Genomic DNA, 70882 nt, shown 5'->3' with positions numbered 1-70882 from the left:
GACACGTGCCTGCACCAGCAGCCCTGGTGGGGCAGGAGGGTGGTCTCAGGGGTACAGCTAGGGCTCTAGTCCCTGCTCAGCCCCTTGCTGGCTGAGGCGTCTCAGCCGAGCTATAAGCCTCTGTGCCTCAGCTCCTTGGCTGCAACTCGAAGGTAACAGCAAAACCCCTAGAGAAGGTGTCAGGAGACGTTAAATCTGCCGTCAGCACCGAGCCTGGCACATTACAAGTGCTCGAGAAAGTTTTGTGATTAGTGTTGAGATGATTGAGGGAGGATTATTGCAGCTGTAGTCTTGCCTGGACCTGCCTCAGAAATGCCTTTTCTAAAGGCAGGAGCCCAAGAAAGAAGCTTTAGGATTAACTCTTCCAAAATAGCAAATGTTCTCTCTTTGGCATTAGGTCCAACACCAGCTGCATTATTACACCCTAGGAGAAATGTGTCCTCATCAAGTCACAAAAGCCTGGTTTCAACCCACAGAGGGAACAACAACAAAAAAAAAGGTCTGAGATCCTGAAAAAGCCAATAGCTTCAGGTACCTATTCTCCAGTCCACCTTTGATTTGGGGGGTTCACTGAAGCATGGCTGACACCTGGTTATCTTGGGTCCTATATGTTGCTTCTGTAAATAGACTTTTGCTTAAAAAAAAAAAAAAACTGACTGACTTGGAAACACTGAAAGAAATACGAGGAATGGCGAGAATACGTTTTCTCTCTCCAGCCCGTCCTATGAAATTGACAGGTCTGAGAACGCCGAGGAGCCTGGCTGTTCACACATTAATTAACCTTCTTGCAGCCTCGGTTTCTGCCCTTGTATGTGGCACGTGGGATGCACACCGCAGAAGTTAGGAATGCAGATGCTCCACGGGGTGTCTTCACACTGTCACTTGCCAGGTGGGTGGCCTGGGGCCAGTCTCGGGGCCTCCCTTCTGCTTCCTCATCTATAATTGGAGGAAATAAGGTGGTGCCTGCCTCCTAGGGTCCTTGTAAGGATGATGATATAAGGTGAACAGAACGGTGCCTGGCATAGTAAGTACTCAATACGTGGTAACTGCCTATCACGAGCATAGAGCCCTCAGACACAGTCATGCAGAATCACGGGGGAATAGTAGTCACAACCATTGTTATTGCTATTTAGATGGCCCCAGGCCTTGTGGTCTTGTGGTTGCAGGGCCCTTCTGAGGAAGCCTTCAGAAGATAGCACCCGTGATGGTTCAAGGTCTGGGGATAACCTCCACCTACCTGAGATCTTCTCAGTCTTCTGAGGGCAGCGACCAGGCAGCTCTCTTGTGGCGTGGAGTTATAGCGTAATGGGTTAAGGATTTGTGGTGGCTTGGGTCGCTGCTGTGATGTGGGTTCAGTCTCTGGCTCGGGAAATTCCACAGCCAAAAAAAAAAAGGCATTTTAATGTCAGAGTGGAAAAAGCTGGCTTCAGAGGGCAGTGAATCTACACTCCTTGTTTATATGTGAGGATCCAAGGCTCAGAGAGGGCAAGCAACCTGCCTGAGGTCACACAGCATAATAGGGGCTGAGCTTGGGAAAGGCAGCTCAGGACTCTCCACAGCTCTGCCCTGCTTGTTCTCTCCCAGGCTCATTCTGTCAGAGCTTCTGGCACCTCACACAGCCCTCCCCACCTCCCCATCTCCCGGGTGGGCTTTCTATCAGGTTATGGGCTCATCTAATTCTTGGCCACATCCGGCTGAAGACCCATCTTTCTTACTGAATCAGGCCGCCATTAGGTCCTGAAAGCCCCATAAGTCTTCTATGGATGAGCAGATCCCTTAATCTATTATTCCACAGTCCTATTTATATATATTTATCCATATGGCTATATAAATAGGGCTTGGAGACATATACGTGGCAGGTTATTGCTGTAGCATAGCTGTTCTCCCCAAGAGGAAAACAAAAATGATGTATGGCTGAGGCTCTTTTCCGTGCCGAAAGCTCCCGCCTGATTTATTAAGAGTTAGGTTTCAGCCACATGCTCTGAAGGTAGAGAATCTATTGCAAAGTTATCTAAGAACAGGACACGCTCAGCCCCAGATGCCAAAAGGCAGAGATCTAGGGTACGGCGAGAGCTCAAAGAGCCTGAAAGCACCCGCTCCCAGGCACCTGCCCTGTCCTGGCCATTAACTAGGAGTCCTTGGGTGCAAATTGAAGCAAAAAGGGGGAATTTGGTATAAGGACACCAGGTGCCTCCGTGGCTGGGTCTCAAGAATGGGTAAATGTGGAGGCTGAATACAAGTGTGTCCGTCTGTCTGCCTGTCTCTCCCTCACATATCTGCTGCTCTCTGTGCCTTGTTTCCATTCTTCTCACTCTTTCCAAAGTGATGCCCCCATACAAGATTTTGCACAGCAAAGGAAAACCATAAAAAAAAAAAAAGACAATCTACGGGATAGGAGAAAATAGTTTTAAACGATGCAACTGGCAAGGGCTTAATCTCCAAAATATACAAACATCTCACACAACGCAACAGCAAAAAAACAAACAACTCAATTGAAAAATAGGCAGAAGACCCGATAGACATGTCTCCAAAGAAGACATACAGATGGCCAACTGGCACATGAAAAAATGCTCAGCCTTATTAATTATTAGAAACATGCAAATCAAAACTCCCGTGAGGTACCACCTCACACGGGTCAGAATGGCTATCATTAATAAGTCTACAAATCACAAACGCTGGACAGGGTGTGGAGAAAAGAGAAGCTTCCTACATTGTTAGTGGGAATATAAATTGGTACAACCACTATGGAAAACAGTATGGAGGTACCTCAGAAAACTAAATATAGAACTACCATATGACCCAGGAATCCCACTCCTGGGCATATATCCAGACCAAACTTTCATTGAAAAAATACAAGCACCCCTATGTTCTTTGCAGCACTAATCACAACAGCCACGACATGGAAACAATGTAAATGTGTAAATGTCCACCGAGGGGTTCCCGTCATGGCTTAGTGGTTTAACAAATCTGACTAGGAGCCATGAGGTTGTGGGTTCGATCCCTGCCCTTGCTCAGTGGGTTAAGGATCCAGTGTTGCCGTGAGCTGTGGTGTAGGCCGAAGACGTGGCTCAGATCTGGAATTGTTGTGGCTTTGGCATAGGTCGGCAGCTGTAGCTCCGATTGGATCCCTAGCCTGGGAACCTCCATATGCTGTGGGAGCAGCCCTAGAAAAGGCAAAAAGACCAATAAATAAATAAATAATAAAAATAAATGTCCATCTACAGATGAATGGATTAAGAAGATGCAGTACCGGAGTTCCCGTTGTGGCACAGCAGAAACGAATCCAACTAGGAACCATGAGGATGTGGGTTCGATCCCTGGTCTCGCTCAGTGGGTTGAGGATCCAGCGTTGCTGTGAGCTGTGGTGTAGGTCACAGATTAGGCTCGGATCCTGTGTTGCTGTGGCTGCGGTGTAGGCCAGCAGCTGCAGCTCCGATTCAACCCTTGGCCTGGGAACCTCCATATGCTGCACTTGAGGCCCTTAAAAAGCAAAAAAAAAAAAGAAAGAGAGAGAAGAAGAAGATGTGGTACATATATACAATGGAATACTACTCAGCCATAAAAAAGGACAAAATAATGCCATTTGCAGCAATATGGATGAAACTAGAGAGTCTCATACTAAGTGAAGGAAGTCAGAAAGAGAAAGGATTTCCCATTGTAGCTCAGCAGGAAGGAACCAGACTACTATCCATGAGCATGTGGGTTCAAACCCTGGCCTCATTCAGTGGGTTAAGGATCCAGCATTGCTGTGAGCTATGGTGTAGGTCACAGATACGGCTTGGATCTGGGGTTGCTGTGGCTGTGGTGTAGGCTAGCAGCTATAGTTCCAATGCAACCCCTAGCCTGGGAACTTCCTCTGGGTGCAGCCCCCACCCCCAAAGTAAAAATAAATACATAAGAAAGAGAAAGACAAATATCACATGATATCACATATCTGGAACCTAATATATGGTGCAAATAAACCCATCTACAGAAAAGAAACAAACTTATGCACATGGAGTACAGACTTGTGGTTGCCAAGGGGGAGGGGGAGGGGGTGGGATGGACTAGGAGTTTGGGGTTAATAGATGCAAACTATTGCATTTGGAGTGGATAAGCACTGAGACCATGCTGGGTCCACAAGGAACTATACCCAAGCACTTGTGATGGAACATGAAGGAGGATAATGTGAGAAAAATAATGTGTATATATATGTATATATATATTATATATATATATAATAACTGGGTCATTTTGGTGTACTGCAGAAATTGACAGACTATTGTAAATCAACTATAATAAAAAATTGTTTTAAAGTGACACCCCCTATAGGGAAGAAAACACGGCAGCCAATAGCTCCCAAGTTCCTCTTACGGCTTCCTCCGACTGACTTCATACATGCTTTCTCTGAACCCAAGCACAAAACCCCGTGGACTTGAACTCCTGTCCCCTGTTTGGTCCAAGGGCCAGAAGCAGGGTCATGAGAGCAGAACGGCTACGACAGGCATCAGGTGGACGGACTGGGTGCGAGAAGAAGCAGTTCGCAGATGAAAGCAGAGGCATGTTAAGAGGACATGTTGAGCAGACGAAGCAACCAGATCGTGTGCCTGTTCTATTCATTCCTTCTAGCCACTGTGCAGACTCAGAGAATACATTTAACCTCTCTGTGCCCCAGCATCCTTTAAGGGTAAAATGGGGATAATGATGTGCTCCATAAAGGCAGAGGGTTGTCACCGTTTTGTTTCCTGATGCATCTCCAGTGCCTGGTCAAGGCCTGGAACACAATTGTGTTCAATAAATATCTAAATAAATAAATAATATCTAAAGCACTAAGTGAATGATAATTCCTTTGTACAGTTGTTGGGAGGATTATTTGAGATGATAATAATAACTAATATTTAGAGAGCATTTAGGTGCCAGGAACTGTTTTAAGCTTGTAATTTAGTACATGAAGTGTGCACAGGATCGAGCCTGGTGCACGCATGACGCTGAGAAAACACCAAGGTCAGGAGTTCCCGTCGTGGCGCAGTGGTTAATGAATCCGACTAGGAACCATGAGGTTTCGGGTTCGATCCCTGGCCTTGCTCAGTGGGTTAAGGATCCGGCGTTGCCATGAGCTGTGGTGTAGGTTGCAGACGCAGCTCGGATCCCGAGTTGCTGTGGCTCTGGCATAGGCCGGTGGCTACAGCTCCAATTAGACCCCTAGCCTGGGAACCTCCATATGCCGCAAGAACGGCCCTAGAAAAGGCAAAAAGACAAAAAAAAAAAAAAAGAAAGAAAGAAAACACCAAGGTCAGCAGCACCGTGAATGGTCCAAGCAGAATTCAGATCGAAGGCTTTTGAAAGAGGCTATGCTGCCTTCCCCAGCACTGATCGTTTGGTCCTGTAGTTTGCAACCATGGATACAGAGATGGGGGAATCTGTGTATATCAGGATGCAGAGCATGTGTGTATAAAAATATTGTGGGCAAACTGAAGACATATGTTTTTTTTTTCTTTTTACAGCCTGTGGCATATGGAAGTTGCCAGCGTAGGGGTCCAATTGGAGCTATAGCTGCCAGCTTACACCACAGCCACAGCCACACCGGATCTGAGCTGCCTCTGCCACCAGGGATCAAACCTGCATCCTCATGGGACACTATGTCGGGTTCTTAACCTGCTGAGCCACAAGGGGAACTCCTGAAGAAATATGTTGATCACAGATATATCTATGGCCATTTCTAAATGTATTACATGTAACAATGTTTAATGAAATACAACTTCACTGCAAATGATTCATGATCTCACAGTAGCTTAAGATGGTGTTGCATTTTCTCAGTCATCAAATACTGTGAGTACATCTGTTTTTTGGAATTGGGTTTTTTTTTTTCTTTTTTAGGGCCACACCTGTGGCATATGGAAGTTCCCAGACTAGGGGGTCAAATGGGAGCTATAGCTCCTGTGCCTATGCCACAGCCACAAATGCAGAATCTGAGCTGTGTCTGCGACTTACACTACAGCTCATGGCAACGCCAGATCCTTAACGTACTGAGCAAGGCCAGGGATTGAACTTGCAACCTCATGGTCCTAGTTGGATTCATTTCCGCTGAGCCACGACAAGAACTCAGAAGGTTGTGAAATTTTACTTTTGAGTGAAAACACTCAGATTAGGAACCTCTGAACTAGACCTACATCCTCATGTCACAGATGAGAGTCAGTTTGGGGTGAGGGCTGGGAAGTGACTTGCCCAAGGCCACACAGCGGGTTAGAATGGGCTCAGGGCTAGAACCCAGTCCCGGGACCATGAAGGTTTGTGGAAGGTTTGTGTACCAACCACTGGAGGGATGGGGGGCACAGCCCCCTTCCTTCCTGACAACACTGGTACAGGTACAGGTGAGGGTGGGGTGCAGGTACGAGAGAGACGTGATCTGCCTGAGCGGGGGTTGGGGGGGTGGGGGTGGAGGGTGAGGGGGCGGTTGGGATGTAATTCTCATAAGTACTTGGAGAGTGATTTGGTGTTTTCTGGTGAAGGGGAGAGAACGTACATCAGGTGACCCAGCAGCTGCTCCTTTAAGGACTACACCCTAGAGAAGCTCCAGCCATGACAATCTGCTCATGACGGTTCACTGGAGCTTTTAAAAAATGGAAAGAGCATGGATGACCATTAAGAGGAAAACAGGTTGGAGTTCCCATCGTGGCGCAGTGGTTAACGAATCCAACTAGGAACCATGAGGTTGTGGGTTTGATCCCTGGCCTTGCTCAGTGGGTTAAGGATCCAGCGTTGCCATGAGCTGTGGTGTAGGTTGCAGACCAGGCTCAGATCCTAAGCTGCTATAGCTCTGGCGTAGGCCGGTGGCTGCAGCTCAGATTGGACCCCTAGCCTGGGAACCTCCATGTGCCATGGGAGCGGCCCTAGAAAAGGCAAAAAGACACAGACAGACAGACAGACAGACAGACAGACACACACACACACACACACACACACACACATAGAGGAAAACAAAGATGACATGTCGAGCCAGGAGATAGAAAGAATGCACTTACTTCCATCTGCAGAAACAAAGCTCATGGCTGGAAATAAGACAGCCTGGGCTGACGCTGGACTTGTTGTAAGACCTTAGCCCCAGAGGTCTCTGATGGCGCCGCGGGTTAAGGATCTGGCATTGTCCCTGCTGTGACTCAGGTTGCTGCCATGCCGTGGGTTCCATCCCTGGCTCGGGGACTTCTGCTTGCCTTAGGCATGGCAAAAACAAAACAAAACAACCTGAGTCCCTTCTCTCCAGGTCTCAGTTTCCTCATCTGGAAAATGAGAATTTGTGATTAGACCAGTGGTTTTCTTTTTTTTTTCTTGTCTTTTTGCTATTTCTTGGGCCGCTCCCGTAGCATGTGGAGGTTCCCAGGCTAGGGGTCTAATTGGAGCCTCAGCCACCAGCCTGCGCCAAAGCCACAGCAACGCGGGATCCGAGCCGCGTCTGCAACCTACACCACAGCTCACCGCAATGCCAGATCCTTAACCCACTGAGCAAGGCCAGGGATCGAACCTGCAACCTCATGGTTCCTAGTCGGATTCATTAACCACTGCGCCACGACGGGAACTCCTAGACCAGTGGTTTTGAGACTGTGTCTGGCAAAGCCCTCGAGAGGCTTCATGGATTCGGCAAATTAGGCGCAAATACACATCCAGAGACCGCGAGGCCGCGCTGCGAGAACGTCAAGATTGCCTTCAATGTTGTGTGACCGAAGCACAGCCCAGCAGTCATTTCTGTGCTGGAGAAAATGATCGTGATCGTCCATAAACTTGTCCTAATGCAGTAAAACTTTGAAATAATCTTCTTTTGATTTGGTAATTTTACATTCCCAGAGAGTTGTATAGAGAGTCGGGAGAGTTCCAGAATACCCTCATCCAATTTCAGTTTCTCCTAATATTTTCCATCCTACGTTACAGTGGTGTATTTGTCAAAACAAAGGAACCAGGTGCATTACTAAGGAACTGGGTTTATTACTATTAAGTAAACTGCAGATGGTATCTCAGAGTTCACCGGCTTGTGTTTTTGCCCCCACTAACATCCTTTTTCTGTTCCAGGATCGAATCAATCCAGGATACCACATTGCGTTTAGTCACATGTGTATCTTCATCAATCTCAATGTCTTCTTTTAATATTTGAATGTCCTGGAGTTCCCTGGTGGCTCAGTAAGTTAGGGATCTGGCATTGTCACTGCTTCAGCTTGGTTCACTGCCGTGACTTGGGTTCAGTCCCTGGCCTGGGAACTTCTGGATGTCGTGGGTGCGGGAAAAAAAAAAAAAAAAGCAGTAAATGTTCTAAATGTAAACGTAGTTTTGTGCTAATAAAATATCAATTTTCTCTATTTTGCATAATGAAATTCCAGGAAGATTCTTGGGTGGTGGGGTAGGGGGAGAGGGATCCACTGGTTTTTTTGTAACAGTTTGCAGACACCTGGAGGAGCTGATCCTTGAGGTTGGTGTGATCCCGGCAGCCGCACAGGGGCACAGTTCAGCATTGATGGGTCGAGCAGAACTTGCTAAAGAGAGCTAAGTCCCCAGCCCTCAGGGCAGGAGTTTCACACCCTTTTTCGGTTGGAATTGCCCCTGGCTATTCATCCTGAAGGAACTGGGATGCTCCTCTCCAGCAGAGTGAACAGGAGCCGGGCGTTCATTTATTCACTCATTCTTTTTTTTTTTTTTTGTCTTTTTAGGGCCACACCCGCAGAATATGGAGGTTCCCAGGCTAGGGGTCTAATCAGAGCTACAGCTGCCAGCCTACGCCAGAGCCACAGCAATGCCAGATCTGACCTGCACCTGCTCATGGCAACACCGGATCCTTAACCCACGGAGCGAGGTCAGGGATCGAACCCTCAACCTCATGGTTCCTAGTCGGATTTGTTTCCACTGCACCAGGAGGGGAACTATGATTCACTTGTTCTTTGGACAAATATTGAACCACCTGCTGTGCACCAGGGGGTCTCTGAGCTGGGGCTGCAGGAGAACCAGCTAGACAAATTACTGCCTCACGGAGCTTACATTCTAGTGGAGGAGGCAATGATAATCAAGAGACATGAACTATACATGTGTTAGATAGAGATGCCTAGAGGAAAAGCCAGGTGGCAGAGAAAATGAAAGGGCGGGGCAGAATTTTAGATAAGAAAGGGGCAGACATCCAGGGAAGAGCATGCTAGCAGAGCGAACAGCAAGTGCAAAGGCCCTGAGGCAGAAGCACATGTGCGGGCTTAAGAACAGCGAGAGGGCCACTGAGGCTGTTGGGGGGTGACCAGTCTGGAGGCTGGATGGGACATGAGGGGCTACCCAGAGCCTTCCAGAAACAATGGTGGGAGACTCTCAGGCAGCACTGAGGCTTCAGGTCACTGCAGGGGCTGAACACTCCTAGCATGAGCTATCACATGAGTATGAACATGTGTGCAGCCCTGGGGACCCACAATACCCCCCCAACAGTCGAGAGGCTCCAACGTGCTCTTGCATGGAGCAAAGGGGCAGTGTGGGGCCTCCCATGCCCAGCCTGTGGTTAGAAGGGGCCCATAGGGGCGGAATAAAGTGAGGCACGGCCCCCGGAAGTTCTCCTTGCGCTGGCAGCAGGCCCTGGACCTACCGACCCACAGAGAAATGAACCCGGCTTCCCTTGGGGCTCTTTTTTTTTTTTTGTCTTTTTGCCATTTCTTGGGCCGCTCCCGTGGCATATGGAGTTTTCCCAGGTTAGGGGTCCAATTGGAGCCGTAGCCACTGGCCTACGCCAGAGCCACAGCAACGTGGGATCCGAGCCATGTCTGCAACCCACACCACAGCTCACGGCAACGCTGGATCCTTAACCCACTGAGCAAGGTCAGGGATCGAACCCGCAAACTCATGGTTCCTAGTTGGATTCCTTAACCACTGCGCCACGATGGGAACTCCTCCCTTGGGCCTCTTGAGAAATTAGGCGACACTTGGGAAGCAAGAGGTACTTCTTGCAGCTCATGGCACAGGAGATGTTTTTACTTGAAATATTCTTCCACACGTGGCTGAATAAACAGCGTGGTACATCCATTCGGTAGAACTCGACAATAAAAAGGAGAGATGCTGAGATGGGCACCAACAAGGATGCATCGTCAAAAAAGATGCCAAGGGAAAGAAGCCAGGCAGGAAAGAAAATTTTACCATTTACGTGGATTTTACCATTCACATAAAATTCCAGAAAACACAAACTAACCTACGTGACAGAAAGCAGTTTGTTGTTTGCCTGGGGATGGGAAGGCGGTGGGGAGAGACAGGGGGCATTACAAAGGGACTGCAATAAATGTGGGGGGAGGCACGGTGATGGATCTATTCAGGATCTTAATAGTGGCAATGGGTTCACAGGATGCACGTATGTCAAACTTTATCGAGTTGCATCCCTTCAATATGTACAGCTTGTGTTCCCATCATGGCTCTATGGAAATGAATGTGACTAGTATCCATGAGGATGCAGGTTTGATCTCTGGCCTCGCTCAGTGGATTAAGGATCCAGCATTGCTGTGACCTGTGGTGTAGGTTGCAGATGTGGCTTGGATCCCACGTGGCTGTGGCTGTGGCGTAGACCAGCAGCTGCAGCTCGGATTGGGACCCCTAGCCTGGGAACCTCCATATGCCTCAAGTGCGGCCCTAAAAAGACAAAAGAAAAAAAAAGATGTGCAATTTACTGTGTACCAGGTATACATCAGTAAAGTTAAAAACTGTAAATGGATTAAATACTCCAAATAGAAGTTGGAAATAGAATGGGAGAAATTAAAGGAGTGACTTTATTTTGCGTCCTAAGATTTTTTTTGGGGGGGCTGCACCTTTACCATGTTTCCAGGGACCAAACCCAGGTAACCAGAACCACAGCAGTGACAAAGCCAGATCTTTTTTTTTTTTTTTGTCTTTCTGCCTTTTCTAGGGCTGCTCCTGCGGCATATGGAGGTTCCCAGGCTAAGGGTCTAATCGGAGCTTAGCCGCCGGCCTACGCCAGAGCTACAGCAGCTCAGGATCTGAGCCTGGTCTGCAACCTACACCACAGCTCACAGCAACGCCGGATCCTTAACCCACTGAGCAAGGCCAGGGATCGAACCCGAAACCTCATGGTTCCTAGTTGGATTCATTAACCACTGCGCCACGACGGGAACTCCACAAAGCCGGGTCCTTAACCGGCTGAGCCACAAGGGAACTCCCCAAGAGTTGTTTTATGTTTTATGTACATTTATGCGCACATTTACATATATATTTAAAACATGATTGCACTTTCTACATTTCATGTCTGTTATAAGTATAAACATGATTATATACTACAATTCATACTTCTATGTATTGTATTTGTATTATATAAATATACTTGATTTTTGTATATTTTATCTTAGAGAAGTTTGTACATTTATAAAGATATTTAGCATACCATATATAATTCATACATAGTGTATGCTATGTATAATTTTGTGTTGATTCATTTTATATGTTATGAACACCTTCCTATGTGTATACGTGTGTTTGTACAGAGAATCTCAGGCTCCACAGGTGGGAACATTGATTGAACCTCCTCATTCCCACAGGTCAAATCTCTCCTGGAAATTTATCCACATTCCCAACTGTTGGAAGTTCCAGACTTCCAGCCTCTGTCTCTTGGCTGTAGATTTATCTGCACCCCCACACTAGTTCACAACTGAGACACACACAGCTTCTTCCCACGCTCCTGCCACCCTCTAAGCAAACTTGCATGCAGGGCTGATGCCTAAAAGCTGAATTTCTGGGAACGCTCAGGGGTTCCAGCAGCACCTCACAGCTAGCGGCTTAAAAGGGCACCTTACTCCTGGGCCACCCTGGTCAGGAGTTTTCTCTTGGGCCACACTGCCCAGCCCTCCCTACTCCCCGCCCCCCACTCTCCTCTGTCCTCTCCCTGGTGGACCACCTCCTCTCTGCCCCAAATTCTTGTCTTCCAAGGAGCTGGGCGATTCTGTCTGCCCTGTACCTCCTCCCAAACTCGAAAAATGCTCTGCCAAACAAAAGACCTACAGGGACGGAGTTCCGGTCGTGGTGCTGTGGAAATGAATCTGACTAGGAACCAGGAGGTTGCGGGTTCGATTCCTGGCCTCTCTCAGTGCCTTAAGGATCCGGTATTGCCGGAAGCTGTGGTGTAGGGCACAGACTCACTTGGATCCGGCGTTGCTGTGGCTGTGATGGAGGCCAGCAGCTGTAGCTCCGATTCGACCCCTAGCCTAGGAACCTCCATATGCCACGGGTGTAGCCATTAAAAAACCAAAACCAAAACCAAAAGACCTACAGGGAGGTGGCTGTGGCTGTGGCTGCTGATAGCAATTTTTTCCAGCCTCCTGTGTGTGTGTGTGTGTGTGTGTGTGTGTGTGTGTGTAACTGCACTTGCATGCATCCATGTGCACACCCACACACCCTTACACCCTGAACTACCAAGATGCTAATCAAAAAAGCAGCCTCTGAGAAATGGCCTGCCGCTCCCTTGCCCCTCCCCTGCCCACGTCCCAGGGGGCCTTCAGAGCCTCTGCCCGCCCCCCTCACTCTCTGAAGTGTCTCTCCTTCCTGTCCTCAAGTGCTACTCTGTGTCCCCACTCTCTCCCTCCGGGGGCTTCCTTTCCTGAGTAAGTAGCAAGCCCGCCAGTACAAAGGCTGAATAAACAGTCGGCAGAAATTAACTTGAACGTTCAGGGAAAAGAACAAAGACTTTTCGACGTGAGCTGGGGAGGGAATCTTAATTGCCAGAGAGAGAGAGGAGTGGCCGGCGGGCGCCGGGGCTGCCGGAGACGGAGACGCAGGAGCAGGGATGTTGACAGTGGCGGAGACAGGCAGGTGCGATGCTGATTTGATAAGGAGAAGGGCGAGAATTCTAATGTAATGGAGATGCTGATGAAAAGGGGAATTGGGATCGAGAGAGGAGAGGGCTTCTGTGGGCAGCCAGCGGAAGACCTGGGGCTGGATTGGGGGGGTCCTGGCCTCATCCCCCAGCCCAGCTGGGAAGGAAAGGGCATGGGGGCAGGAGGCATTTTGAAGGTGGCATCCCCCTGGAGCCATAATTACGGCCAAGGAGGCATTCAGGGAGTTCAAGGGGAGAGGGGAGGGGAGCCAGCAGTTGGGTCCTCGATGTGGAGGAAGCAATGGATCCAGAGAAAGGGGGTAGATCCCACGCTGAAAGACCGCACAGAAGCAACAAAGATGGCCTGTTTGAGAGACTTCTACAGAGAAGCATTCAGCCGAACTTGTCCTCACACCTTCCCCGTTCAGCAGCTGAAGGGCATAAAGAATAAACAAAATATTTATCGTGTGCCCTAGAGGCCAGAAACTTTATATTAACTTGCTGTAATTTGAGACAGCACTCTTATTATTGGCCCGAGTTTACCGATGCGCAATTTAAGGCCCAGAGAGGTTTAGTAACTTTCCCGAGATCACACAGCTCTTAGCCAGTCTCAGCCAAAAAACAAGGAAATAATCCTGGAGTTCTCTTTGGGGCATTTCATCATTTGTTGACTGAGTTTCTTGCAGTATCTGCTGGAGGGTAAATGCACTCAAGTGTTTATTCATTCAATCAAACATTTTTGAGGGCCTATGACGTCTTGGGTCCAATTTCATATACTAAGGACTGAAATAGAAGACTTATGCCCAGCTTGCAAGGGACTGGCAAATACCAGGAGGCACTGTCACAGCAGAGGGATGCTCAGTGCACTCTGATGGCTGGGGTGGGGGTGGGCGGCTACCATTCCACACCTGGGTGGGAGGTTGGGGGTGACGATTCAGAAGTGCTTCCTGGGAGTTCCTGTCATGATGCAGCAGAAATGAATCCGACTAGGAACCATGAGGTTGTGGGTTCGATCCCTGGCCTTGCTCAGTGGGTTAAGGATCCAGTGTCGCCGTGAGCTGTGGTGTAGGTCGCAGACACAGCTCGGATCCCGAGTTGCTGTGGCTCTGGTGTAGGCCAGCAGCTACAGCTCCGATTCCACCCCTAGCCTGGGAACCTCCATATGCCACAGGTACGGCCTTAAAAAGACAAAAAGACAAAAAAAAAAGAAGTGCTTCCTGGAGGAGGGAACCGCAGTGTATTGGAGGGAAAGAGGGTCAACCAGCCATGAAGACAGCCTTAGCAGAGGCACAGAGACCAGAGATTCTGGAGCGCCCCCCCCCCCACTCCGCTTCCCCCCCACTTTTCTGGATGGCAACCAGGGGTCTCCCCCAAGGGTGGTAAGAACAGCTGGTGCCCCCATCCAGCCTGGAAATGAGGCTAAAGAAACCTTCCAGCGGCGTTCTCTGGTAGAGCAGCAGGTTAAGGATCTGGCATTGTCACTGCAGCGGCATGGGTTCAACCCCTGGCCTGGGAACTTTCATAGGCCATGGGTGAGGCCAATTTAAAAAAAAAAAAGGAAAAAAGAAAACAGAGTTCCTGTTGTGGCGCAGAGGGAAATGAATCCAACTAGGAACCGTGACATTTCTGGTTCGATCCCTGGCCTTGATCAGTGTGGGTTAAGGATCTGGTGTTGCCGTGAGCGGTGGTGTAGGTTGCAGATATGGCTCGGATCCTGCATTGCTGTGGCTGTGGTGTAGGCAGGCAGCTGTAGCTCTGATTTGACCCCTAGCCTAGGCACCTCCATATGCCGAAGGTGAGGCCCTAAAAAGCAAAAAAAAAAAAAAAAAAGGAGAAAGAAATCCTCTGGGAATGTTTCCTTTTCTAAGAGAAATAGAGGAAGCTCCTTAGGTCCTTCAGCCCATCTATTCAGGGTGGAGGGTGAGGATCCAACCACGGCGCAGTGACCTTCCAGAAGGAGACCAGGCCACCTCTGAACGCCCAGGAAGCCACAGGAGGGATGCACAATGGCGCTGTTGCAAAGTCGCTCCCTGTTCTATAGGCTCTCAGGCCCCGAGGACACATCATAAATATTCATGGCTGCAAAAACAAGCAAGGTCCCTCGAGTTCCCAGAAGAACCCACCCACAGCACCTGGCTTTTGTCCTCTTGCCTTTAAATGCTAGGTCAGAGCCTGGGGAAGGACTACACCTTCTAAAATTCGGCTTCCTTAATTTGTTTAACAAAAGACATCTCCTTGCGCTGTGGCCTCTTAATTTCCGCAGATGTTAAAGTGCAGAGAATTAAAGAATCAATGGGCAATTAAGGAGGCACCGGCAGGTTCTGGCCAAGAGCGTATTATTTATTTATTCAGCCAGCCAAGCTCATTTTTAAAGTGCTAACTTTCCATTTTGTTTCTGACATCAAAAATAAATCAAACTAAACTGTACACGTCATTGCTGAAAAAAAAATTATTTGCGTGATGCATTGCTCCTCGGAAGGCGCAGGAGCCACCTGCAAAAGGAATTTTTGTTTGTGTCAAAAAAAAAAAAAAAAGATATGAATTCATTCTGGCACTGGTCTCCCCTTAGGACACAGATAGGATTGAAAAGATAGAAATAAGATTTTAATACACTGCTGATTTTTCCACCTGGTCTCAAGGTTCTTTTCGATTTCTGAGCATCCATCTTCCTGAATTCTCTTGGGAGGGTTGCAAGGTTTTAGTCCATTAACACAGTGGTTGCTTTGGTGAAACCTTAGAATAGGCAGAAGTGAATAGCCAAAGTGGGAACATGGGCTGGCCAGCCTTTGTGTTTCGGCACCGGGTCCAGGGCCTTTCATCTAAAGTGGGGGTTCCCTAGTGACCCCTCCTTTTCCCTCCATCCAGCTGAGAACATTTGACATGCCTTACCTAAAAAGAAAAATATAAAATTGCCACCTAGTCTCTTGTTCCTTAACTGCTCCCCATTTGGACGAATCCTGTGCAAATACGGACAGTTTGGAAATTGTGCCTGCACCGGGGACCTTCGCTCTCCCGCTTCCCAACCTTCTTCCCGTCCCCCGCCAGCAAGCCCTCCATCCCTCCATCCCATCCCTTCTCACGGTAGATTCTAGGACTGGGATTCTCAAACTTAAGCGTGCATCGAACCACCTAGGTGGCATGTTGAAACACCTTCTTATTCAGTAGATCTGGGGTAGAGCCTGAGAATTTGCATTTCTAATAAATTCTGAGATAGAGACCGTACTTGGAGGACGCCTGTTCTAAGACAATCGGTCGGTAGAGGGAGGGAATACGTCCAGAAACTTGTGCTATGGCGCCATCTAGTGGTGGTTCCAGGCCACAGTGACAGCAATCTGTGCGCGGCGAATCGTGAACCCTGAAAATGAGCCAAGAAATTCATGGCTTGTGTGGCGTGCATTTCCCTTCGTTATGTCTCCTCCCCCCCCCCGCCCCCCTTTTTTAAGGTAACCTTTTTATTGAAGTTAACTGGTTTTTTTCCCCTCCTCTGAACAAAAACAAGGCAGAACTGAGATTGGAGGCTAAGTCTTTTGAAGCCAGGGGAGTTCCTGTGGTGGCTCAGCGGTAATGAATCTGACTAGTAGTATCTGTGAGGATGTGGGTTCGATCCCTGGCCCGGCTCAGTGGGTTAAGTTGCTGTGACTGTGGTGTAGGCCAGCGGCTGCAGCTCCGACTGGACCCCTATCCTGGGAACTTCCATATGCTGTGGGTTCAGCCCTAAAAAGCAGCAACAACAACAAAAAGTTGTTTGAAGTCAGAAACTCAATGGTACAAACAGGCTTTTGTGTTTTCCCCCCAGATTCTTCTAACCTAAAGCCTGCCAACCCTTTGTTTGTTTGCCTGGCAGACAGCAAAACAGCCACCCAGATTACACAACAATTAACCCCTAATTTAATTTATCCCCAAATAGTCCTCAACCCTTCCTGGCAGCCCAGTCAAAGCAGGAAAGAAGAGTTCCATCTTGTCAAAATCTGAAGCAAGGGAGCATAGCTGTTAAAGAGAAAAATCAATTTGCCCCAAGTTCTAGGAGCAGCAGATCTCAAATTCAAGAGGGCAAGAGTCTAGCTGTGGGGTTTATTGAAAAGCAAATTCCCAGTCCCATTCTTAAGAGTGTCTGGGCAGGAGCCAGCACTTTGCATTTTTAACAGTCATTCTGAGTAAACTTGGAAGCAAATTGTATGAGCCCCTGATTTGTAAAATTTGCTGTCTGAAAGAGTAAGCTGCTATAATAACGTTCCTCTCCCTACACCATCTAACAGAAACCTGTGAGAGCCTGAGCAATCTTCATATGTCCACTAGCCACCCTTAAAAAGTACAAAGAAGGAAAAAAAGAAGACAAAAGGAAAAAAATTTAATTAAAAATTTAAAAAGGAGAGCTCCTCTCTTAGAAGAAAACATAGGCCACTCTCCAACGTAAACCACAGCAATATCTTCTCAGATCCACCTCCTAGATTAATGACGGTAAAAACAAAAATAAACAAATGGGACTTAATTAAATGTAACAGTTTCTGCGCAGCAAAGGAAACCCTACACAAAATAGACAACCCACAGAATGGGAGAAAATATCTGCAAATGAAGCAACTGACAAGGGATTGACCTCCAAAATTTATAAATACCTTCTGTAGCTCAATACCAAAAAACAAACAACCCCATCCAAAAATGGGCAGAAGATCTAAGCAGACGATTCTCCAAAGAAGACATACGGATGGCCAAAAAACACGTGAAAAGATGTTCAGCATCACTCATCATTAGAGAAATGCAAATCAAAACCACCATGAGGTACCACCTTACACCAGCCAGAATGGCCATCATCCAAAAGTCTACAAACAATGAATGCTGGAGTGGGTGTGGAGAAAAGGGAACCCGATTGCACTGTTGGTGGGAATGTAAATTGGTGCAACCACTGTGGAAAAGAGTATGGAGATTCCTCAAAAATTAAAAATAGAATTACCATTTGATCCAGCAATCCCACTCCTGGGCATCTATCCAGAGAAAAGCATGACTCTAAAAGACACATATACACCAGTGTTCATTGCAGCACTCTATGCAATAACCAAGACATGGAAACAACCTAAATGCCCATCGACAGAGGAGTGGATCAAGAAGAGTTGGTACATATATACAATGGAATATTACTCAGCCATTAAAAGGAAAGAAATAACGGCATTTGGAGCAACATGGATGGACCTAGAAATTATCATGCTAAGTGAAGTCAGCCAGACAGTGAGACACCAACATCAAATGCTATCACTGACACGTGGAATCTAAAAAAAGGACACAGTGAACTTCTTTGCAGAACAGATACTGACTCACAGACTTTGAAAAACTTATGTTTTCCAAAGGAGACAGGTTGGGGGTGGGGGGATGGGCTGGGGCTTTGGGATGGAAATGCTATAAAATTGGATTGTGATGATCATTGTACAACTATAAATGTAATAAAATTCAGAGTAATAAAAAATAAACATAAAAAGGAGAGTTCCTGTTGCAGCTCCGTGGTAACGAACCCAACTAGTATCCATGAGGACCTGGGTTTGATGCCTGGCCTTGCTCAGTGAGTTAAGGATCCTTCGTTGCTGTGTTGTAGGCTGGCAGCTGCAACTCCGATTCAACCCCTAGCTTGGGACCTTCCATATGCCACAGGTATGGCCCTAAAAAGACAAAAAAATACATGTATTAAAGAAGAGAAAAAGTGCAACAGGTATGACTGTATTTTCTTTAACCCACTATATCCAAAATACTATTTCAACACAAAATCGTTTTTCTCATAAAGTGTATATTTTACTTTGGACAAGTCACCTTTCAAGTGCTCAACAGCCCAGAGTTCCCTTCGTGGCTCAGCGGTTAACAAACCCGACTAGGATCCATGAGGATGCAGGTTCGACCCCTGACCTTGCTCAGTGAGTTAAGGATCCAGCGTTGCCGTGAGCTGTGGGGTAGGTTGCAGATGCGGCTCAGATCCAGTATTGCTGTGGCTCTGGTGTAGGCTGGCAGCTGTAGCTCTGATTCAACCCCTAGCCTGGGAACCTCCATAGGCTGTGGGGGTGGCCCTAAAAAGCAAAAAAAAAAAAAAAAAAAAAAAAAAAGAGAGCTCAATAGACACATTCGCTACCATATTGGACTGTGTCGCTCTTGATGCCACTAAAACACAATCCCGTCAAACGCTGACGTTGGAAATGTTCTCTTATCCGCGTTTAGGCATCATAGGCTGAGCGCTTTCCACCAGTCCCCGTGCTAAGTGCTTTCCATGCTTTGTTCAGCCTCTTGTCAATGCACTGTTAGTGCTCTCGAGGCATGGAGGGTGCTGGGAATCCACGGCTGCCATGTCCACGTGTTCAGAGGGTGCAGGGGGCAGAACTGGGTCAACAGGCTGAGCCAGGCTGCTTGCTGCAGGTATTGAGAGCTCCAGCGGGGGCGACAGACACCCGGGGGGAGGCTAGAATCCAATCCACAGGGACGATGGGGAGCAATGTAAACACTGCAGTGGATTCAGGGGTGGGCGGGGAGTTGGGCGGGAAACACATCTGGTTGGACAGCGCTTACAGGGGGCAAGCAACAGAAATGGATTAGGGATTTGTTGGATGGTGCCTGGGGAAACTGAGTACAGCAGGTGGAAGAACTCAACAGCAGGACATCCGAGTCACTTGGTGAGCTTTTTGACATCCACAGATGCCAACAAGGGCTGAAGCTAAACCTATTCCTACCCAATGGCCCAGCTACCCTCCTCTCAGTTTCGGGCCCAAGAGAAATGAATACACACAGCTGCCAAAAACACAAGAATGAATCATTGCAGCTTGATTCATTACAGCCTAAAACTGGAAGCCTAGGAGTTCCCGCCGTGGCTCAGCAGAAATGAACCCGACTAGGATCCATGAGGATGCGGGTTTGATCCCTGGCCTTGCTCTGTGGGTTAAGGATCTGGTGTTGCCATGAGCTGTGGTGTAGGTCGCAGACACAGCTCGGATCCCACGTTGCTGTGGCTCTGGCGTAGGCCAGCAGCTGCAGCTCTGATTCAACCCCTAGCCTGGGAAATTCCATATGCTGCGGGTGTGGCCCTAAAAAGCAAAAAGCAAAAAACAAACAAACCCAGAAAACTAAATGAACCAAAGAATGGTTCAAAAACTTGTGACATTTCCTACGTGGAAGACACACAGCAAGAGAGCAAATGATGCCTCTCCCGTCTCAGACATCAACCGGAGGGGAGGCTGCAAGGTGCTCATAAGCTTACTGAGTGATTCCAATCCTAGAAAGTTCCAGAATAGGTGAAACTCATCTTACGGTGATAAAAGAACTATGATTCCCTGGGAAGGGGGCATTGCCTAGAAAACGGCATGAGGGAAACCCCTAGAAATATTCCTCTTTCTTCACTGGATGATGGTCACCCAAGGTGTAATTACAGATAAAAAAAAAAAAAGAGGGTCACATTCTACACTCAAGATTTGTGCACTTATGTACAAATATTGTGTACATGTTATACTCCAAAGGTAATCATTTTTTAAAATATATCTTGCATTGTAAATCAACGATAATAGAAAAAATAAAAAATCTTAAAAACATGTATCTATCTAAATGCCCAGGCTGCAGCCCAGCTCACTTAAACCTGCCTCTCTGGGGGAGCAGGAGTCCTTAGGTATTGGTAGTTTCATTTTCTGTGAGTTTTGTTTGTTTCTTTTCCTTGCTTTTTAGGGCTGCACCTGTGGCATATGGAGGTTCCCAGGCTAGGGGTTGAATCAGAGCTGCAGCTGCCAGCCTACACCACAGCCACAGCAACACCAGATCCCAGCTGCATCTGTGACATACACCACAGTTCACAGCAACGCCGGATCCTTAACCCACTGAGCGAGGCCAGGGATCGAACCAGCAACCTCATGGATACTAGTCGGGTTCCGGTTTGTTAACCGCTGAGCCACAAAGGGAAATCCCACAATGGTAGTTTTAGAAGTGATTCCAATATGCTGCTGTTGTTGTATGGGGCCTCCCGGGGTCAGTGCCTCTCAAACCCGGATGCTCGTGTGTGTCATGGTGAGTCTTCCTAAGATCACGTGGGGTCAGTGAGGGAGGGGCCAAGAGTCTCTCCAGGCGCTGCCAGCCCACTGGGCTTGTGGATCACATTTTGCTGCCCCAACAAGGACCTTCCTGGTTCACCCTGGGGCTCTGGATCCATCATCTGCCCAGGAACGAGACCTCCAGCAGGGGCAGCCTATAAGACCCAGAGCTAGCCCTGCGGAGCATCTCAAGGAAGCTGAAGATTCTGTAATATTCTAAGTCTAAAGAATTCGTGGCTGGAAGAGGCAGAATGTATTGATTTTTATTTATTTTTATTTATTTATTTATTTATTTTTGTCTTTTTGCCATTTCTAGGGCCGCTTCCCACGGCATATGGAGGTTCCCAGGCTAGGGGTCTAATTGGAGCTATAGCCACCGGCCTACACCAGAGCCACAGCAATGCAGGATCCGAGCCGCGTCTACAACCTACCCCACAGCTCACGGCAATGCCGGATCCTTAACCCACTGAGCAAGGCCAGGGATCGAACCTACAACCTCATGGTTCCTAGTCGGATTCGTTAACCACCGAGCCACGATGGGAGCTCCTGTGTTGATTTTTAAATTGCACACGTGTTTGCAGTGAGGGGTCAGCCAACTTCTGCTGGAAAGGACCAGGTATCTGGGTCTTTGCAGGACTGTCTCCTTTGCAGCTCTCGACCCCAGGGCGGCAGCAGACGCAGCCCTGCACTCATGTGTGACACTTGGCGGTTGCTGTGTGTGCGTAAAACTGTTTACAAACACAGGCCTGGTTGGTGAGTGTGGTTTACGTCACACCATCATTCATGTGCGCCCGGTAAGAACACGAGAACCTAATAATAGTCCCTCTAGAGAGGAAATGTGTGCTTCTGGGGAACAGGAAAGGAGGCGGCCTCTCTCTGCTCTTTGTGTGTCTTTGGAACCATGCATTGTGTATGTTTATCACCTATGAAAAGACAAAAAACAGGCGACACCCTGGACGTATCTGCAGACAGCCTACGGGGTTACTAGCTGCGTTTCCAAGTGCCAGGGAGCCAGACCCACAGGACAAGCCCGTCTCACCCTCTCAACAGGATGAGGCCCTGCTAAGCAGCGTCTCCCTTGCTCTTCCCCCACTTCCCTCTGCCTCCTTCAGTGGCGCCTCGGGGGAGCCCACCTCCTGCCAGGAACCCTCCCAGCAGCACAGGCATGGCCTCCGGCCGACTTGTCCACACTGCTCCTTTGGCTCCATAAAGAGAAGCAGAGGCACCACCTGAAGGGAAAAGCACAATCTGGAGTCTGGAAGGCCCGAGTCCAAGTCTGGCTCTGCGGATCGTGAGCTGCAAGGGCCCACCTCACTCCAGTTGCCAGGATCCCACAGGAAATGAGGGCAGGTGGCTCCATGGCATCTGCGCAGACGTCACTGAGCCCACCTCCTCAAACTGAGACCAGAGTGTATCCCATCCTTGCATCCCCTTAGCAGGATGCTGGGCATACAGCGGGTACTCACTGGAGAGGAAAAGATCAGTGGGAGCAAGCAGAGATCCTGTGGGTCCCCAAGACTGGGGGCGGGGTTTGGGGAGGAGACAAGAAATCCACCCCTGCTTAAGGCTTCCCCGCCTCCTCACACTGCATCTGTCCCCTCCGGATGTCCCACGGTCTGTGTCTAGCAACAAACAGGTAACATCTCCCCTAGAGAGGTTGCTTTGCTTTGTAAAAATACAAAATAAGCAGCCTCGTTCAGAAGAATCTTTAGGAAGGCCCTGACACATCAGTCTAAAGTCAAACCTGGCAAATAACCCCCATACTCATCTAATCCGCCCAGCGTTTTACAGATGAGGATTATGGGGGCAGAGAGGACAAGGAATTTGCCCCAAGGCCATGGGCAGAGCTCCGAGGAAAGTCTGGGACCCAGAATGCTGCTGTTGACCAAAACAGGCTAGGAGAAGCCGCAAGAAACCCCCAGACCCCGTGACTCACAACAGATCTGCTTTGCACACGGCACCCCAGGCTTGGGGCGGCGGCAGCCCTGGTCTACACCATCTTCACACCAGGACCCAGGCAGGCGGACTGGTCTCCTCCTGGAACTCTGTGGGTCTGGGCCAGAGGGGGCCAGGGAGTCACACACTGGCTCTTGAAGCACCTGCCTTGGGACAAAGGCCACCTCGACCCACTTTTCGCTGGCCATGCTGAAGCGCAGCCGTGCCAGGAGGTGCAATCGGACGGCGCGGAGCGGGAGGGAGGGTGCGGTCTGGGGCAGGGAGACGTGCGGTCCAGCAGAGATGCTCAGCCTGACCACTGCCGGCGTGTCGGACAAAAAGACAGGTGCCGATCTCTCGGAAACACACAGAACCGGAAGCCGCATGTGCTTCTCGTCCCTTCTGCGGCCATCGCTGAAGGGCCCAAGGGAAGTTTAATCCCTTTGTGACTGTCCACGGAGGCACGAACCGTGAAAGGCAACCCAGTGCACCCTCCTGCATGTGCGGGAAGATTATGTCTTCCCCTCTTTCCGAAGAGCTGAGACAGGACCATGTTCTCTCCATGCCCATCTGAAAGGATGATGAAGTTCAGGTTATACAAGGGCACGACCATGGGCAGCACATTGGCACAGTCGTCCAGGTTCACAGGAAGACATATGTCCTCTACATGGAATGAGGGCAGCGGGAGAAGGCTAAAGGCACGACTGTCCATGTGGGCATTCACCCCAGCGAGGTGGTTATCACTAGACAGAAACTGGATAATGACGGCATTCCCATTGTGGCGCAGCAGAAACGCATCGGACTAGTAACCGTCAAGTTGCAAGTTCGATCCCTGGCCTCGCTCAGCGGGTTAAGAATCCGGCATCCCTGTGAGTTATGGGGTAGGTTGCAGACACGGCTCGGATCTTCTGTTCCTGTGGCTGTGGGGTAGGCTGGCAGCTGCAGCTCTGATTCGACCCCGAGCCTGAGAACCTTCATAGGCTACACCCGCAGCCCTCAAAAGCAAGAAAACAAATAAAAAGAAATAAAACTGGACAAAGACTGCCGCAAGATGCTCGATTGTAAAGCCAAAGCTCACCAAGTAGGGAAGGAAAAGGGAAAATAAAAGGAAGAAACAATTGAGAAGACGCAGGAATAAAATAATCTTGAATAGAACTTTCATGAAAAACTTGAAAAAAAAAAAAGACAGGTTCAGATATACAAGGATTCATATGTGTTCTGAAAATAAACAAAACACTCAGAACAGACCAAAGTGAATCAAAATATGGATTGAAATAAACAGGTATATACGAAAGAGGGAGGAGCTCCTGCTGTGGTGCAACAGAATTGGCAGCATCTTGGCAGCATCCTTGGGCCAAAGGTTCAATCCCCGGCCTGGTGCAGAGGATTGAGAATCCAGCATTGCCACAGCCCTGGCTTAGGTCGCAGCTATAGCTCGGGATCTGATTCCTGATCCCTGGGAAATCCAAGTGCCGAGGAGCAGACAAAACAAACAAACAATCAGGGAGCCACAAAGCTCCCTACAGGGAATTATGCAAAAATATATATATATATATATATATTTTGTCTTATTGCCATTTTTTGGGCTGCTCCCTCAGCATATGGAGGTTCCCAGGCTAGAGGTTGAATCAGAGCTGTAGCCGCCGGCCTACACCAGAGCCACAGCAACGTGGGATCCGAGCCACATCTGTGACCTACACCACAGCTCACAGCAACGCCGGATCCTTAACCCACTGAGCAAGGGCAGGGATCGAACCCGCAACCTCATGGTTCCTAGTCGGATTCGTTAACCACTGAGCCACAACTCAGTGGAACTCCAGCAAAAATCTTTTTTTGGTAACGTGACTGACTGAAGTTCAATGTCACCATGAAAAGATCCTTAAGATAGAGGCATATGTGCAAAGTTTGCAATTCTGGAGTTCCTGTTGTGGCACAGAGGAAACAAATCCGACTGGTGTCCATGAGGATGCAGGTTTGATCCCTGACCTCGCTAAGTGGGTTGGGATCCAGCATTGCCGTGAGCTGTGGTGTAGGTTGCAGATGCAGCTTGGATCCCACTATTGCATAGTGTGGCTGTGGTGTACGCCAGCAGCTGTAGCTCTGATTTGACCCCCCAGCCTGGGAACTTCTATATGCTGCAGGTGTGGCCCTGAAAAAAGCAAAAAAGAAAGGAAATTTTGCAATTCTGAACTGTATTCCATGTGATTCCAACAAAACCCAGGGGACTGTGGTATGTGCATATGTGAGCACTTATAGGAAAGGCAGAAATCTGGCATTTGGCTGAGTTTCTTCTTGTTCAGGGAAAAAGTAGATAACAGAAATCCACTTATGATAACACCAAACCAAGAGGTCGAATGCTAAATTTACCACAGGGAAAAATTCTCACCAAGCAAATGATGAAGGCAAAAAGAGAGACAATTAGAAAAACAGAATAGGAAAATGAATTAAATGGCAAATAATATTGCAACAGTGATCACAGTCAAGTTAAATTCATCTATTGACTTTCCAGATGTCACACACACACACAAAAAAACAATTCTAGCAAGGGGATGTTTATAACCACCCACCTCCTGTAAAGTGATGGAGAAAAAATATATAAGCAGGATATCAAAGACGATGAGAAAATATTGTTCACAAGCTTACGCCTTTTTTTTGCCACACCTGCAGCTTATGGAAGTTCCTAGGCCAGGGACTGAATCCAAGCTGCAGCTGTGACACACGCCACAGCTGCAGCAACACTGGATGTTCAGCCCACTACACCCAGCTGGGGTTCAAACTCACGCCTCTGCAGTGACCCAAGCCACTGCAGTCAGGTTCCTAATGCACTGCACCACAGCAGGAACGCCCATCAGCCTTTTTTTGGTTTTTGTTTGTCTTTTTAGTGCCACACACGCGGCATATGGAGGTTCCCAGGCTAGGGGTTGAATCGGAGCTACAGCTGCAGCCTACACCACAGCCACAGCAACATATGAATCCGAACCCGATCTGTGACACCACAGCTCCTGGCAAAGTGGGATCCTTAACCCATTGAGTGAGGCCAGTGATCAAACCCCCGTCTTCATGGATACTAGTCAGAGTTCATTAACTGCTGAGCCATGACGGGAACTCCTCCCACAAGCTTTTTTTTTTTTTTTTTTGCCTTTTCTAGGGCTGCTCCCGCGGCATATGGAGGTTCCCAGGCTAGGGGTCAAATGGGAGCTGTAGCCACCGGCCTACGCCAGAGCCACAGCAACGCGGGATACGATCCGCGTCTGCAACCTACACCACAGCTCACGGCAACGCCGGATTGTCAACCCACTGAGCAAGGGCAGGGACCGAACCTGCAACCTCATGGTTCCCAGTCGGATTCGCCAACCACTGCGCCACGAACTCCCCCACAAGCTTTTTTAAAACTAAGTTTCAACCAAAACTTATAAAAAGAAGCTGATGAGGAAACACAGGAAAACGTGCTAAGATCAATACATATGCAACCCTCTAATGTGCTTTTCTTAGAAATGGACAGATAATACAGGCAAATTTTTTAAAAGGTGGAGGGAGGCAGCAAATAAGAAAGACAGATTTGAATGATTTACAAGTTGAATTTAATAAGGACATAGAACTTTATCCCAAACAATATGCATTATTTTCAAAAATGGGGGAACATTTTCTGTGATTCCCCCCCCCAAAAAAATCATTTTAAAGTTCATCTAGAGAAATACATGCACAAAAGAACCTATAACCTTTTGGAGTTCCTGTCGTGGCGCAGCGGAAACGAATCCGACTAGGAACCATGAGGTGGAGGGTTCGATCCGTGGCCTCCCTCAGTGGGCTAAGGATCCGGCATTGCCAGGACCTGCGGTGTAGGTCACAGACACGGCTCAGATCTGGCGTTGCTGTGGCTGTGGTGTAGGCCAGCAGCTACAGCTCTGATTTGACCCCTAGCCTGGGAGCCTCCACATGCCGCGTGTGGCCCTAGAAAAGGACAAAAAGACCAAAAAAAAAAAAAAAGACCCTAGAACTTTTTGAGTAAGACCATATCCATGAGGCTGTTCGTATGGGTACGATGGTGATCAATGGATAGTCCATTCCGGTGCTGTCCAGTATGCAGCCCCCAGCAGCTGAGCCCCTGCGCTGCAGTCTGAATGGACAGGCTGGAAGTGAAAATACACACACCAGATTCCAAAGACTTAGTATAAAAACACGGTAAAATATCTCAGTATTTCTTGGAGTCCCCTGGTGGCTCAGCAGGTTAAGGATCTGATGTCACTGCTGTGGCATGGGTTCAAGTCCCTGGCCCGGGAACTTCCAAGCACTGCAGAGTGTGGCCCAAAAAAGGGGAACCAAATAACCTCAACATTTCTAAAGTCCATTACACGTTGAAATCATGGGTTAAATGAACTTATTAAATGAACTTATTAATTTCATCTGTTTTTTCCCTTTGTATTGAGGCTTCCAGGAAATTTTCCACTCTACGTGTGGCTCCCACTCTTGCCTATTGGATCTCGGTGGTCGAGAAATGGGCCTGGGTTTCCAATTTTCTGTTTGTAACTTTTAGGACACTTGCTCATGGAGGCTTAGTTTTCCTTTTAGAGCATCACAGAGTTAAAAGAGTTTACGCTTTGGCCTAGAGGCTGCAAGTTTCTCCTGGACATTTTTACATCAATTTTATTTATTTATTTATGTATTTGCTTTTTGGGGCCACACCTAGAATGGCATATGGAAGTTCCCAGGCTAGGGGTACAATCGGAGCTACAGCTGCTGGTCTACGCCACAGTCACAGCAGTGCCAGATCCGAGCTGTGTCTGCGATCTACACCACAGCTCATGGAAACGCTGGATCCCCAATCTTCTGAGCAAGGCCAAGGATCAAACCTGCATCCTCGTGGATATGAGTCGGATTCGTTTCTGATGCACCACAATGGGAACGCCACATAAATTTTAATTTTTCAAATAAGCAAAAGAACGGATCTCTGCCGTCGGTGTTTATTTACGAGTCAGGTTTCGAAACTTTCCCGTGGGCTGGTCATTTAGCCACGGTGGTGTTGGGTGGACAGGGAACGTTGCCACAGAGCTGTGGTTGAGAACCCAGCTTTGGGTCTCAGCTCAGTTCTATCTGCAAACCACTGTCTAGTCCCCTCATCTGTGTCTGGGGTCAGGACCTGCCATAAAGGGTTATCAGTGAAGACTAAACATTACCTGTAAAACGGCACGGCACCTGCCAGGAAGTTCTGTGAAACAAGGTAGACCTTGTTTGACCTTAAGCCCGTGATGGTTAGATGCCACCTCTTAGCTGTACCAGGCGCAGGAATAACCCCAGAACCCAGCCTCCATGCTGCCACCCCACTAGGTCTGGCCACTCCTCCAGAACCCAGCAGGGCTCCAAGGACAGCAGTGGGTGGGGTGACAGTCCACACAGACACCTGCAGTGAGAACAGCCTGCACCCTCTAGCTCCTGGGCTCAGTCCCCCAACACTCCCACACTCATCTCTCTCCAGCCCCCGGATTTTTCAGAGTTTAAGTTCACACTTAAGCTGTCCCTGGATGGCCCACAGGTAATTCAAAGAATGCATTAAAAATGTACTTGCCCAGAGGGCTGCCATCTGGCACGGTGGAGCAAGGACCCCTGTAAATCCACTCCTCAGTAAAAGCAACCAGATTACCAGCAAAATTGTCAAAATCAACTTTTTTGGGGGGGTGGCATGCCCGTGGCATGCGAAATTTCCCAAGGCCAGGACTGAAGCCATGCCACAGCAGCAACCCAAGCTGCTGCAGTGACAACACTGGACCCTTACTGCAATGCGCCACGCGAGAACTCCATCTTTTTCAGAATTCTGGAAATTAATCAAAGGTCCACAGGCAGCTACGAAATATGTATTCAGTGAATACATGCCCTTCAACTTCCAACTCGCTTTTCTTCCGATATTCCAACCCTGAAAGCTGAGCCCCAAGACACCAACCACAGCCCATTCCTCACCCCTCCACGGCCTGGCCTCCCCTTCCCCCCAAACTGGGGCTTTCCCCAAGGATCCTGACCCCATCACTTGCCACCCCAAGAGCCATCCCAAAGGAAGCATGTCTCTTGCTGGACCACCCTGGCTTTGGTCTCTCTCCGCTCCTCCACCTCCCCCACCCTCTCCCTGCACCACAATCACGTGGTTCCCAAAGAGATGCCAAACCTGCGTGCCAGGCTTTGTAAGCGCACCCCAAATTAGCCTGAAGGCTCCCTGACGCCCTTATCCCGGGCCAACGATGTAAGTTGTAGAGAAAAAGCTTCAACCTGAATATAGGCCGGCTTGGCCAAAGTCACACTGTTATTGGGGGGTGGCGGAGACGGCGGGGAAGACTTAGGGCTGCTGGCAGTTAAGACTGCATGAGAGCTAGCTGTGGGCCAGCTCTGTACAAGCAGGGATATTTCCGTGTCATTGCCTTATGAGGTTGGTGCCATCATCTGACCCTACAGAGGAGGGAAGCTGAGGCTTTTATTTTAACCACTCAGTACCCACAGCCAAGGAGAGAGGCAGCAGCTCGGTAGGAGATGCTTTCAGTGGAAGGACCCTCGGGCTATCTCAGCTCTTAGGAGACCCCTGGAGGGGTGGGCAACCCAAGGAATTGAGAGGCCTATGCTCCCAAGGGCCTGAGCCTACTTTTAATAGAAGGGACTGTTAGATCAAAACTTAGTTCTGCTTTCGCCATGTAAATGTAGGTATTTTTAATATCTCTTAGCACTCCAGCACATTAAATAACCTCACAGATCTATTAAGAATACACAAAGGCGGGGGGGGGGGGGTCCCTTTGTGGCTGGGAGTTCCTGTTGGGGCTCAATGGAAACAAATCCCACTAGTAACCATGAGGTTGTGGGTTCAATTCCAGGCCTTGCTCAGTGGTTTAACGGTCTAAGATTGCCCCTTGAGCCGTGGTGTAGGTCGCAGACACGGCTCGGATCTGGCGTTGCTGTGGCTGTGGCGTAGGCCAATGGCTACAGCTCCAATTGAACCCCTAGCCTGGAAACCTCCATATGCCCTGCATGTGTCCCTAAAAATACAAAACAAACAAACAAAAAACCAAAGAATTGGGGAAACTTGTGCTTTAACTCAAGCCTGGTTTTTTGAGACCATCTTTGGAGGAAGTCAAGAGGCTTGGCTGCCACCTTGTGGGGCAAAGGAGGGGAAAACGCCAGATGGAAACTTCTAGCTAAATCATCTTCTAAGAGCCAAGGGTTTCCTAATTTTTCGTTGTTGTCTTTTTAGGGCCGAACCCACAGCATATGAAGGTTCCCAGGACTGGGGTCAAATCAGAGCTGTAGCCACTGGCCTACACCACAGCCATAGCAACGCCAGAGCCAAGCCGTGTCTGCGACCCACACCACAGCTCACAGCAACAGCTTAACCCACTGAGCGAGGTCAGGGATGGAACCTGCGTCCTCATGGCTACTAGTCAGATTCATTTCTGCTGTGCCACGACAGGAAGTCCACGGGTATCCTGATTTAGATGGGACCCTACAGCCCACCACACTCACAACCACCCCTCTTGACTCCCCAGTCTTTTTCACCATGGAAAAAAAATGGACTCAAAGCTATAGTGTATACAATTTGAAATTTATATTAAGTTACTTAAATTGTACAATGCTGAAGTCAATCTATAAAAGGTGAAGTCAGTCTATAAAAGAATCAAACACACACCACTGCAAGGTAATTCAATGAGTTGCTTTTTTCTTTTTTTTTTTTTTAACAAATTTGTACAGACCAAAAAAAAAAAAAAAAAATCCCCGGATCACAACCTATACCGTACAGGCACCCTGTCCAGTACACAGGAAGGGATGGGAGGTGGGACAGGCAGTGGTACCCAGAACAAGGAGCCTCTGCTCACAGATGACGTGGGGTGTGGGAAAAGTCGTGAGTTCCCTTTGTTCTCCAGTGTATCTTGTACAAAATATTACAATTTTAAACATATTTACAGAGTTTGCACAAATAGAAAATGGTTACAAAGTACAATCAGGCTTGGCGAGATAACAGCTCCCCCCCCCCACGGACTGAGGCGGGGGGTGTGATTGCTTCGTATGTACATACATGTGCATTAAAAAGTCTGCCTTCTTAAGACACCTAGATGGAGTTTATAAAAAAGGGTTCAACCACATAAATTCATTCATAAGTTATGCAAGCGATTGATGCCAATCGGTCAGTTCATGTCTTGCTCCCTGAAGAAAGATCCGGAAGGTAAACAAAACAAAACAAAAAAAAAACCCGTCCCCGAAGCAAGCGACACAGCTAGTGGCCTGTCTTCTCCAGGGGTCTGGGTCTGGGTCTGGGTCTGGGTTTAGGAAGGGAAGAGAAGAAGGGAGGAACGAATGGAGGGGAAGCAGGACAACCTAGTTGAGAGCGTTCTTCTTCCATTTTTTTTTTAAACAGCTTGCAACCGGGTTAAGCCGACTGGCCTGTTAGAGACCACCCCATGGCTTTGAAAAGAACCCCAGGTCCTTCCTTGTCTCAGGGACAAAACAGCTCGACAGGACCACAGTAGAGAAAGAAAGGACTCTCTGGGGAGGACAATGTTTGATGTACATTAATTCTGACGTAACGTCTTCGCCTTGAGTGCCAAGCCCAAATTCAACAGTGCAAAAAAACTCTCCAGAGGTGGCGTGGGGACGGGGTCAGAGGCTCGCATAGTAGCTGTCCACCCACTGAGCAAGTCCTCGTTCCACCAGCGACCGGTTTATCAACACCACCTAGGAGAGAAAGTTACGAGAGAGCTTGGCCACAGCCACCAGGGGCCACTTCTCAGGCCGGCGTGGGCTCCCAGGGCTGAGGGTCGGGGATGGGCATGACTCATCTTCTGGGCCAACAGGGAGGGGATTTACTTACAGGCACTGCTGGCACGGAAACAGGCTTTTCAATACACTGAGGTCATCTACGCTTTAGTACCATGAGATGAAGGAGAAAAGCCAAATGGACCACGTCCAGGAAGGCCCACAGACTTTCTATTGTGGGGACTGTCACGTGCCCTGTAGGATGTTTAGCAGCCTCTACCCACTAGGTGCCACTAGCGTTATCACCCCCGACTGCGGCCACCCAAAGCGTCTCCGGACATTAGAAGGGAAAGGAGGACAGAACTCACTTCATCTCCAATCACACTCCAGAGCTGAATCAGAGGAAGGCCGGTGGGGCTGTAACTCGTCACCTGAAAACACACACACCCACCCAAAGAAAACCCCCCACCATTATTTAAAAGCTTCCCCTTGCACCTACCTGCCCCCTTAAAGACTGCGGGCCGACCCGGGGTGTGAGCCCCAGGAAGGCAGGCCCTGAAGGTCAGGTCCCAAGAAGCCGGGAGAGGTGAGCAAGGCCGTGTGGGGGGATGCTGGGGGGGGGGGGGGCTGTTCAGGGGGACCCCTGCCTCCCAGCCCGGCCGCACACCTGAGCCAGCAGTGCTGTGTTTCCTGTCATCTCGCTCATAGCTGCATCCGCTTCGGGGGAGAAGTGGTCATCATCTTTAGGGGAAGGAAAAGCAGCGTTGAGCCTCTGACGGCGGCCAGGCGCTCCTGCCACGCACACCACTTGCAGGTGCCTTCCGAGTAGAAGACGTCGCACGCTGCCCTGGACTTCACTTCACGGGCACAGAGCCCCCACCTGTGCCAGGTTCAGAGCCGCAGGCCTCCCGGGGACCCCAAGCGGGTATGTTCAGGGTGCCTGCTGCCTGCCAGCCATGGTGGGGTGGAGGGTGGAAGGGACAGGAAGCCTGCCTGGGGCGGAGCTATCACCGCCAGCACCTGTCTGGTGGCCGAAGGGGCCGAGCCCATCGTGGGCGTTCGCGCACCGCATCAGGAACACAGCCTCACGGGTGAGACCACGGAGACGCGGACTGACGGCCGAAGGTCAACCAAGTCCCAGAGGGATGGAGGTGGAACTCAGCTCCAGGCAGCAGGCCACACAGCCCAATCTGGACAGTGACTAACTGGGCCGGGCACGTGGACCACATTCTTTGTCAGATCACACAAGTCACGTACCAAGAGGGACCCAAGCGGAGAGACAGTGGTGGGGGGTGGGACCTAAGGTCTGAGAACACCTTATGGAGGCCCCTCTGCTGGGCCTAGACAGTCTGCTGGGAAGGACACGACCAGAAAGGGAGGCCTGGCAAGGACAATAAGGGACAATAAAACGAAGCCCGGGCCCAGGCGCCGGCCAACAGGACTCTGGCTCCACCGCGGTGCTTTTAAAGCATCCCCGTGCTGTGGTCAAGTAAGAACAAGGTCAGGGAGGGCGAACCGGGCAAGGGAGGAGCATGGCCCCAGGCCCTACAAATACACCCTAGGAGCAGGTCGTACGCAGCTGCTACCTGACCATCATCCTCAGACCAGTTCCTGGGTGTATGGAATTCCCTTGGCCTGAAAGACAGGCGCTACCCCATTTTCCAGAGGCCAGGGTGGGGCAGTGAAGCCAAGCCACTAGCTCAGGGTCACGTGCCAGTCCCCTTCCCTCGGGAGGTATGATCACTACAGTCTAAGACCCCACGCAGGTGAGTGAGTGTGTGATCCCCACAGCCCCGGGGGCCTCAGTATCTGCGCTCGACCCTGGATCTCAACGTTGTTCTAGGAGGTGCCTCTATTGGAAGCCACTCAAAGTCGGAGGCCCGCGTAGAGTCTAGAGCATTGGCCTCACTAGAGAACTAGTTAGAAATGCAAATTCTAGGGCCTCAGCCCAGACCTATCCCATCAGAAGTGGAGTGGCAGCAATCTGTTCGCTTAAGCCCTGTAGGCAAGAATGAGGATCCCAAAGAGAAAGACCTACTTCGGGGACTTCCTTTCGTGGCTCAGCAGCTAACAATCCCAACTAGGATCCATGAGGATACGGGTTCGACCCCTGGCCTGGCTCAGTGGGTTAAGGATCCGGCATTGCCGTGAGCTGTGGTGTAGGTCGCAGATGCAGCTCGGATCTGGCACTGCTGTGGCTCTGGCGAAGGCCGGCAGCTACAGCTCCGATTGGACCCCTGGCCTGGGAACTTCCATATGCCACGTACACGGCCCTAAAAAGCAAAAAAAAAAAAAAAGAATCTGAGAACTTGAAAACAGATTGACAGAGATTATGAAAGCTAAAGAATAGAAAGAAAGAAACAAACAAAAAGAACTACTTTCAACACTTGCGTACATCCCCAAAGCCAGAGGGCCCCCCACCCCACCCTGCCGTTACCTGACAGGGGCATCACGCTGTCCAGAAGGACCTCTGCTCCCTGGAACGGCAAGGTCACAAAGTCAGACCTAGAAAGGAAAGCAAGGCACAAGCTGAACACAGACCCCAAGGCCAACGCACCCCAGACTGACGTTCACCTTCTCCTTAGCGCCCCGACCCCACAACCCAGGGTGAAGCCACTCACGGGCACACGGCAGGCTGGAACTCCCGGCTTGCCTGAACCCAGCACCCAGTCTTGCCACAAGGTGGCTTCAGAGGTGCTGCTTGCACCCAACTCCCAAAGGGGAAGCCTGCCTCACTTCTGCTAAATGACCCTTGGGGAAATTCCTCCACCAGACAGGTCTTTCCAGCTCCATTTGACTGAGGCAAGCATGGAGTTTGTTTGTTTGTTTCTTTTTTAGGGCTGCACCTGCAGCATAGGGAAGTTCCCAGGCTAGAGGCTGAATCGGAGCTGCAGCTGCTGGCCTACACCACAGATGCAGCAACACCGGATCAGAGCCGAGTCTGCGACCTACCACCACGGCTCATGGCAACGCCAGATCCTTAACCCACTGAGCAAGCCAGGGATCAAACCCGCGTCCTCACAGACACCATGTCAGGTTCTTTACCCGCTGAGTCTCTGAGGTTGCTGACATCATACTCTGCTCAAACAGAGTAGGCAGCAGCAAGGCATAATTAACCCTCGTTCCAGGCTGCAGCTCTGCAGCAGTCACACCCCAAGCCCCGACTCACCGAATCTGCCGGAGCACATCTACTTTCACTCTCTTGTATCCACCGTAGTCAACGTAGCGAATCTCCACTTCGTTGGTCTCCTCGTAGGAGGCCACCACTTGGGCTCGCCACCAGGCACCGTCCACGCCCGGGGCAGCACAAATGACCGTTACTGCAGGGCAGGAAGAGAGCATGTGCAAAGGCCTGGCCAGGGCAGGGCAACAGCTAGCAAGTCCCCGATGCCTCCCCAGAGCTCAAGACTGACCAAGGGAGGGACCTGGACAGCCTGGCGTGTGTGCTGCCCAAAAAAGCCATCCAGAGCAAAAATTATTCACCCAGCTCTGTTCATACTCTGAGAGTTCCTCAAGCCACAGGTGGACACAGAGAAACTAGAATAAACCAAGGAAATTCCAAAATTCATGGAATAGACCTGTGCTTTATAGTCTTAAGGGAAAGAGCCAGAAAGCATTGGGAACCCCCAAGTGCCGCAGATCCCAGTGACTGGTGCCTAAGGACCTGCTCTGGCTCATGACAACTCAGTTCGAGGCTGGTTAGAAGGCACCCCAAATCCCACTTCTCTGGCCTTTACTTCAGGAAGGTGCTGAGAGCACTAAAGCCCGGGGCAGCCAACCGGGCCAGAGAGCAAGTGTCCCTGGAGTCACCAAACCCTCCCTGGGGCAGCAGGGATGGGGGCCTGTGGCACAGGTGGCAACACCATGTCCTGACTCTTAAAAGGCAGCCCTGGTGCTGTCACCTCCTGGCTTCCAGTTTGGTCTCTACTGCGGGGTTGAAGCGATGTCAGAGAAGCTCACAAAAAAAGAAGTCCTCAGTCCTCCAAAAGAAAACCCATACCAAATCAAATTCAACAGGCATTTGAAAGGTTTTCCTCATGCCTTGAAGCCCACCGGGGGCTCCAGGTTAGGAGTCCCTGATGGAGGGGGGGATAGAGGGTACGGGAGACGTTCTGACATTTGATTCCCAACACAGGTAAACAACAGGGAACACGTGGACAAGTCACTGACTTGAGTCTCAGTTTTCTCATCTGTCAGCTGGAGATGATTCAACCCACCCCAGGACTTGGTGGCCTTTCGGGCTCTGCTATGGGATCTGCACCCGCACCAGGTACTGTATATGTAACACATAACCGTAGCCAAGCCTAATTCCTAGATCAAGGGGGCACCAACCCCATTCAACCCCCTAAGTAGTGAGTCAGGACCTGAATCCAGGTGTACAAACTCTACTGAGACCTCCTCCCTCTGTTGCCAATGGAAACGCCCGCTTGCGCTAGCCAGGATTCAGCCCAGTGCGTGCTGTGCCAACAGCAAGAACTCAGGGAGGCTGTTCCTCTGGGTCAAGACCAAGGGCAGAACAGCAGGGAATCCCCGCTCCAAAGTCCACCCCCAGCCTGGCCAGAGCTCAGGCTTCTTCCCTTTGACCTTCAGGGCATGACTTACTTTCTACTGGGGTGGGCAAGGTAGGGATCCCAGGCTGGGAGTAGCAGAGGTACATCTGCTGGTCCAGGCTGCGCAGAGCATGGAAGGTGGGATGCGTGTGCTGCTGCACAAACAGGTGCCCAGCATTGACCTGGTTGACCACGATCACCTCCACGGTGATGCCATCCGGGAGCATGAGCTGTATAAAGGGGAGGGGCAGCAGGCATTGGAGCAACCCTTCTTGGGCCTGGGATAAGAGACCCGGGGCAAGTCTCTGAACCGGCACATCTCTGAAAAGGCCACAACAACCTAAAGGCTCATGGCACCCAGATGGCAGAGGTTCAAGGAAAACTATTTCAGCAGTGGAAAGGGTTCGGCCCCACTGTGGTCCTTGCCCTGCAATACCACGGGTAACCACTAGAGGCAGCCTCAGCTAAGGGTGGGCAGGAAGGCTCCCAGGAGCTGTGATGTAGTGTCCAGCCTCCCACTGGCTTGGGCAGAGCCTCCCTCCCCTACCTCTTTTGAACAGTCAATCTGTAAGACCCAGGACAGGCAAACAGGAATAAGGTGGCCACTGAGAGCAAGAATAAGAGGTAGTCAGGCCCTTAGGACCCCCAGTCAGCTCCTTTGGCCCTGCAGCTGACCCCAAGAGCTACAGTTTGACAGCCACCTCTCTGCTCTGTCTTCTCACCAGCAAGCAGCAGCCTCAAGTCAGGTCCACTGTCAAAGGCCACAGAGTCTGAGTCACCTGCTCTTCTCTATGCTCCTCCCAATTCATTCCCACTCTGGGATTTGGAACAGGTAGGTTTGCTCAGGACCAGGTTCCACACTAAAGACTGGTCCTTGGAATGCCCGTCATGGCTCAGTGAGTTAAGAACCCGATTAGTATCCCTGAGGACGTGGGTTTGACCCCTGGCCTTGTTCAGGGGGTTAAGGATCCAGCATTGCTGTAAGAGGCAGTGTAGGTGGTAGATGTGGCTTGGATCCAGAGTTCGTCATGGCTGTGGCATAGGCCAGCAGTTGCAGCTCCAACTGGACCCATAGCCTGGGAACTTCCATATGCCACAGATGCAGCCGTAAAATGGAGGGAAAAAAAAAGAACTGTACTTAAACATGCCAGTTTCCTGGATGCTAAGGCAACATCCAGGTGCTCTGGACACAGTAGGGCTTCTACTCCACCTCCCAGCCAGGTGGCTGAGTCTTCCCCAGGCCTCTTGGGCTGCACAGGGTACATGGGGAGGAAGCCTACTCACCACTCAATTACTTAGAGACAAGTGGGTCCAGGACTAAGACTCATGGGCAAAACCCTACGATTCAGAAGTGAAGCAGCCCTCTCTCAAATCATCCACGGGAAAGGCAAGGGACGCCCACCTCTTCCCCCAGGACACAAGGGTCTTCTTTGTGGGGAGGAAGATACGGAACCAAAAGGCCAAGCACCCTAAACAAAGTCCAGGGAGGCCTTCTCCCTGGAGCAGCACACTCGCCCCACATGTGAAATGCTGTGTTCTTGGTTGAGCACCCTCTATTCCCAGTGAGGTGAGGCTCAAATAGAGCTGGAGGCACACAGCTCCTGGGACCCTGCAGCCCCAGCACACAGGGCCCCCGAAGTGTCAGCTCCTCCTCCTGCCAGACTCCCGGGGCTTCCAGGGATGGGTGCGTGATTCTTCTCCTTTCTAACCAAGCCCCCCACCCCCCCACCCCATATCCCATGAAGAGAAGGGGAAGGGCTCCATCGCCAGGGCTGCCACTAGATCTGGCCCAACAAGGAGGACACAGCAAGGTCACAGGAAGAGCCCATCCAAGCCCACAATGCCAGGACCTACTCAGGCCTCAGAGAAGCTGGGCTGTGACCCCGCACACAGCACCCGCTTTACGGAGTCCCAAGCCAGCCTGCACACACCTTGTCTGAACAGACTATAAGCCTTTCTAGGCAAATGCCTTCAAAACACAAAGGGTGTCCAGGTGGCAGAGCCAGGGCAAAAGTGGTCCTTCCAAGCAAGGACCCAGAGGCCTCTGGCTTCCTGCCAGCACTCCAGCCCCCAACCCAACCCAACCCAACCCCAGAGAACACAGGCTAGAAGCAGAACTCGTGCTCCTGGCTGTCCTGTTCCACGATCCTGGGAGTGTCCTGTAGGGGTAGGTTGGGGAAAAGAGGCACAAAGTGGCCCTGGCCCCTGGGGGGAGTGCTCACCCAGGAAGTCATTGGAAGAGAAGGCAGTGCCAGTGAGGGCAGTGGGGGGGCGTAGATGTTGGTGAGGTTCAGTTCCTTGAACTTCTTCCCAATCAAGTTCAGCGCCTTGTCTACATGATGCTGAGAACCTAAATGGGGATGGAAGCAGGACGGTCACGGGGAGTAAGACAAACAGCAAAACCAAACTCACGCACACAATGCATAAGACTTTAGTTCGACTGCATCAATAAGGTGCCAAAATGCCAAACACCGCCTTAGGACGAAAGGCTTCTAAAGAAGCTCGAAGCCTACTGTCCTTTCAGATGACACCTTGGAGTTCCCGTTGTGGCTCAGCAAAAACGAACCTGACTAGTATCCATGAGGACACAGGTTCGATCCCTGGCCTCGCTCAGTGGGTTAAGGATCCAGCGCTGCCGTGAGCTGTGGTATAAACTGTAGACACAACTCAGATCCTGCGTTGCTGTGGCTATGGCTGTGGCTGTGGCGTAGGCCAGCAGCTGCAGCTCCAATTCAAACCCTAGCCTGGGAACTTCCGGCGGATGTGGCCCGAAAAAGACAATCAATCAATAAATAAATAAAAATAGAGAGACCAATTTTTGTAACTAGCCTCCTGAAGGCCACAGGAGCCTGCCAACAGGGAGGCCCGGCCTTCGTCCACCAAGGGGAACCTCACTTCCTCTGTGAGGGAGCCCGGGGGCGGCGGCACCACCAACCCAGGACCCCTGGCCTGCCAAGTACCCAACACTTTTCCAGGCCAGATGTGGGGAGACCCGAGCCCCCCCCTCAAGCTCCAGAAGTGGAGATGAGGGTAAAGGGAAGATGCAGCCACCCCTTCACCTGGGGTGAGAAGCGGGGCTTTCTATTCAGACTTAGATTCCAAAAAGGGAGCACCGGGGACTCAACCTGCTTCAGGTCACTAACATTTCAGGGAAGACAGCTCAACACAGGGCAGCAGGTGCCACTGACCTTCTATGTGGCAGATCTGGATGTTCTGGGTGTAAGGCAGGGTGGAGATGTAGATCTTGGCACCAGACGTCTGCTTCAGGAAACTCACATACCGTCCCTGCTTGCCAATCAGCCGACCAACGAGGTGCTTCCAGGGAGAAAGACAGACGAGCACCTTAATGGGAAACCAGGTCCCTGCATCCCCAAGACGCGCCTTTGTTTCACACCAGGTCAGGCTCAAACGTGCTGCTGACCCGCCAGGCACTGTTTTAAGCACTCACATGTACTCAGAGTAAATGCATGAAACCAACAGCATCTGTTGATACAGCTGAGGGAACAGGCCCAGAGAGGCTAAGTGACTCGCCCGAGCTCACACAGCTACTAAGCGAGTGAACTGGGCAGCATGGTTCCAGGACCTGGCAGTCCCCATTTCATCCCTGGCAGCAGAGCCCTGAACAAGAAGCTGCCAAGGCAGTCGTTTCTCCTGCCAGATCCACTTCATGAGATGTTTCATTAGAACAAGGTTCGATTTATGAGTCCTCCACCTCTCCAAGTCTTCTCAGGTCTGAAGATAAACGAGCTCGATTTGAAAATAAAGGACTCTCCGCTGTGGCACAGTGGGTTAAGAACCTGACTGCAGCAGACTGGGTCGCTGCAGGGGCGCAGGTTCAACCCCCAGCCCAGTGCAGTGGGTTCAAGGATCCCGAGTTGCCGCAGCCGTGCCTCAGATGCACTCCCTGGCCCGGGAACGTCCAGATGCCGCAGGTGCAGCCATAAAAAAGAAAAGGAAAAGGTCTTAGAAAGAACCCCTGAGCGCCTGCTGCCAACTCCAGAACACAGACGCCCCGCAGGCCAGCCAGGTGGAGCCAAACTTCGCCACAATGTAGGACAACCTTTGAGACAACTCCCAATGACCCCACCCAGCAGGGCTCCTAGGGACAAGGTCCTTTGGCCCCAGAGCTGCCTGTATGTGCCCTTTGCAACCACTGAAGAAGAGGCCAGGGCTGCCAGCAGGGTCCCTGGGGGAGGCAACAACTGAGGGAGCTGGCAGCCCGGGTCAGAGCAGCCTGCCTGACCCCGAGTTCAAACCCAGCCAAGTCTCCACCGAGGCAGGAGGCTAAGAGCCCTGGGAGAATGCAGTGGGCCAATTATTTCTGAGCTCCAAAGATAAACATCAAGATCAAGCTAATAAGATGCAAGTTCAAAAAGCAAGAAGCTAGAAACCGCGTCAAGCACCCCGGAATTGGGGGAAACTGAAGTAAATTGACATTCGCACAATGCATAATGCAGCTAAGATTACATTTTCAAAGAATAACACAGGAAAATTAAGTTGTTAAATATTTAAAAGCATTAATTAAAGCAACATAATCTCAGTTTTGTTTAAAAACCACAGGGTGCAAGATGAGAAGGAAATAAAAGTCTTCCCAGTCACTCTCGAGGGTAGGATTAGAGCGGATTTTTTTATTTTCTTCATACATCACTGTACTTCTCAAGCTCTCTACCACACGGATTTATGCTGTGCTCAATTATAAGACACACTCTGCGTTGGCGAGCATGAGCAGAGCAGTGAGGGAACGCCTGGCCGGCCCCTATCCTCAGCCAAGTTTTGCCAGCATCCCCAAACAGATCTGAGCACCACAAAAAAAAAAAAAAAAAAAAAAAAAAGCCCCAGAAGAGGGAGTCTGGCTGGGGCTTTGAGGAGGACTCTCCTGAGGGGGGCTGGAGGAAGTGTCTTCGGCAGGGGGGCTCTCTGGACCTTGGCAAAGTTGAGCACTCCCTGCCCTTCAGCCTCTGGCTCCCTGATGGGGCGGCTTCTGGGTTTCCGGTGCCTTCTTCGGACCCCCCCCCCCCCACCCGCCGCCCCGCCACCAAGCCCGGTGACCCCGGGCCCTAGGGACATTTCGAGCCTGCAGCCCTTACCTTTGGCACCTCGATCTCCCAGATGATGAGGTCGACCTTCTTGGGATTGGAGCCCGCCTGGGCATTCTGGAAACCGTCGGGCTTCCGGGGGCCACAGCAGCCATCCACCGAATCCATGCTGTTCCCGTCCGAACCTGCAGGGGAGGAAGCAGCGCGCACAGACACCGGCCCAGGGCAGTTAATAACGCATGACTTCCAAACTCACATTCCCGGGAGGCCCCTGCCCCACGCCCCCCTCCTCGGGCTTGGCAGGTGACTGTCCACTCACAGTCTAGAAGGAGCAGAGGAGCCCCACCGACAGGAGGACTGGGGGTGTAGCTACACCTAATTTTAGCCCGTCATTTACAGTCCCACTTGCTTTAATTGGCAGCCGCGCCCAGCACAGCTGCTGGAGCAGAAACAAGTGGTGAACTGGGAAGAAAGAGGCGCTGGCCCAGGAAGGGGAGGGGGGGGTCCATGGGGTGGGGGAGGGGACAGGCCAGCTGGTCCCGTGACCTCAGTGCTAGCTCTTAGGTGTGCAGGGCTCCATGGAGACCAAACGGCCTCAGTTGGTCTACACCCTTCCAACTATGCGGCCCCTCGGACGAAGGGCCCCTGGTCCCCAAGGCCCAGGCCCAGGCTCACAGGCGGTGGCTGCCCGCCAGACAGAGCCGAGAGCCCTCCCTCGCTCTCATCCCGGACCAGGCCCTGCCGAAATGGGGGAAGGAAGGAAGCCCCCTTCCCTCTGCTGAGGCCTGACCGTGCACCACTTGAAGGCTCTTCTGGGCTCACCACAGGGCTTTAATCCCTGCTCCGAACTGAGTAAAAGCTGCTCTACTCCCACGCGGGGTTTGCCAAGTGGACTGGCACAGAAAAACAGGGGCCAGACCAGCTTGAGAGAGGTGGTTCTGGCTTAACCATGGACGACGACTCAATTGCCAGGACAAGATCACTCCTGAGAGCCTACCAATGAGATTATCTTCCACATGGTTTCACCAAACCCTGGCCACAATCCTCGGCCAAGAAATCCATGTTCTGCCGGGATGCAGAGGCAGCAGGCTTTACCTCCTGCTGAGGAAGAGTCACCTCAACACGACCTCCTCCCGCAGTACCAGGGGCTCAGGTGGGCTTCTTGCAGGGAAAACCACCCCTCTGGAGAGAAGCCTGCTTCCACCTGCCAGAACCAGAAGCAGGTTGACGTGACCCCCTCACCCCTGTCGGAACAGGGATAGAACAGGGCAGGCCTGTCATCCCATTAACACTTAGACCCCACCAAGACTCCAGCAGGCTGCACTCCAAGGCCAGCTCCACTCATCTGCGTGGTCCCTGGGTCACTCTAAGCTTTGACGTCCTCACACACAAGGCAGGGCTCCCGAGAGGACGCGTGGAACCTGGCACAGGTGAGTGCCAGGCGGCTGGCTCTCCCAGGCTCCCACCTGCCAGCCCTGCATCTCCCACCCACCACCATGGCTCTTGTCGCTGCAGCCTGAACACACCTGAGGAGCTACTACAATCGAAGTGGAGTTGGCGTGATGAGACTGAGGGGCAAGAGGCTAAGGGAAACGCCTTTATGCGTAAAATGATTTTTTACCCACTTTAAGATGCTTTAAAATAACTTTAAAGATATACACACATCCCTGAAGTTCGGTGCATCTCTGGCTTTCTACACTCACGATTAGCAGCATTTTTTTTTTTTTCTCTTAGAGGTACACACAAAACAGTGGTGTCTTAATAGCATCTTACAGGTGACAAAATGTAGCGTGTGGTACATGCCAAATGCTGCCGAAAGTAATAAAATTTCCAAGGGAGAGTCCCAGCCTTCCTGGAGCAGAAATGGTTACAGAATGGCTCCAGCACAAGCAGGCTGGAGACCCACAAAGGGCATCCATGGCCTCTTTCCATGAGATACATAAAAATACCCCAGGGAAGCTGCAAAACCAGGGTCAGGAGTTGCTGACCTGTGAGTTAGCGGTCTGAACTGTCTACGCTGGGGTCAGCACTCGAAAAACCCAGTGGACACTTCGTTACCAAAGTGCCCCTTTCCCGGGGGTGGAACCGCAGCTGCACAGAAAGGAAATGGCTGAGGCTCTCTGCGAAGGATTAGGTGACAACAACGCGCAGGAAGGCGCGAGCCAGGGCTGTGGCCATTCTCTGGGCACTTACCCCGAAAGAGCTTCTGGAGAAGGAAAGCAGGTGAAGACATGGGAACAAGCATATGATTAAAAGGAAATAAACCATGAAAAACGCTTTCACCCATTCTTGGGATTCAAGGAATTTAAGCTAAGGAGGCCTCTCCCTTAAAAATTAAAAAACAAAAAACACCTATTGAGAGGTCAGTGTTTGAGAGAAAGGCCCACTCAGGTTAATGGGTAAACCCAACTTTGAGCTGGTCCTTGGGAAGGGACCAAGTTACGGCTCCTGTGGCTTTGGGGTTTGGGGCAGCTGAACTTCTCAGGGACCCACCAGCTCTACGCTGTACCCTGACTTTCTGCAGGGCGGCCGGGACATGGCCTTGAGGAGAACCATCACTGCAGAAGCCACAGCAGGAGAGGCAGCCCAGCAGCCTTTCCCAACCCCCTGGTCCTCCTACCTCCCGAATGATCTGCTTCCACGTCCACGGTCCATCCATCCTCAGTCCCCAAGTCCGACAGCTCCCCCTTCAGCACCCCATTGCTGAAGGGCATAGCACTTTCTGGCAGCGGCGGGGTGAGGGCCTTGTCCCTGGGGCTGGAGGTGGTCTCTGGACAAGAGTCTTCGAGCCCCGACGTGCTGATTGAATCTGAGCACTGCCCAGAGGAGGCCACTGAGGGGACACCCTGGCTGGTATTGGACACGCAGGTGACACAGGCGGCATCTTCCCCCAGGACGCCTGCCTCGTCCGGCGCCTCTCCGAGGGGGGCGGCCGGTGGGGGACAGGGGGCCAGGGACATGTGGTATGCGGAGTTCTTTGGTTTCCTGTCCTTGGTGGGGCTGGACAGAGGGCTGGTCAGGCAGCTCACATAGGTCTTTGGTGGTGGCAAGTCTCCTGCCGGCAGGTCTGCGGCAGGGAGGACGGCGTCTGCCCGGCCCACAGCTGCCTCCGCTGTGGCCAGAGCGGGCTCCGAGGCATCGTGGCCCCGCGCAGTTTTCTGGCTGGCCAGGGCACAGCTCTCCTCCTCCTTCTTCTCCTGGAGCTGACCTGCCGAGGCCTGATAGATTCGATCGGTGATCCTGCCCATCGTGGTGGCCAGCACCTCCTCGGTGGCTTCCAAGATCACTTTGGAGATGATCTGGAAGGCGGCCTGCTCAATCTTCTCATTTCTGTCCAGGGTCTCTTCTCGGCCGAGCTCCCGCGGGACATCTCCATGGCAGGCTCTGCCGCCTCGGACCCGGGGTGCCGCGGGCCCGTCGGCCGTGGCCAGCTCCACATGGGCGGACTCCACGAAGCCACTCAGCAACTTCCCCACAGCCTCCTGGTCCACCGCCGGCGGGCTGCTCCTCCCCCGCTCTCCGTCTCCTCCCAAGGGAGCCAGGCCGGGTGGCCTGCTGCTCTGCAGCTCGGGGCCCGGCTCCTGGGACAACGAACCTTCTTCCAGCCTATTTTCTCCCAGCACCGCGTCGCCAGTGCCCTCGGCCCCGCCCATCTCCCTGGCCTTCTCCCCAGGGCTGGGTGGCTCCACGGGGGCCGCGGACTGGCCCTGCCGGCCCCGCTCCACCGTCCTGGCCAGCGCCGACTCTTGCTTACACTCCTCAACCGCCTCGTGGGGAAACGGGATGCCCTTTGGGGATGGCAGGGGACACTCTAGGGGAACAGGCTTGGCTTCGTCGCCCGCCAGGGCTAGCTCCACCCTTGCACTGTCCTCTGTAAGTGCTCCTGGTCGAAATCTCGTGTCCGTGCTGTTCAGAAGGCTGCCAGAGGACTCTGATCTCTGGCGGGCGGCATGAGCCCGCAGCAGGGCTGACGGCTCCGCGGAGGGCTTGCTGGCGGGGGTCGGCTCCTTTTCTGGTGGCTGGGTGAGGCCAGGGGGCATGGCCGCGACTCCAGGACAGGTGTCCTCCCTAGGGAGCGGTTCCTCGGTGGCAGGGCTGGCCCTCAGCTCCACGGTGCTGGCCTCCACCTGTTTGTTGTGGCTGCCGATGGGGTCTTTTTTACGAGAGAAAAACCACCACCAGCCGAGGAGGGCCAGCATTCCGGGCAGTGCCAAGGGGAAAAGTGAACGGAATTGGATCGCCATCCTGGAGGCTTGAAGTAATTAGACCTAGGAGAATGGGGGAGAGAGAAGGAGATGCTAAGAGAGCCCCGCGGGAAGATCCTGGGCAGCTGCAACCAGTCATGGCAGAGCCTCTGCCCCCCTTTCCCTGCCCCGGGAAGGAGCATCCCATGACTCTGGGTGACCCATGGAGGTGGGTGGGCAGAAAGAGAAACCACCCTTTCTGCTCCCTCATCCATGCACACTCCTCTGAAACAAGCCGAGCCTTCTATTGAAGCCAGATCCCTTCCTGCATCTCTCCTTGATGCCAAATTCTCCCTGTTTCCCCCAAAGGACTAGTTATGTTTAGTGTTTTAGTTCTTGAAACTCTCACAACACTTGTCTGCTCAAGTGGTGTTGGAGCATTTTTAAACACCCGAGGAATCGACATGTACATATTATTATGTCCCTCACGTGTGCCCCAAGACCATGAGTCAATGAAACGGCAGCTACCCAGCAAGAGAGTCAGAAGATGAGAAGATTTTTTAAAGGACAGGGGATGCTCCAAGGGGAGGGACCAGCAAAACACACTGTGGCAGGGAGATTCGTGTCATGTTTGAGAATCAAATTATTTAGCGGACTAGATGAGGGTCGTGCACCCCCGGCAGAGTCTGGACTTTTTCCCATGGACAACACAGAATCAGCTTAGGTCTGCAAGGTATACACACCAAACTGTGTTTCCAACTTATTCTCAGAGCAGGACAAACAGTATTATCAAATGGAAGAGCCTGAAGATCAACTCCTTTGGATCCAGACAAGGAGAAATAAGGGCCTGGAAAAAGGTGGAGACACATAAAGCAGACAGGAAAGTCAGTTCTCTTCACCTGTAAGATGGAGACACACCTGGTGAAAGATGGCTCGGTGTAGGATGAGTTGAGATAAAAAGGCTTGCAAAGCAGAGTTAGCTCTCATTAGAAGTATGCAACCAACCTATTCTAGAATACACACTTGTATTCCGTGCCTTCCCCGCCAGCAAATTTTATCCTGTCTGCAAAAACTATGCCTTCTTAAAACCAAAAGCCGGGAGTTCCCGCTGCGGTTCAGCAGGTCATGAACCCAACTAATATCCATGAGGACAGGGGTTTGATCCCTGGCCTTGTTCAGTGGGTTAAGGATCTAGCATTGCCATGGGCTGCGGTGTAAGTCGAAGACACGGCTGGGTCTGGTGTGGCTCTGGCAGTGGTGTAGGCTGGCAGCTACAGCTCCAATCTGACCCCTAGCCTGAGAACTTCCATATGTCACAGGTGCAGCCCTAAAAAGCAATAAATAAATAAATAAATAAATAAGAAACCTTCAAAAAGCCTCCACTGATATGGTGAATTACTCCTTAATTTAGTTTGTGCTTTGCTGCAGAGATATGTGTAAATGCTTTAACAGCTCTTACTAGTTTACTTATATCAACGTCCTCCAGAAAAACCACAGCATACGCTTTCCCAAGTGGTTCCACAGTTCAGTTGAGGCTAGAAACTACCACAAAAAAAAAAAAAAAAAATCCTGGAGACTGTGTTTCTCAAAGTAGAGCCTGTGGATTAGAAGCGCTGAGCGTCACCTGAGAACTTGCTAGAAGTACAGTATCCCAGCCCCATCTCAGACCTACGTAATCACAAGCTGCCATTTAGCAAGACCAGTGAATTTACAAGGATGTGACAGCTTGTGAGAGAGCCCAGAAAAAGTGCTGTGCCCCAAAGTGAGGATGTGGGGAGGTGTCATCTCCAGAAAGTCCCTCGTCTGTAAAGAGAAATCTTTTCACTAATACCTTTTTTTTAGGCAAGAAATAGATTTACTAAGATAGGACGCTTGTTGGAGTTCCCGTCGTGGCTCAGTGGTTAACGAATCTGACTAGGAACCATGGAGGCTTTGGGTTCGATCCCTGCCCTTGCTCAGTGGGTTAAGGATCCGGCGTTGCCGTGAGCTGTGGTGTAGGTTGCAGACTCAGCTCGGATCCCGCATTGCTGTGGTTGTGGTCTAGGCTGGCAACTATGGCTCCGATTAGACCCCTGGCCTGGGAACCTCCCTATGCCATGGGTGTGGCCCTAGAAAAGGCAAAAAGACAAAAAAAAAAGATAGGATGCTTGTGAGAGATGTAAGCGGGATGGCAAGGAGGCTCTGCCTGCTCCCTAATGTCTGAGGATGAAGCAATGGGACTGGAAAATACAAAGTGGAGCTCAGAAGGGGCTGGGGCTCAGAAGACGTTGTATTAATAATCCCTTCAGCTATCTTAGAGCTCCAGCTTCCAACACGGAACCTCACTAGATACTTTCTGTTTCATCACTTAATCCTCAACCACTTGGCTGGGAATATGTATTACCATTCTAAAGGTTAAAACAACTCAAGGCCACAGAGCCAAGGATATTAAATCTGGAACACACATTAATGGGTCCATGTAGACGAGGCATTGCACAGGCCAAGCAAAGAATTTTGTACTTCTCTTAAGACATTATTACCAGGAGTTGCCATTGTGGTTCAGTGGGTTAAGGACCTGATGCTGACTCTGTGAGAATGCAGGTTTGCTCCCTGGCTTCACTTAGTGGGTTAAGGACCTGGCGTCACTGTGGCTGTGGTGTAGGCTGCAGCTGCAGCTCTGATTCAACCTCTAGCCCAGGAACTTCCATATGCTGCAGGTGTGACCATAAAAGAAAAAAACAAAAACAAAAAACTATGACTATACCCTATGATCCCCAAATTCCCCATCTGGAATCTTTCCTTTTTAAAAGAAACTACAGGCAGGAGTTCCCGTTGCGATTCAGCGGTTAAAGAACCCGACTAGGATCCACGAGGATGCAGGTTCAATCCCTGGCCTTGCTCAGTGGGTTAAGGATCCAGCATTGCCTTGAGCTGTGGTGTAGGTCAAAGACAAGGCTCAGATCCAGCACTGCTGTAGCTGTGGTGTAGGCCGGCAGCTGCAGCTCTGATTAGACCCCTAGCCTGGGAACTTCCACATGCCATGAGTGTGGCCCTAAAAAGCAAAAAAAAAAAAAAAAAAAATGAGAGGGACAAAAGATTACGGGGGAAGGGTGCTCTCAGGATAAGGCAGTGTGATCAAGTCCCACCCAAGAGGTCACACGCAATAGGAAGTGGGGCTGCGGGGGTAGGATTTGAACCCAGGTTTTCTTCTCCTAACTTTGTATCTAATTCTTTATTAACTAGGCAATTCCATTTCAACTGGGTTTATAGTTGGGATTCCCATAGTATTGTAGCACTTCTCTGCTCTCAGGTAGAAGTTTAAATGGAATGGGGTGGAGAGGAAGAAAAAGAATCCTATGTCTTAACGACCCACAGGGAGCAGTCTCCCCATTTTACACACCAAGGGCCCAAGGCTACAGACTTACACTGGTGCAACTACTATGGAGAACACTATAGAGGTTCCTCTAAAAACTAAATACAGAACTATCATAAGATCCAACAATCCCACTCCTGGGCATCTATCTGAAGAAAACCAGAATTCCAAAAGATGCATGCACCCCAATGTTCACTGTAGCACTGTTTACTGTAGCCAAGACATAGAAGCAACCTAAATGTCCATTGATAGAGGAATGGATAAAGACGAAGTGGTACATATACACAATGGAATATTACTCAGCCATGAAAAATGGCACTTGCAGCAACATGGATGGACCGAGAGATCATCATGTAAGTGAAGTTAGAGAAGGACAGATATCATGAGATCACTTATAATGTAGAATCTCAGGAAAAATGATACAAAGGAATTTATAAACAGAGACAAACTTGGGTTTCAAAATCAAACTTGTGGTTACCAGGGGAAATGTTGGGGGGAGGGATAAATTAGGAGGATGAGATTAACCTACACACACTATTATATATACAATAGATTCAGTAACAAGGACCTATTGTATAGCACAGGGAAATCTATTCGATGTTCTGTAATAACCCATATGGGAAAAGAATCTGAAAAAGAATGGATGCATCTATGTATAAGTGAATCACTTTGCTGTACACCTGAAACTAACAAAACATTGTAAGTCAACTGTACTCCAATAAAATTAAAAACAAAAAAACAGCTGGGAGAAGCCCTCCAACCCCTTTGAAACTAAAAGTTGCCCCTGGGGGGGGGGGGTCTGCTCTCCAGCAGTTGCCCCTGAGATCTCAGAGGTTGGCTACACTGCAATAAGGCAGAGGCCCACACAAAGCACCAGCCTAGCTTTAGTTCTGCACCCTAGGAGACCCACACTGCAAGCCAGAGCCTGGCCCACCAATCCCAGGCCTCCTGGGCCACCTCTTATGTTACTCCCTGTCCCAGTTCAGACTGAACACACAGAATCAGCCGCCCGGTGCCACAACCTGTGCTCCGTCAGTTGCTCAGGAGCACCTCTGCCCCTCACCCACCTAATCCAGCCCAGCCGGGTCCCCAGAGACTGAGGCTCAAGCCCCCAAATCCATGCCTACAGCTCCACCCCACCCCAACAGGCCGCCCAACCAATTACAGCTCAGGAAACACTTCCTGCATTTCCAAGCCAGACAAATACCCCTGCGTTGTGGGGCCAGAAGGACCTCTTAGAAGGGGGCTGATTTAATACTGCTTTAGGGATGTAGTGTCACCCACCCCATCCACGAGATCCTGAAGGTCCCCACCTGATGCCAGGGGCCCACCACTCCGCTGGGACTAGAACTGAGGTACCGGGAGCCTCTGCTTCTCCGTGGGGAGGGTGGTCCCCCCTTCTCTCCAGAGGTCACAGGGACAGGAACTGCCTTTGGCTCCAGGCACTGGAGAAGAGATCTGAGATCCCCAGACAGGAAGGGAACACAGGGCTCAGCCGTCTTTTCCTCAACCAGAGGACTGAGACGACTGACAGGAGCCAGCCCCCCTGAGAACAGAGCCAAGAGCTCCCCTGCCCCTCCCAATCAGCTTCCACCCCACCCAAAGGGTGTGCTCAGGCTAGTGGTCTCCACTAAGGGCACATCCTAGGGAAGAAAAGTCCTCACTTCCTTGGCCCTCCAACTTAGAAGGGTCCCACCGCAGCCGATCTCACCTAGAGAAGACTTGCTGTGAACTGCGAAGGTGCTGTTTACCCTGCTTTATGTGGTCTGATAAGCCCGCACAGGTGGTGCAGGGTGCACCCACCTTTCCTGGATCCCGACAGGGCCACCTTCACACACCCCCACAACCTCAGCCTCACGAGGCTCAGGGTACCTTCCTCCTCTGGGCACAGACTCAGGAGGTGCTCTCTTTGCCCTGGCTTTGGGTGTATGTGGCTTTAAAAAAAACCAAAAAACAAAAAAAAAACCTTGAACCTCTGAAGATAGAAGTGCTATTTAACACTGTAGGTCTAACAACCCCCACACTCACCTGCTAATCACCCCGGGACATCCTACCAGAGGCCCAGGGCACTCCAGGTGGGCCTGCCTCCCGCTGGGCAAAGCCTGGCACAAGAATGCAGAGCCCGCCCTTGCACTGGTGGGGAGGAGACCTGGCTATTTTGAATCTGCTGGAACTGAATAGCTGCCTGCTTATTTTTAGCAGGTCCATTTGCTCGGGAAGACATGCAGGCTGGCTGGCTGCCCGGCGGTCACAGAGTGCCAGAGAGCCGGGGGCAGGCACGTGCCATGGCCCCACAAGGCCGCAGCCTTCCCCTGGTCCCTCTAGGTTCTGAGGATGTCTTCCTTCTCCCAGAGGAACCTGCAGCTCCTCAGAACAGCTCACCTCTGGAGAAGTAATGGTCTCACTCCCAAGCCTGAGGGCCGGGCCAGTCACCGCCGTCTAGAGCCTTCTGCCCAATAAGAAAACAAATCTCTGGGAGATTTGCTAAACAAGAAAACAAAGAGTAGTGGTTCCAATGACTCAATCAATTTGGCTGTGGTTACTGTGGAAAAAGAGCTGCATGAGATTAACTGACTGGGGTGGGGGTGGGGGGGTCGTGGGGATCGATCAGAAAGCAAAAGCTCAGGGAGCCAAAAACCTCACAAGCCAGGGTGGGCTGGGGCCTGGCCAGTGAAGCCACATCTACTCCGTGTTCTAAAGGGACTTTTATACCCTCTCCAAAGTGAAATCTGACTCTCTCTTCCATTACTCCAGCGATATATATATGCATTCACTTTGTCCCTGGGTGTTCACCAACAGGGGGCGCAAGACATCCCATCTCTAGCATGCCTGACACATCAAATTCTAGCTAAGGAGGGGGGGCTTCTAAGGACGGGGACCAGCTCCATGACCCAGAACCTAAAGGCCAGCCCTTGTTGCCACTGCGTGCAGAGACTAACAGCAGGCTGCCCATGTTGCTGGGTGCCCCCCCACAACCCCCCAAGCTTGCTGGGAGGAGGGCCACGCGCACACAGGTCTTGGTCAAATACTGCCAGGTACAAGGGTGCCTCCGGGTCTGCACAGGATGCATTTAACTTAACTCCTCATCAAGAGGAGGCTATGCTCATACATTCGAATACATTTAAGTCCCTGCAAGAAAAAGCTTCTGGCCACCAAAAGCTCTCAATCCCCATGGAAGAATCTCTGCGTGCAGCTCAAACACCTGCACCAAGCCGAGCCCAATTTCAGAAGCGGGCAGAGAATTCAAGGAGGCTGCCTCAAAGACCAGGATTTCCTCAGGTTAATGCGGGGTGGGCTTAAGATATAAGCTAAGGTTCTACACCCAAGATGGCTTGCGGGGTGGAGGAGGCAGCAGGTCCCAGAATAGAGCAGAATGAGTCCTGAGAGTCGAAGCCAACGAGCTGGCAGGGCCAGACAAAAGGAGCCTGACCTTTCGGTCAAGACACGGCCAAAGCAGAGCAGGTCACAAGAGGCAAATGCAGTCCAGTACTGGCAGCCACTTAAGTCACAGGGGGCAGTATACTGAGCACTTAAAACGTGACCAGAGTCACTGAGGAAATGAATCTTAAAAAAAAAAAAATTGGGGGGGAGGCCTTATCCAAGGCATGTGAAAGTTCCAGGGCCTGGGAACGAACCTGCGCCATAGCAGTGACCCAAGACGCTGCAATAACAACACCAGATCCTTAACCCACTGCACCATGAGGGAACTCCCTGAATCTTAAATGTTATTTGATATTAATTTAAATCCAAATAGCCACATACAGCTGGTGGGTACCCAGTGGACAGTGCACTGCTAGAGGGTGTCCCCAACGAGCTGAAAGGCAACACGAGAGCTGGATAAACACTGCAACAGCCAACGCCTACCTTGCTGGGCAGAGTTTGGTCCTGCCACCGAGGGTGGGGGACGATGTTGAGCCAGGCCACTCACCCTCAGCAGCATGGCTGGGGCCCAAGAATCAGAGTGCTGGGGCCATGCCTCAGGCGTGTTGGTCTTGCCCAGCCTGTGTTCACAGGGTTGTTACTTTCATCCTTCGGGGGCTTGAGTGGGCTATGACTGATGCTGGCACCCTCAAGATTCCAAATTAGTTCACAGTGGGGACTGTCCCCCACACCCTCCATTGTGATGGCCCTGCCGAGCAGCCAGAGGAGCTGGCATGGCCAGACTAGCCACACTGCCTGTTCTGGGTGGACCAGCTGTCCAACAAAAGCCACAGAACACTTCCTGGTTGCCCTCCAGGAGACCAGAGGCTTTGCCCAGTAACACCTGGGTGGGGGTACCTGCTCAGTGAAGTTTTCTCCAGCCAAAGTGGAAACTTGGGGTCCAATATAGGAGCCCCAGGTAAGGGGAATCAGAGGTGAAAAAAATCCCATCTGGACATGGTCTCAAATTAAGAGCTCTTCCTCCTCCAGCTCCATGAAAAATTAAACTTCCAGTTTGGAAAACTTGAGAAAACAGGAACCCATGCAAGGTGACCTGCCCACCTGCCTCCCACTTCCTCTGACCAAACCCAGTCTTACTGGGCTTTAGATACAGGAAAATCAGCATCTCCTACAAAGAGCTTCCCGTTGCTCCCCCTGGGGACAGGGATGTGGCTTTAAAAAACAACTGGAGTTCCCATTGTGGCTCAGTGGAAAGGAATCTGACTAGCATCCATGAGGACAAAGGTTCAATTCCTGGCCTCACTCAGTGGGTTAAGGATCCGGTGTTGCTGTGAGCTGTAGGGCAGGTCACTGACTCGGCTCGGATGTGGCATTGCTGCGGCTGCAGTGTAGGCTGGCGGCTGCAACTCCAATTCAACCCCTAGCCTGAGAACTTCCAAATGCCCAAAAAAAAAAAAAAAAAGGCAGCTTAAACAACTATGTCATATCCATCCTGCCCTTCATCCCTGACTCTTGGCAACCTTCTGGCTTTATTTTTTTATTATTATTATTATTTTTTTTTTTTTGCTATTTCTTTGGGCCTCTTCCACGGCATATGGAGGTTCCCAGGCTAGGGGTCTAATCGGAGCTGTAGCCGCAGGCCTACACCAGAGCCACAGCAACACCAGATCCGAGCCGCGTCTGCAACCTACACCACAGCTCACGGCAACGCCGGATCCTTAACCCACTGAGCAAGGGCAGGGACCGAACCCGCAACCTCATGGTTCCCAGTTGGATTCGTTAAACACTGCGCCATGACGGGAACTCCCCTTCTGGCTTTAGAAGTGAATTCTGACAGGTTTCTGAGGGTAGTCAAGCAGATGCCAAGAAAGCATTCCTGGGAACATGGAGTTCCCCGCCGTGACCACCGAACACAAGACTGCCCAGGAGGTATGAAGGTGTGCTCTGACAACAAGCTCACAGGAAAGCAAAGAAGAATGCCATGTGCTGGAGTTCCCTTCGTGGCTCAGCTGTTAATGAACCCAACTAGGATCCATGAGGATGCGGGTTCAATCCCTTGCAGACATGGCACGGATCCCGAGGTGCTGTGGCTGTGGCTGGCAGCTGCAGCTCTGATTTGACCCCTAGCCTGGGAACTTCCATATACTGTAGGTACGGCCCTAAAAAGCAGGAAAAAAAAAAAAAAAAACCCAAATGGCACGTGCCTTCAAAAGGCATCAGAAAAGATGCTGGCGTGAGGGAAAAGACCCTTCCCACCACCACCTCCAGTGGGAAAAGCAAAGATGTCAGACACTGACTTTTCAAATGGCAGACAGGGCAACATACCAACTCAGAAAAGCCCAGAAAAGGCAACTTCTATTCAGCAAATAGTTATTGGTACCGACAGCTCGGTGGGATACACACATGAATCAGACAAACGTGCTATCTTCTTTCAAGCCTTTCAGATTCTTTGGAGGCAACCCCCCCCCCCAAGGCCACTTCTCCAAAGGCCAGGTACCTGCCACCCTCTGCCACTGATCAACTGACATTCAGCCAAGAGGCAGGTAAGTGTCCTGGCTGGAGGGGGACCAAACAGGAATCAGGCTGCCAGCCTCCCCAGATTAGAATGTTTGAATGTCCTAGGGTGAGAGGTGGAAGGCATTAGCCTGAATGGCAGCACTGGGGGAGCCCAGGGGGGTTGGGGGTGCCCCACCCTGCACGCAGACTTTCATTTTCACCACTACCTGGTACTTGAACCCAGATCCGCTCTTATTTCAACTTCTCCTAAAGTAAAGCCAGGTCTTTCGCTGGTGTGGCAGGAGGGATCTGGGGGCCTGGTTGTCTTTGCCGACTTTCCACCAAACCCCCCAATCCCTGTAGGTCTTCAGGGGCACAGCCCCAACCCTGCGCCTTCAAAGGGTTTTGTCCTCTGTGCATGGATCAGCTTGCTTCTGGTTGGCCGCACAGCCTCGCACACTTTCTCATCAAGACAAGGGAGTAAAGCAAGAAAGGAGGAGGCTTGGATCCAAGAAGCAACACAAGAGGATAGGAGGAGGCCCCAAGATGCAGGGGAAGCAGAACCAGGGGACCTAACGGCTTAGGTTACAACTGTGGCTGGGATTCAATCCCTGACCCCGGAACTCCATATGTCACGAGGCAGCCAAAAAAGAAAAAAAAAGAAAAAAAAAAAAGAAGAACGTCAAAACATTCTGAAGGATTAAGTACAGTGGATGCTCTATTACCATACAGAGGCGGCATCCCAGGAGCAGCATGGGACTGCTGAGTATGTGTTGTGTTCAAGCAGGAAAGCAGCTTCCTGCCAAGGACAGGAGCTTGACCACAGAGGCGGAGGCCCAGGGGAGAGCCAGAGAACTGCCAGAGATGCAAAGACTAAGCTAAAGAAACAAAGGAAATTAACCAGGAAAAGCAAGGGGAGAGGGGCAGACAGACAAGAAAGGAAACATGGAGAACTTAGAACTTTGCAGCCACAGCAGTATTTACATCCCAACACTACTGAGAGGATGAGGCGGAACGTGTAGCAATGAGCCAAGTCCTTATCTTCCAGAGGAGAAAAATAAATCACATAATATTTTTTAAAAGGAAGAAAGGAAAAAAAAGAAAGGAAGACATTATTTGGAAATACAGCCAGCCCCTCCATCTCTGTGGACGCAGAACCTGAGGCCACAGAGCCGACTGTAAGGGACTTGAGCATCCACGGCTTTTGGTATCTGCAGGGGCTCCTGGAATCAATCTCCCAGGAGATGGAGCGATGCCTGTCGAAAGGCACATGACAGGGAGGACAGCTGGCTCTAGAAGAGAGCAGGACAGGTGGGGCACCACTCAGGGCAAAGGGCTATTCTTTCAGCAGAGTAAAAACTCAAATCTTTCTACAAACAACGCTTTGATAAAAAGTTAATACAGGCATTCCCATCACGGCTCCACGGAAATGAATCCTGACTGGTCTTCATAAGGACGTGGGTTCGATCCCTGGCCTCCCTCAGTGGTTTAAGGATCTAGCATTGCCGTGAGCTGTGGTGTAGGCTGCAGACACGGCTTGGATCTGGTGTTGCCGTGACTGTGGCATAGGCCAGCAGCTATAGCTCCAATTCGACCCCTAGTCTAGGAACCTCCATATGCTGTGGGTGTGGCCCGAAAAAGACAAAAAAAAAGTTAACACACTCTTGGAGTTCCCACTGTGACACAGTGGGATTGGCAGCATCTTGGGAGCACTAGGATGCAGGTTGGATCCCCAGCCTGGCACAGTGGGTTAATGATCTGGAGTTGCTGCGGCTGTGGCCTAGGTTACCACTGTGGCTCGGATTCAATCCCTGGCCCCAGAACTCCATATGCCGCGGGGCAGCCGAAAAAGAAAAAAAAAAAGAAGAAAGTCAATCCATTCCTAAAGATTAAGCACAGTGGATGCTCTCTTACCGTACAGAGCCATCGTCATAAACATGTATTAGCATCAGTTCATTTATGCATAAACGTAATGCTTCATTTTTCCCATTATAACCGGTATCAATCTTGTTTCAGAGCCCCCCCACGTGCCTACCAGCACACGGTAAGTAACCATCACAAAGAGATGCCTACTGACAGCTAGACCCTTCAGAGACAAGGTGTTTGTTCTCCCTGCCCCCCCCCCCCAGGTCTAGCCAGCTTCCGGTCTCAGGACCCATCAGGGATGGCCACTTAATAAAGATTTTTCTTGCCCACGGTGAGCCAGGGTGCACTGGAGATGGGGGCGGGAGGTGGGGCGGAAGTCCTCAGGGCAAAGGTGGAGGGAGGGGTAGGGAGCAATTTCAGATAACAAGACAGGACTGGGAAGATGCAGCAACCAATGCAATAAACCTGCAGCCTCTCTCAGCAGGTTCAGAGGGCTGCGTTCTAAGCATCCCCTGTAAGGAACGAATTAACAATACTCCCGTGCTTCCAGAATAGCACTAGTTGGTAGAGTTGAGAAAGTCCTTGGTCACTTTGGGCGCTGGGTAGTTTAAAGGAGGAATCTAGGCTGAGAAAGGCTGGGTAGAGTGTGCCTGGGAGAGGGGAGAGCTTTAGCAGAACATTCAGAGCAGGCTTCTCTGAAGAGGTGGTGGCAGAGGGAACAGTGAAGAGCAGCTGTGCCAAGATCAGGGCGGACAGGCAAAGGAGACGGGGAGAAAGTTCCAGCAGGGAGAAGATGAGCCAGAGTCCTGCGGCAGGAACAAGCCCAGCTGACTCAAGGGACAGAAGGGGAAGCAAAGATGAGGCTGGAGGGCTGCTGCCAGAGAAACCACTCCCCAGCATCACTGGGCAGGAACCAGGTGCTAAAGGCTAAGAACCTGGTGGAACAAACAGGTTCACCCACACTGGGGGGGTGGGGGTGGGGGGAGACGGAGGACAGACACACACAGTCCCACAGAAGCCCTTGTCACCTCTTTGAATCAGATTTTGCAAAAACAACCTTGCTCTCTAGCCAACATAAACCATAGGCCACAGAGGACCTTATATGGCTCGAAGTTTTCTTAATCAGAAACAGAGAGATGGGCTGGAGTAGGCAGCTCCAAGTGAGAGGAAAGAAGGAACAAAAAAAGGGGGCCGGGGAGAAAAGATGCTGGTGAGGGTGAGGAACAGAGCTTGTCAATCTCCTTTTTCATCCCCTCACCCTCAGGGCTCCTGGGTACGAATTCCCACGGGGTGCCAGGGTCTGCCTCCTCCCAAGGTTTTATCTTGGCTTAAGCTAGAAGTTAGCAGGCTGCCAAGAATCCATGGTTTGACAGAGATTTTAGGGGCCTGCCCTCAGGCGGGCTGACTTCCCATGAAAGTGGGATGATGCGATTTCCTGAGAAACTGGCTGCCGGGTCGCCCTTGCCTATAGGACAGCAGTCCCGACCTAGGAGTGCCCACTCCCTGGGCGGCCTCGGTCACACGCCTGGCTGGCCCAGGAGGCTGGGCTGGGCCCCTGCGGCAGGGCCTGATAGAAAAGGCAGTCCCCAGGGACCTCTTAGGCGGCCACTCACACCACATGACAATCTCTACAGTGGCTTTATCCTCCTTCCTCCCCTGATTAGGAGATGCAGCAGCTTCGGCACCAGGCCCTGCCCCGTACACTGAAGCCTCGCAAACTTGGCCCTCCTAAAGGATCCTACCTGCTAAAAATAGCATGACAGCACATGCTTGGCCGGGAGGGCCCCACCAAAGTCAAAGGACAAAGCAAGGAGGTTATTCTCAGCACGGCCTCTTCTCACTAGAGACACAGCTCAGGCCCATCCCAGGGCACGCCTCCTTCCTTCCAAGGCACCCTTCTCTCTGGAGGGAAAGGAGAGGGCTGGTGAGGAGGAGACTGTGGTCCCAGCCAAGGCTGGAGGGAAGGGGTGGGGGCGGGAGAGGCTGAGGGCTGGGCTTGAAAGGATCCTGCTGCCCCCCCCCCACCCCCAACAGGGACCAAGCCACTCTCTGCTGAGGGCCAGGGGACAGTCTCATGACCCCTGCATGAGGTCTGACAGCCCACACTATTATTAGCCAGGAAAGGAGTGAGGGACTCCAAGGCTGCCTTTTCAGCCAGGTGACCAAGTTAAGTCAAACTATCTTCAGAGCAGTTTTCCAGGCCTTAAGGCATGGCTACTAACTAGTCTAGCAGGCTGTCTCTTAGTCACATTCCTTACTAGCACAGCTCAAAGGCACTGGATTGGTGGCATAATTCTGAGGATTAAACACTGCAAAGATAAGGGCACGAAGGAGCAAGATCCTTAACTTCTGTTTCCTGTAAAATGACACCATCCTAAGAAATGGGATATAAATACTTCCCTCCTAGGGCTGAATGAGCCTGGAATGACTGAACAGCCTGACTCAGTTTGTGGGATTTATGCTTTTACGCTTTAAAAAAACAAAAACAAAAACCCAGTTTCACTTTCTGGATGAGCACGAAGGGCTAATGGGGCAGTAAACAGACTGCCTCTAGGGATGGAACTAAAGATCCCAAACCCTGATCTAGGTCCCAAGCCAGCCCAGCCCTGTGTCCTGGGATCAGCTTACCTTCCTCAGGGCCTCAGCTTCCACAGGTACAAACTATAAATTTTTAATCTCATAGGGTTAGGAGAGAATAAAAAGGGAACAATGTGAAAAAACCCTCCTAAGTTATCAGGTATACAAAAGGTGCTCAAAAGTGTGTTATGCATCTGTTGCTGTCGCGCTCCCAGAAATGAGAGTTCATGTGTATGCCAAAGGTCAGTCTAGCAGGGTTCGAACTAAGCACACCCAGGACTAGATGAGAGGGACATCTGAAAATAAAGCCAGCTCCCCAGAGCCAGCCCCACCCCCAACACTCCAGGATCCCCACTGTGGCCCAACTCTCCCAAGGCCTTTTAACACCGGGATGGCCAGGAACGGCAGAATAAAAATGACATCTGGAGTTCCCGTGGTGAATCCGACTAGGAACCACGAGGTTGCGGGTACGATCCCTGGCCTTGCTCGGTGGGTTAGGGATCCGGTGTTGCCGTGAGCTGTGGTGTAGGTTGCAGACGCGGCTCGGATCCCGGTTGCTGTGGCTCTGGCGTAGGCAGGTGGCTACAGCTCCGATTCGACTCTTAGCCTGGGAACCTCCATATGCCGCAGGAAGCGGCCCTAGAAAAGGCAAAGAGACAAAAAAAAGACACTTGTTAGGGTGTCTGCAATCTAGCAGAGGGCCCTCACGGGGATCCTGGAGCAAGTCAAGTGAGTAGAAGGACCAAAGAGCTGACATGGCGACCCAGGCCCGTAAGCACAGGCCTCGGAGAATGTGCCAGGACCTTTACCTGAATAAACAGGCTCTCAAGCCCAAAGGGCTTTGCCATGGCTTAGCATCCGGCCCCTCTGTTTCCTGCTCCCAGCCCCAGGCCCCCTTACCACCACCCTCTCTCAAACTGTTTCATAACTGACCACTGCCCTCCAAGCTGGCTGAACAGAACTTGCTTCTTCACAGGCCAAGGAGAGAACTGAGAAACCACTTGTCACCAAAGTTGTTGGGTTTGTGGAATTCTAAAAACCAAGCCCAAACACATGATGCTTTACAAAGCGAGGCCAATGAAGCTTTTCGCGTTGGGCAAAGAACTAAGACCAGTGCTGTCCAATGGAGCTTTCTGCGATGACAACAACGTTCTAGACCCATACTGTCCAGTAGTGTAGATACCCGCCACATGAAGCTACTGAGCACCTAAAACGTGATTACGCAATCAATATATATATGTGTATATATATTTTTGACTGCACCCTTGGCATGTGAAAGTTCCTGGGCCAGGGAACAAACCCACGCCACAACGGTGACCAGAGCCACAGAAGTGACAAGGCTAGATCCTTAACCCACTGTGCCACAAGGGAACTCTACCAAGGAACCCATTTAAAAATTGTACATAATGCTTTTTAGGGTTTACATTTAACTATTGACACATGCCAAGTAGCTACCCCACAGGACAAGGCAGCTCTAGACCCTCACCCCTAAGGCTAGATCTAGGAGATGAGAACAGAGATACCCTAAAGAAAAACATTTAGTACAGAAGCACCTCAGGCCTAAGTGAACTTCAAATGTACTAAAACTGTGGACTGTTGTTATTTTGTTTTTCGTTTGTACTATCCACTGAACCAAGCATCCCCAGCCCAAACACCCCCCACCCCCCCCCACCCGCCACAACCCTGCAGGCAACTCCACCTCCGGCAGCCCTGAGGGGCTGATTTCAGGGCTCCCAGGAGCACAACCTGAATGTCTTTCACAGAGACCAACCTCCTCTCAACAGCTGAAGAAACTGAGACCTCAGAGGGCGGACAGACAGACTAGCCAGGAACCACCGCCAGAGTTTCAGCCCTGAAAGCTGCACCAGGACCCCATCCAAGGCGCTTGCTACCTAAGCCTAAGGTGAATGAAACCAGCCTTATCAGCCCACAGCGCTCACTGCCTTTACTTCCAGACCTCTCCTGGGGCTCTGCTTTGTTCCCAAGTACATGGGCCTCGGCAAGGACTGACGACGTGAAGGCAGCAGCCAGCCGGTCCCTACCAGATGGGGACAGAATGTTTACTATCAGCTGCTGCAAACTATCCGAACGAGCTGTAGAAACAGTCAGATGGCAACGATCTGGACAGATCGGAGACCACTCAGTAGAGCCATTGGAAAGAGGGAAAGAAAGTTAAGGAGAAGGACACCTTGAAAGCGGCTTATTTCTGATAGTCCTCAGAATGCTAAATGATAACAGATAAGCCACACTCTGCTGCAAGCACCTGCTTGGAAAGCAACAGAAAGATTAGGTGAAAAACCCATGGACTTTGACGACTCTTTCTTCTTCTCACAAAAGCCCTCCAGAGGACTTCGTTCAAGTCCAAGCCCACACGTGTCAGTTTCCCAAGCCCTCAGTTTGTATTTTTATTAGCCACTGAAACACTCTCCTGAATGACCTCCGGCCTCACCCTGCCCAACTGTACTCAGAGGTGTGAGGATTAAAGGCTCAGAGAGGCAAAGTTTGCATGTAACTCACCTCGAAGCCTAACTGTCAAGGAAAAGGCATCTAAAAAAATTTCAGTTCCCATGTCTCCATCAGCTACTTCTCCAGCCACTCCGTCCTACTCAAAACACTGGTGCTGTTTTGCGCAGCCCAAGTTTAAAAGTTAGGCACTAGGGCCAGTAGGTTTGCTCAGTAGAGTGCCACATACCATGGGTACTTGGTGTGAAACGATTAAAGGTGGAACCTGTGAAAGGCATTATACCAAAAAGGGCTGCGGAAGAGAAAGAACTTACCCTGGGAAGCAAGGTTTAGGATTAAAATACATCCTGCACAGATTAGCAACTCAAAATAGTATGAGATGATTTCAGTGGGATAAGAGGCCCCTAAGGACCTAGCACCTCCCCAGCCCAGACGGAAACTCCCCAGAAGGACAAGCTGAGGGAATTAACTCACACCCAAAACTGTCCACTTCCTTGTAACAGCACAACAGACCAAGCTCCAGAGACACCCCCTCGTTCTAGACTCAGAGGGAAGGTTAGGAAGGAGAAGCCTGGGGAAAAGGGGCTGGCTGGCAAAGTGTGGGGAAACCAATTTGTTTTCCTCCTCCTTCCAACCAAGGTTCCAGGTCAGAGGTTGGGGATGAGGTACTTTGATTAAAATCCAAGTCACTCAATAGACTAAAGAGAAACTTAGTCTCAGAATCTTTAGGAGAGGGGGGAAAAAAACTCAACCAATGCCTGAGCATCCCTCATGTACAAGGCCCAGGGCTGCACCCCACCAAGATCTCAATTTGTCTTTAGGATGAGTGAGAACACTGTAAAGCCTAAAACTAGATTTCACCCACAAACAATGGTCTGGGTTCAAAGCCCAAGAATAATTTGGGTTACCAGGCAGAGCAAAACAAATTACTTTAAAATACTGATTCTGAGCAACCTTACACTTGAGACACATCCAACCTGGTACCTGAGCAGTCATAACAGACACCTCCACAAGTTCCCCGTCATGGCACAAAGGAAATGAATCCGACTAGGAACCAGGAGGTTGCAGGTTCGATCCCTGGCCTTGCTCAGTGGGTTAAGAATCTGGTGTTGTCTTGAGCTGCGGTGTAGGTCACAGACGCGGCTCAGATCCTGCATTGTTGTGGCTGTGGTGTAGGCTGGCAGCTGTAGCTCCAGTTAGACTGCGAGCCTGGGAACCTCCACATGTGGCTGGTGCAGCCCTAAAAAGTGAAATAAACAAACAAAAAAACAGACAACTTCACTGTCACCCAGCAGTGGCCAAGTACTAGTGCATTTCCTAGAAACAGCTGGCAGGAGGAACTGAAATTCACACAAAAGGCTCCAGCTAGACAGCAGACCAGTCTCACTCACAGGGTAGGAGGGGATCAGTTACCTGCAGATTCAGGGCCATTACCAGACAATAAGTACAACAATAGAGCCCGTTTAATCCAGGTAGGCACCCTAGGGCCATTCTTCAACTGAGCCTCGACCCAGGAATTAGCACCCAGAACCCACAAAGCTAGTTTAGAAGTTAAAGAGGAAAGGTTCAACACGAGTAAAAAGCTCCCCCCAAATTACTGCCCTTGTTTCCAGTGCTGGGAAAGCTTAAATATTCAGCAGGTGAACCACTTGAACTCCAAGAATTGAGGGATCAGACAAATGAGCAAATCTTGCTGCCCGCTCACATTTCAAAGATGCTCTGTACCTTTAAGAGCAAAGGGGATGTATGCCGCTTACTAAGGGCCCAAGCTTCCAAAGAAAATTTTTAAAAATCATAATTTGAGAATGACTTAGTTACAAGAATAGGTTGAAAGAGTAAGGTTACTCGTTGCCAGAATAAATAGCTTTTTGTGAACGGTGTTTCTTGATCAATAATTTCGACAAGGGGGGGAGGCATTGGACAGCAAACCAACCAACAGATATGACTGTACCAAGTGTCCAGCAACCCAGATTTCCCTGCAGGAGATAAATTTAAACACCAAGCAGCCTGTACTTCAGTGAGGGAAAGACAGCTAGTTTAACCTAATTGCACTCCCTACTCGGCTTGAGAGGCCGCTCCTCACACCTGGACTTAAATGCACCGGCTTTGTGTTAGCGGGTCTGTGTTAGCGGCGGCCGAGGGGCAGGAAAACGCCCGCCAACTTGGGCATCTCCGCAGGGGAGGAAGACGGCGAAACGGCCAGGTCTTCCAAGCAGTCCCGGGTCAATTTGGCACCACCCACCACCAAAGGCTCCTTTCAGGGGAAATGGGAGGAACCGTACCCAAGGGCACAAAACAGTAGAACTGCTGAAAGCGTACCCCACCCCCCGCAAGGCGTCCAGACTGAGGCCTGTCCAGGCACATTTTGACCTGTCACCCCAAACTGGCATGGACCCTCCGCGTCAGGGGCAAGAGGTGGGTGCAGGCGGAGCGTGACCCACGCGCCCCCGGGCATGAAGCCAGCGGGCGCACGGGGCAGGACAGACTCCGCCTCGCCAGCCCCTTTAAGGGGCTGCAAAAGTAACCTTCCGGTCAAGCCTTTGACATCGGGATCCTAACTATGTTCAAAAGGTCCCCCCGCCCGCAACAGAGTTCCAATTAGGACCAGTCTCCCAGTTCATCTTCGCAGTTCCGCAAACCGACCCCTTTCCCCTGGTTCGCCGCACTAAACTCCCGGGCGCTGGGCTACCTGCTCGGGTTTGCCACCGCCAGGCCTCGGTGGAGAGCAAGCTAAAGGAGCCTGAAAAGTTGGGTGAGGTCCCTAAAGTGACCATTTCAACTCCCATCCCTCAGGAGAGGGAAAGGGATGCCCGAGGACCTTGGGACACCTCCTCGCCCTTGTGACCACCCGGCCCTGCCCAGAGCCCGCCCGCCGCCGCCTCTCCCATCTGACTGGGTACACACGACCTTTGAAAAGTAAACGCGTGTGGGGTTGGGCGACCTTGGGTGGGACGCGCTCGGGTCTGTCTCTGGGAAGGGTGTGCGCGCTCGGGGAAAGTTAAGCCGCAGAGGGGTGCCCCTGGCGTCGCGTCCTCGCCTCCTGACGAGGATGGCGACACGCGTGGGGAACACCGCGCGGCTACAGAGCGCGGCCCCAGCCAAGCACACATGATCTGTCAGCGAGAGCCGGGCATGAGAAGACGAGGGGGCGCACAGACGATGAAAGGGAAAGGGCCTGCTTGACAGCAAGCGACAGACTGGAGCTCCTCTGCACGCGCTCGGCGTCGGGAGCCTTGCATCCCGAGACTCCTGGAGCGCGCTATGCACCCGGCACCAGCGCCCTAGGTTCACCATCACCCCGACGGCGTCGCCCTCAGAGCCCCGGCAGGTGGCCCCCGGTACAGCCGCTCTCAGCGGCCCCAACTTACCAGTTCCTCGGCGACTGTCGGGATGCGGAGTCCTCGCGCAGCCGCCGCCTCCCCCCGACCCCCAGCCCCCGCCTTTGCCCTGCGGCCCAGCCCAGCCGCGCTCCAGCCGCTCCCCCACGTGCTCGCCGAGGCGACTGGAACACAGAGATATTAAATACTGAGGACGCGCAGCGACGTGCCCGCGGCGCGACGTAAGGCCCCGCCTCCCGCCCTCGTGCCCCCGCGCCGGCCCAGCTCACCTGCGCGTGCGCGCCGCCGGCCGCTCCCGCCTGTTCTTCTCCCAGCTGCGCCAGAGGGGGCGCGGTCTAGAGCTCCCTGCCAACATCCCGCTGCCGCCTTCTGCAGCCAGGAGTTGCTTGTGCTCTCGCGAGATGAGCTGTAATCTCGGCAAAGCTCGGGAAGGAGGCCTGGCTGGAGCCTTCGGAACGCCTACTCGCCTTCCTTCTTTCTCCCCTGCGCGGAACATCGAAGTTGTGCTCCCAGGCCTGCGCGGGTTCGCCAACCTCCGCTGCGGGCGGTCTCGGGGGGCCAGTTAGACCATCTACCTGCATCTGTACGGAGAGGCCCTTGGAAAAGGCAGAGGGGACGGTAATGAGCCGGACTCCCTTTGCCTTGCCTTAAGTGGATGTATACGGTGTAATTCATCATGACATTGTAAGCGTAGGTGGCCATTAATAATTGCATAATAATAACTGTGTAATGGGAGTCCCTGGCACCACTCAAATGCAGTATTTGTGCCCATTTTCACAAGTCGGTGATGTCCAAGTGAAACTTTCCTCTCAAGGGGGTTGGGTTTTGGAATCATTCCTGCCAAGAGTTAGTCATCATGTCACTGACTCCACGACGAAACTTGGGAAAATAAATTGTCCCCGTACAAGTGGACAGAGTGGGGTTCCAGCTGGCCAGGGACATAGGGACTTCAAGTGAACATTTGTTTGGGCGAGGTATACAAAAGAGATTATGCTAAGAACTGTTACTTGGAACATGGTTAATCTTCACTAGTGATCAAATGCAAATTTAAATGATGATGCGATACCATTTAGTTGTTGAGTTTAAATATAAATTCGTATATATATGAAGCCCTATTGCATGGTGTGATGAGTGCCACGAAGAAATCCATTAGGAAAGAAGTAACAAGAAGAGACCTACTGTAGTTTCTGTGGTTCCGAAAGGCCTGAGGTGAAATTTAAACTGAAACCTACTTAATGAGAAGCTGGCCTTGCCAATCGTTATTTGAGCACAAGGATTGGTGAGCATTCCAGCAGAGGCAACAGGACACCGCCTGTGTTGCAGGAGGCAGTTCCTGGTGACTTGAAGAGCGGTAGGGATGGAATATGGTGATGTGGCCAGAGTGCTGGGAGAGAAGGTTGAGGGGGTTGGAAACTGTAAAAGGAGGAGGGGTTTTTTTTTGGTGGGGGTGCGCAGTGGGGGAGGGGGGAAATGGTGGTGAGAGAACTGGGCCACTTTACAAACCGCAGTAAAGCTTAGATTCTTAGATTTTGTTCTACTCTGTTCAGCCTCCAGGCAAGCGTCCACCATGGGGCTGAGGAAGTGGCCCCAGTGTCAGGGCAGTTCAAAGGTCACAGGTTGATTCCAGTATAAGATTAGAAGGTGGAAGAATGAGAAAGGAGTTGAGGATGGAATGTGATCCTAAGAACTTGGCCACGAGGCAAAAAGGACTCCAGTTGTCAGCTTCCACATGTGCTCGCAATCGGCAAAAGGCTGAGTAAGGCAGGAATTTTAAGGTAGGTTGCACAAAACAGCCTCTGGACATCCATGAACTTCCTGAAATTGCACACATGTTTTTTATAAGTATGGCATTTTCTGAGGAAATAGTTAGTTATGGAGACCTTCTATCAGATTCTCTGATCTTGATGCTAAAAAAAGAAAAAAAAAGTAAGAAATCTGGTACATAGAGCAAGATTGAAGTTAAGGCTGTGTGTGTTGTGTGTGTGTCGTGTGTGTGTGTGTGTGTGTGTGTGTGTGTATGAATATCTGTCAGAAGAAGTAGGTGAAAAATAAAGCACCCAAAGGAGACAAAAAAGAAGTGGCCAATGCCCATCTGAAGAAGAAGGAATCCAAGCTGATCTAATCAAGCAGCTGCCCTCTGCGGAGTGGAAATGGTTAGATCAGCGCCTGATACGAGTATTCATTTAGATCCTGTAACTCAAGGGAGTTCCCGTTGTGCCCAGTGGAAACGAATCCGACTAGTATCCATGAAGATGTGGGTTCTATCCGTGGCCTTGCTCATTGGGTCGGGACCCATAGTTGCTGTGAGCTCTGGTGTAGGTTGCAGATGCATATTGGATCCCGTGTTGCTGTAGCTCTGGTGCAGGCAGTTGCAGCTCTGATTCAACCCCTGGCTCAGGAACGTCCATGTGCTCCAGGTACAGCCCTAAAAAGCGCAAAAAAAAAAAAAAATCCTGTAATTCCATCTTCCTTCCTTCCTTCTTTCCTTCCTTCCTTTAGTATGAACCTACAGCATATGGAAGTTCTCAGGCCAGGAGTTGAATCCTAGCCACAGCTGTGACTTGAGCCTCAGCTGTGATCTATGCTGGGTCCTTTAACCCACTGCACGGGGCTGGGGATCAAACCCATGTTTCCACAGTAACCCGAGATACTGCAGTGGGATTCTTAACCCACTGCACCACAGCAGGACCTCCTCAGGCTCTTCATTCTGACTCACCCAGAAAGCAACCTTATGGTAATTCTTTCCAAGGAGAGAAGCCATGGTTGGACAAATGGAAGGCACTGGTCCACCGAACAGGTCAATTTGTGTCGTTGTAAACTATGTATGTGGTCCTCTGGCTTTCTACTACTTGCATATCTTGAGAATATTTTTTTGCTTGACCCAGCTTTAAGTTCTGGGATTGGAACATGGTGACATTTCTAAGTCTGTTGTAAAGCTGAGTTAGGGCTTAATATAGGACTTGGGGAATTTTATCCAAACACCATCTCAGGAGGCTCTTTTCAAAAGTCGGCCAGTTGGAGTTCCCGTCGTGGTGCAGTGGAAACAGATATGGCTAGGAACCATGAGGTTGTGGGTTCAATCCCTGATCTTGCCCTGTGGGTTAAGGATCCGGCATTGAGGTGAGCTATGGTGCAGGTCACAGACACGGCTCGGATCTGGCGTTGCTGTGACTGTGGTGTAGGCTGGCAGCTGTATCTCCAATTTGACCCCTAGCCTGGGAACCTCCATATGCCGTGGGTGTGCCCCCCCGCAAAAAAAAGCAAAAAAAAAAAATCAGCCAGTTGACTTCTCCCAGCAACCCCCTCCATATTTGAGAAACGACCTACCTTTCCTACTGGAAGCATCTGTAGACGGAACTGTTTCAGCGCTAACAAATATGAACTGTCTCCTTTATGGCTAGTACAGTGAAGGAGTGTCTTTCGTCCTTAGGTTTAACTGAATATGCAAGTAAAACTAAACTTCTCTTCCTCTCCAACCCACCTCCCTATTCCCTTAAGCCGTGGAAGTGTTTGGTTTTGCCCTAAGACTGTGCGTGTCTTCAGGGAAGAAAAAATGATTTCTCTCTGACGAAGTCAATGGTGAGGTCCTGCTGTATCGTACAGAGAACTATATCCAGGCTCTCGGGATAGGACCCAATAGAAGATAATATAAGAAAGGGATTGTGGGCGTTCCCGTCAGTGGAAATGTATTCACCTAGGAACCATGAGGTTTCGGGTTCAATCTCAGGGAGGTGGGTGTTGGGGGTTTTGTGTTTTCTTTGTTTTTTGTTTTTTTGGCCTCGTCTATGGCATGCAGAAGTTTCCGGGCCAGGGATCAAACCTACACCACAGAGGTGGCCCAAGCCATAGCAGTGACAACACTGGATCCTTAACCTGCTAGGCCACCAGGGACCTCCAAGGGAGCAATTTTATACAGGAATGAGTCTGCTGTAGATTGACACAGGCCCCCCTCAAAAGAGATGTGAGGAAGTCTTAACCCCCCATACCTCAGAATATGACTTTATTTGGAAATAGGGCGGTTACAGATGTAATTAGTTGAGCTGAGGTCATACTGGAGTAGCTTGGACCCCTAATGCAATATGACTGGTATTCTTCTAAGATCACAGTGTGAAGACAGAGGAACAAGAGAACAATGCCTGATGACAGCAGGTTGGATTTTTGCATCTAGGAGTCAAGGACTGCCAAAGATGGCCAGCAAACTGCCAGAAGCAAGGAAGAGCCAAGGAAGGATTCCCCTGCAGGATTCCGAGGGGGCAGAGCCCTGATGACATCCGATGTTGGGCTCATCCCTCCAGTCCCATCAGACAATACATTTCTATTGTTGTAAGTCACCCAGTTGGTGGTACTTTGTCACAGTAGCCCTAAGAAACTGTTACAGTGACCTTCATTCTTTTTTTCTTTTTAGGGCCAAACCCGCAGCCTATGGAAGTTCCCCGGGGTCAGGGGTCTAATCAGAGCTGCAGTGCTGGCCTATGCCTCAGCCACGGCAGTGAAGGATCCAAGCTGCATCTTTGACCTGTGGCCACAACTTGTGGCAACGCTGGATCCTGAACCCACTGAGCGAGGCCAGGGATCAAACCCACATCCTCATGAATACTAGTCAGGTTCTTAAACTGCTAAGCCACAATTGGAACTCCAGTGACCTTCATTCTTGAACCCACGGATGCCAGATAGTACAAGGGAAGTGGAGTCATTCAGCAGGTGATAAAAGGGAGCTGTCCCCATCCTCCTATCTGGACCCAGGTACTGTGGCTTCACAGGGCGGAGGCCTCATCCAAGTGGCTATGATGAAAGGGCCTCAAGTAGGCACTACCCAGGTGCTGACACTAGCACCACTGCATACTTCTTGGGAATTTTCCAGTTAGCTTAAGATCTTAATTCTGGCTCTCTTCAGTGGGTGTCTGGCAGGTGTTTCCCAGAGCCCCCTCCAATCTTCCCAGCTTCTTCCAGTGGCAGTTCAGTTTGAAGGGGAGCCTGAGAAACTTTGCAAACTGCTTCAGATGGGGTGAAATTCTACCTCAGACCAATTTAGGTCCTTCAGTCATAGCCAAGCTTGTGCACATGGCGAAGCAATTAAACCATCAGAGGCTGTGACCTCCCTCATTTTATTCCATGAGCATCTCTTCTGGGCCAACTCTTGGGATATTCCCAGGAGGCCACACATGCTGGGTGCTGTCTGGATGTTTGAATTGCTTGGACTTTATAAGAAAATTGCAGGGAGTTCCCGTCGTGGTGCAGCAGAAATGAATCTGACTAGGAACCATGTGGTTGCAGGTTTGACCCCTGGCCTCCCTCAGTAGGTTAAGGATCCGGCATTGCCATGAGCTGTGGTGTAGGTTGCAGTCAAGTCTTGGATCTAACGATGTAGCTGGGGCTGTGGCTGTGGCGTAGGCCAGTGGCTACAGCTCCAATTCAACCCCTAGCCTGGGAACCTCCATATGCCACAGGTGCAGCCCTAAAAAACAAAAACAAAAATGCAGTGAGCCCTCTCTGGTAAGGTTTATAAGCTTTATGAAATATTTTTGTTAGTGTCAGCCCTTTCCATGTACTATTGCAGCTGGGGTGGTCTGAACAGCAGGATCTGGAAGCCTCAAATACCTGCAGGGGGACCAGTGCTTCCTTGGGGATGAGACATTTAGCCAGGGGGACTCACCTAGGAGGGGCGGGCAGAGCACATAGCAATAGGGGAGCTCAGACCCCGCACCCAAATTTTCCATTTATCCCCAACCTCACACACCCTCTGCATTCTCTGAAATGACTTCCTTGCTCTATCCATTCTAAAATGGATATGTTTCTCAGTAACCTCTGCCTTCGGTTTGCTCAGGCATTCCAGTTTCCCATAAACTGATACCTTCTACCCAGGACTTCCACTTGCCCCCATAGTAGCATCATGCAGATTAGGTAACAAGTGTCCCTTCCCCGAGGTAGACAGCTCTGTGCCAGTCACCATGGTGAGCCAAGTGCCATAGCACAGCCTAGATTTCAGTCCCTCCTTACCCTTGGGCTGGATGCCCTTGTGCAGAACTTGACCTGCACAACCTTCCATGACGTTCCTGCAGTTGGGAGGCAGCCCTCACAGAGCAAGTGCTCTCTGCCATGACACAGGCGTCCAACCAGGTGTCTAGGAGTTTGGGGCACCTCAATA

At 50.9% G+C, this 70882-nt stretch overlaps 1 protein-coding gene and 1 pseudogene across 1 annotated transcript; one reads left to right on the top strand and one right to left on the bottom strand.

Annotated features, from left to right (window-relative positions):
* The first annotated feature begins 22980 nt into the window (after positions 1–22980).
* On the top strand, positions 22981–23911 carry LOC125113856 (60S ribosomal protein L26-like; annotated as a pseudogene).
* A 6457-nt stretch (positions 23912–30368) lies between these two features.
* Positions 30369–64850, bottom strand: AKAP1 (A-kinase anchoring protein 1). The gene is made up of 11 exons (XM_047757534.1): positions 64768–64850; positions 43701–45348; positions 41132–41265; positions 39233–39359; positions 38267–38394; positions 36097–36274; positions 34664–34814; positions 33932–33999; positions 32162–32235; positions 31863–31925; positions 30369–31473 (listed from the first exon to the last, which is right to left on the bottom strand). Exons 2-11 carry the CDS (start codon positions 45322–45324, stop codon positions 31399–31401), a joined length of 2622 nt encoding a protein of 873 aa, XP_047613490.1. The 5' UTR covers positions 45325–45348; positions 64768–64850; the 3' UTR covers positions 30369–31398.
* Between the last annotated feature and the right edge of the window lie 6032 nt (positions 64851–70882).

Source organism: Phacochoerus africanus, chromosome 14 (assembly GCF_016906955.1).
Source record: "Phacochoerus africanus isolate WHEZ1 chromosome 14, ROS_Pafr_v1, whole genome shotgun sequence".
Lineage (NCBI taxonomy): Eukaryota > Metazoa > Chordata > Mammalia > Artiodactyla > Suidae > Phacochoerus > Phacochoerus africanus.
The sequence above is the reverse complement of the archived record's forward strand: the minus strand, read 5'-3'. Positions and strand labels throughout refer to the sequence as shown.

Coding starts and splice junctions, on each gene's coding strand:
- AKAP1 (XM_047757534.1), bottom strand. CDS start 45,324: ATGGCGATCCAATTCCGTTCACTTTTCCCCTTGGCACTGCCCGGAATG. Junction 41,266..43,700: donor GGAAGCAGATCATTCGGGAG/GTAGGAGGACCA, acceptor CCTCCCCTGCAG/GTTCGGACGGGAACAGCATG. Junction 34,000..34,663: donor GATGTGCTCCGGCAGATTCG/GTGAGTCGGGGC, acceptor TTTCCTTTCTAG/GTCTGACTTTGTGACCTTGC.